Below are 72,089 nucleotides of genomic sequence, written 5' to 3'. Positions count from 1 at the left end.
GGGGTCAGACTATATTTCAATTATTTTCTAGATAGATTACAATCTGAAGGTAAACTGATGTAGAAGTAAGGTTTTGAAAGTAGGGCATATGACTAGATTCCTGGGAAGGTTAAATAAAAGTACTGTAGGAGGCAGGACTTCTTTCCCTATTTTTCTTTTGTTTTCAACTGGCAATGAAAATGGTTGTCTCATGCAGCCATTCTTAATTTTCCCCTTCTTGGGCCATTGGGATTGTTTTCTTTACCAAAGAAAAACTGGGATAGTTTAGCTTTGTTCTATGGATTTGAAGATAGGATGGGGATGTGTTCCTTCTCTTGTCTGTTCTTCCCCTCTTCCCCCCCCCCCTTTTTTTTTTTTTTTTCTGCTTGGAAAGTCAATGCATTTAGACAGGGAGGGTGGTGAAAAACTATTTGGTTCAACAAATAATTGTGCATTTTATGTGATAAGGATTATTGCTAAGGATATTATTTTCATTATGTAGCAGTCATTTTGATAGAATAGTATGCTCTGATACTGATAAGAATTTTTTCCTTCACTGCCTATTGTCTGAACTGAGCTCCTTGTGAATTGAGAATGTTTTGTTCTTTGCATTTTTATCTCCAACAACTAGAGCAGTGCTTGACACATACTAGGCACTCAATTAATTCTTAAACTTTTTGTATGTGGACCTCTTTGGCAGTCTAATGAATTCTATGGAGTCTGTCTTTGGCTAAAGTTTTTAAATATATTAAATAAAATAAACAATATTATAAATGAAATATTAATATTAAAACACAGTTATCAAAATACTTTAAAAGCCCAAATTCGCAGACATTTGCACCCCAAATTCAACCTGTTCAAAAATAGAGTTCATCGTTCTCCACCTTTCCCCAATATATTTCTTCTTCCAAATTTTCTTATGTCTATCAATGGCACTGCCATTCTCCTTATTACTTGATTTTTTATCTTTTTTTAAAATTTTTTTTCTCCCTTTGAATCTAATCAAGGGCTAAGAATAGTTAATTTTTACTTTCACAACATTCCTTACATCTTTCTGTTTCCTTCCTCTTACAAAACTGTCATCATCTCTGATTTGGACTACTAAAATAAGATCCAAATTGATAATCTTTTTTTAATCATTATAGGCAATTGTTTTTCTTTGTAGTTGATAGCAATCTACTTTTCCAAATACATAACTGCAAAAATAATTTTCCTAAGGCACAGTTATGATGATATAACTCTCCTGATTTAAAGCCTTTAGTGGTTTTCTATTGCCTCTAGAGCAAGAGTTCTTAAAATGAGATCTATGAACTTAATTTTCTTTGAAATATTTTGATACTTTTATTTCATTGTAATTATTTTCTATGTGCTTTATAGCTGCATAACCCTGGGCAAATCAGTTAATGAATGTTGTTTGCCTTTCTTCATTTTGTAAAATGAACTGGAAAGGAAATGATAACCATGGTAGTATTTTTGCCAAAAAAATCCCTCCAAATGGGATTATAAAGAGTTGACCATAACTGGAATAAGTAGAATGCAAATTTTTGTGGGGCAAGAACCATTTTGCCTTTGCCTTTATCTCCAGAGGATTTATCACCTTTCTCTGTAAGTAGTAAGGGCTTAAAGTTATTACTATTTCAATTAAGAGAAAAAAGCAGAATAAAGATTGCTATAGCATAGTGGAAATATACTAGTTTTCTTTGCAAAGATACTGGAGTGTTTTGTTTTTTTTTTCATTTTTTTCTCCAAAGGGGTAAGTCAGAGATTAAGAAATTTTCTCATGGTCACTTTGCTAGTGAGTGGCTGAGGCTGCATTTTTGAAACTTAGGTCTTTGTGACACCAGACTCAGCGATTTATCTCATGATTCACCTTGTTGCCTAAAGAATAGCATGGCCATTGCCAACAGGATTTTTGAGATTAACAGATGAATTTTCAAATAACTACTCGATTTCTTTCTTCCCTCAGAAAACATAAAAATAGGCAACTCAAATATACCATATGTAGATGGACTAGGAGTCAGGAAGAGTTTGTATTCAAGTTTTATCCTATTACATACCAGTTTTCAGTGCATGTGAAAATCACATCACCTATGACCCTACTTTTAAAATTAGGAATTGAGAAAGTTGAATGAGACAGTTTCTAAGGATCTTCAGTATCAAATTTATGATCTCTATGTTGATGATCATCTTTTTTCATTCTTTGTGACAAATATTAATATTGGTTAGTTTTCTGTCTTCATGGAATATTATTCTGAGATGCTTTTTCCTTTCAACAGCTGGTTTGGGCTCAGAAAACAAACTAATTTTATATTATTTAATCACTAGCAAATTATTGACTTGAGACCATAATTAGAAAGATGATAATATTTTATAAAATTCATTCATATATTTCAAAATTAAATATAAATCATTTTGTTGTCTTCTCCACTAAATAATGTTATTCTTTTCTTCCTTATGGTAGCTAATTTATCTTTGTACACATAGATTATATATTTACAAGCCAAAATGAATGATTCAAAGCCTGTATTACCTCTCTCTAATCAATTAAATTTAGCTAAATTCAGAGAAAATTATGTAATAGAACTTTATAATGCTTCAGCATCCAAGAAGACAATAAAGAGTGTTTGGATGTAACTAAGTTTCAGAGGGCCAAGATAAGTTTTACAAATTTGAAATTACTTTAGGCAGATATGAGTCAGTGTTTCCCTAAATTTACCAGTTCCCCCTCAGATGCTAGCCAAATGAATACTCCTCCCTAGCTGTTGGATTCAAAGGATTATCAAACTGTACAGAACCGTTGAGCCAGTGGTACCCTTACCAGGTCTGTATCCTAGGAAGTCATAAAAAAAGAAAAAGATCCACATGTGCAAAAATGTTTGTAGCAGCTCTTTTTATGGTAGAAAAGAATTGGAAATGAATAATGCCCATCAATTGGAGAATGGCTGAATAAGTTGTGGTATATGTAGATAATGGAATATTATTGTTATATAAAAATGATGAATGAGCTGATTTTAGAAAGGTCTAGGAATAGTTACATGAACTGAAGCAGAACCAGGAATATATTGTACACAATAACAGCAAAAATGTTCAATGATCAACTTTGAAAACTTGGCTCTTCTCAGTGGTTCAGTGATTAAAAGCAATCCCTATAGATTTTGGACAGAAAATGCCATCTGCATCCAGAAAAAGAACTATGGAGTTTGAATGTACATCAATACATGCTATGTTAATTTCTTTTTTTGTGTTTTTTCTCTCTTCCATAGTTTTCCCCCTTTGCTCTGATTTTCCTCTTCCAACATGATTCATAAAGCAATATGTATTAAAAAAAGAAATAAATCTTATAAAAGATAATATAGCAATATTAATTAGTACTACTGTTTTTTAAGGAGGGAACCCAGGTTAACCGTTTGTTAATTTTCTATACAGTTTCTTCAACATGTCCTACCCCCACCCCAAAATGTCTTTTTCTTTATTTTTTTTCCCTGAGACAATTGGGGTTAAGTGAGGTGCCCAGGGTCACACAACTAGGAAGTGTTAAGTGTATGAGGCTGGATTTGAACTCAGGTCCTCCTGACTTCAGGACTGTTGCTCTGTCCACTGAACCACCTAGCTGTCCCTCCAACCCCAAAATTTCATCAACTGGATCATCATTATCTTGCCAGATAGTCTCCACTGACTGGAGAGCAGAAGGCTGAATTCCTCTCATAGTCTAAATTTAAGGGGGGAATACAGGCCATCTATCTTTTCATTTTCCACTAGGTTCATTCCTTTAGATTTCTGCATTATGCTCCCATACTGAGTACCTTTCCCTTCATACTCCCTTTTCCCAATATGTTTTAGATTTTGTGTGTGTTGTAGGTATGTATATAGTATGCACTATTAAAGTGTAAGCTTCTTGAGAGCAAGGACTATTTCTTTTTTGTATTTGTATATTATTTGTATAAATACAAATAATACATATAAAGCATTTATCACAAAGCCAGGCACAAATAGTGAGCACTAATTTAAAATATCATAGTACTGAGGGATGTAGGGATTACAGATAGAAAAGAGGCACACCAAATATCCTGACTTTTTAAGTCTTTTCTCCCTTCAAGGAGTGTTCATATTCTCCATAAATGCTCCTCTCTTCTGGGCTTTGAGACTTGGTTTCTTTCAAGTTTCCAGTCATCATCAGTACTGTCCACTGGAAATAATGGTATAAAACTTATTAAAATTGCAACTTCCTTAGAGGACTGCATTTTATCAATTCTTTATAACTGCTTCTATTATCATGACACTAGAGGTTGCTCCAGCTAATATTGATAGTATCTCTAGTCAATGGTGAGTAATCTGATGGAATATCCAAATCTCTCCAACTTTTAAGCTTCCCTAGGAATGCCTATCTAAAATATTTATTTGTCTAAAATTGGAAAGCAATCAATACAAAAATACAAAAGTGTCCCTATATCCAAAGATATCCAAAGAGAAACAAGGTTGGCTCCTCTCTCTTTTCTCTTATTCTAGGGACAAGCTCAAAATAATCCTCTCACTCTATATCTACCAAAAAAAGAGAGGGATTATGTAGAAAGTCATTCTTCTGTATATATTCTAATTCCCAAATCAGCATAGCCAATTAGAAGATTTATTTTTGTCATCAAATGGTATTAAGCCTTGAATCATGGCAGGAAATTGGCTTTCCCAAAATTTATATGCCATTTCTTTCCTAAATTCATATAGGAAGTATCTGTGCTTTTTTAAATAACTGGCTTTTATAGACTTGTATTATACTCAATAGGTTTTTTAATAGAAAAAAAACTTCCTTATTGTTTAAAACAATAACATATTGTTATTAATAATTTAAATTTTGAAGAACTGGAAGGATTCTGAGAGAGCAGTCAATTTGACATGATTTTGTTAAAAATAAGAAAATTGAAAGCTAGAGAGGTGAACTAGCTACCCAGGGAATTAAAAGACTGGCTCACTCCAAATTTAAGACTCTTTCTTTGATTGCATGATGCAAGTGAAATTTTCAAACACTACTAATAGGAATTTTCAAAGAGGAAAATATAGTTTAAAATGTTTCTTTACATTAAAATCTAAATAATCTGAAACAATATCACATTCATTCATTTGTTCATCCACTTATTTATTTATGAAATATAGCCAAAAGGACCTAAGAACAAGAAAGAGCTAAGACTCAATGACTGATTCATAATAATCAAACTATAAGCATTTAGAAAGTTCCTATAATGCCTTAGGTTTTATACTAGTTTTGGAGTACATAAATACAAAAATGAGACATCATCAAGTTTACGTTCTGCTGAGGGAAAGAAGATACAACATCCCTGTAAATACTAGATATCTACAAAATATAGAGAAGTATTACAGGCAATAGGGTCATTAAATCTAAAGAGTAAAATACATTAATGTCAATGAGAAGAGAGATCTTTAACCGAGTTCCTCAAGGCTCTGTTTAATTGCCAAAATGGAGATTTTAAACTGGTGCAACAGCTATTAGGTACCCATTGAAATTGCTTGAACATGGAGATATCATGGTCATATCCCTTTTAGTGATATCAATTTGGCAAATATATGAAAGAAAATTGGAAAGAGAAGAGGCTGGAAGGAGGGAGATTATTTAGGAAGGTATTTCATAGATAAATAAATGTTAGGAATTTTTAAGTGAAGAACAAACACATTGAAAATATTGTTTAGGCAATTTGGCCAGCATTTATATAATGCTTTAAGTTTTGCAAAATGCTTTGTAAAATTATTTGATCTTTATAACAATATTCTTCTTAGTTGTAGCTATTCTCTCAATTTTTACAAATGAGAAAACTGAGGCAAATAACTCAGGCAACTGAGTTAATAATAATAAATATTTAATCTTACACTTATTATAGGCTAGGTACAGTGCTAAGCATTTAGCAATTATTATTTCATCTGTGCCTCACAATAATTTTGAAAGTCAAGATGACTGGCAATTGTCACATATGTAGTAGAAGACCTTGATCTTTTCAAGATGCTGAAGTAAAAATTATAAAACTTGGAAAGAAATGATCACCTATTGTAATATATTATAAACAGAAAAGAGCTTATAATGAAGCCAAAAAATCTGTAGAAATTGTAGTCAGAGAAATCTGGAATTCAAATTCTACTTCTGACACTGTCAGAATAACTTTTGACTTTTCTGAACTTCAGAAAAGTTTCTTAAGACTTATCTATTTAGTAATAAATTGGTTGTAATATGTTGGATGACAGAGCTCTCATACCAATGCAAACATTGATGTTGGTTTAATTGATATAAAGGGAGAAAATAAGACATAATCTAATTTTAATTGAGATTTTTGGAAAATAGCTGTCAAGAATTTAGAAAAAGAATAGATAGTATACCAGTCTGAAATTCTATAGAAATTAGCTCAAGAGATGTATGATGCTTATAAAAACAAAATAATGAAGATACAATATCAGTAATGGAAGAAAAGAAGGAGCTGACTGAAAAAATAATGAATTGAAGAAAAGCATTTATTAGAACTTACAATATGCTAAACACTGTGCTAAATGCAGAAGATATAAATATAAAACTAAAGTCATTCTCTGCTCTCAAGAAAGTTACACAGTAATGAGGAGGAATTTGGGGGAGTTCAACAATTATAAGGGGGTGGTGTTCAGGATGGTATATTTTGGTGTGGAAAGTCACAAGAAAGCAGAGTGAAGTCACGGGGAATTAGAGATTTTTGTGGTTAAATAGGGATCTCATTGACATTTTCATAATACACACAGAAGTAGGAAGTAAGGGCCAAATAGCTGAGGAGATTACAAAAAAAATGGCATGTTCATGCAGAAATACATTTTAGGAATACTAGTTCAGAACAAAACCATGCTAGGAATTGTGAAGGTAGCAAAAGGGTTTCTCTTAGATGAACTGGAGCAAAAGAAGATCAAAGAACTATAGCTTCTGCTATGGTTGATAGAAAGAAAGATAGTATTAGATGATAAAAAACAAGATAGAACTACTCAACTATTTTTTCTTCCATGAACGTGATGTTCAGATTGAAAAGAATAAAGAAAATACTTGGTACCTAAATTAAGTAGAAGTTGGTAAAACAATAGGATAAGAAAAAAAAATATGTCCCAGATTTGAATTTGTTGATGCGTGTACTGAACTCTCTAAATAATTACTGAAAAATTATTGGCAGGCACCAAAAGACTAGAGAGAGTTAAATGTAGTTGTGATTTTCAAATGAGATTAGGCAAAATATAGGCCAGTGACTTAAACTTTTATCTTTGGCAAAATCCTAGAATATATTAAATATTTGGTTGTGTGCTCTTAAAACAAACAAAAAAAGGAAAAGCAGAAATCACTGAAAATTTATACAGATTAAGAAAATACAGACGACATGAAAAATGAGTTTTCTTTCTGTGATGGGATATAAAGAGAGAATGCCATATATATATATTAATATACATATATATATATTTTTTTTTTCCAAATCTTTCATGATATGATATGGATAATTTAGAGAAAGGTAGACATCTAATAAAGTTAGATAGCCTGAAAATTTCTTGAATGATCAGAAAAAGAGTAAACTACATTAATGTCAATGAGGAAAGAAATGTTTAATGGAGTGCCTCAGGGCTCTGTTTTTTTTTTTCTTCTTCTCTGTTTCATTCAAGATTTTGACCCATGTTGTTATTGAAAGTATAGAGACCATTTATTAAATTTGTAGGTGACATGAAGTACTGAAGAAGTGATAACACTTGGTGTCAGAAATAAAACAATAAAAAACTAGAATTTTTTGCTGGAATAGTGGCTGGCATATATTAAGCACAATGTTTATTTCTGATTGATTGATTTGGGTTAAAAAATCCAACTGTTAACATAAAAGATAGATTACTTATTCTTATCACACTTCATGTGTATATAGTGTTCTAACATTTTAAGGAATGTTTCAAATATTTTTTTCCTTATTGGTTATCACTCTATGTGGTGTGTGCTATTATTATGCATATTTCCAAATGAAGAAACAAGTTAAAAAAGGAAGATGACTTACATAGGATCACATAGCTAGTGTCAACAGTGGAGACTGAATCCATATCATCCTGAGTCCAAGTCTAATGCTCTAAAAACTACTATCATGAAAAAAATTAATTTGGATTCAGAGACAAATATATTACTAGGGTGACATGGAAATAAAGAGGGAAAATATTTTAATTAATGCTAGGAATAAAAAGATGGCTGTAATAGAGCCTACACATTTGGAATATTATGCATTGGGAATTGAGATGCTGGAACATGTCCAAAGAAAGGCAGAACTCTATAAAGATGGGAAAGGAAATCATGTCTTATGAAGATTGGTTGAAGAAAATGGGAATGTTTTCCCTGGAAAAGTGAAGATTTAGAGATATAAGTTAGCTATCTTCAGATATTTTAAGTCTACTAGGAGGAAGAGAGATTATTTTTACTTATTTTCTAAAAATTAGGACTATTGCATGGAAGTTAAAGAATGGATAGATTTTTACCAAATACAGAAAATAAAGTTTCTTTTCTTTTGTTTTGTTTTAAGTTTTAGGCACAGTAGATAGCACTATAGAATAAGAAGCCCCGAGTTCAAATGTTACCTAAGCTACTTAATAACTGTGTGACACTGGATAGAATAATCAATCACTGCCACTTTGCAAATCTTAAAGCACCACATAAATGCGATTACTATTACCACTATTGTTACTACTCCTACACTTATTCCTACCATCTCTTTAAAAATAGAATGGCATTCCTAAAGATGTAATAAGTTCATAGATCATAGGTCATAAGACTTTGAAGAAATCATCTAGGATACCTCTTTTATATCACAGATGAAGAATTTGAGGCTAGGTGGTAGGTTAAGTGAATTGCTTTGGTCACAAGATTAAATGTCAGAGACCACAGGACATTTTCAAGCAGAGATCCAAACTCCACTTTTAAAAATGCCAAAAGGACTCCCCTTCAGCTACTAGTAGGATTTGCTGACTTTGAAATAACTTCTAAATATGGAATTTGGTGGAATCAAAAAAGCCGTGGAATTTTAAAAATACTTCTTTGATATCTTCCCCTTCTTTAGGGGAAATCTAAAAATATTATCCTTCAATGTCTTCCCAATTGCCTTTAACATAGATTACCTTTATAAATATTTAATATTAACTGGATATTTTCCTTATTTTTGTTCTATCTGGTATCTTTTGTACTTCCTTTGAACTTTGAACATAACTATAGCTAAAACAACAACAATAATGACCATAACAATAAAATTTTCTCTATTGCAATTACTTTCTGTGCCTCAGCTAATTTTTGTTTTTAGTTTCCCTTTTAAAGACTATGCTCAATTTCACTCTTTTTACACAGAGCTTTAGTAATGTATCTCTTCTGTCTCACCAGAGATCCTTATTTAATCACAAAGCCTTTACAAACCCTGAGGGATGGCTTGTCCAAATACAAGAAAATGGAAAAGGGCATATTGACCTTGGGGAACAGAAAGAAGTCCACTGTGTGTCTGAAACGTGGAATGCATCAATAGTGTAATGTTAAAAAAGAATAAAAAGGTGGGGTGGACAATATTCAAGGACTTTAGGGTCTTGGACTAAAGATTTTGTATTTTATATTAAAAGCAATAAGAAGACACTGAGTTTTTTTTTTCCTTAATATAATCAAAATTACAATTTAGAAAGATTACTTAGAACATGAAAGAACTGGAAGCAGAGAAATTTATTATGAGCCAATTGCAACAGCATAGATGATGGTGACAAATTACAATGGTGGGCTAAATTAGGGCCATTACTGCAACAATTGAAATGAGGGCTTTTTGTGTAAATTCAAAGAATTTTAAAATGAAGAGATTATCCATTTCCCCATGTTGCCATCCTGGTTAGGATACTGGCAAGTTTTCTATCCTGTCACATAGGAAATGAAGCTTCTTTCCATAATAGGGCTAACTTTTTTCTTTCCTTTTCTTCTTTTGTTAATGTAATGATATAATCTAAGAGTCAGGAAAGTCTGGATTTCAAATTTGGCTTCTGACATATATTGGATATGTGAGCCTAGTCACCTTTTACTTCCCCAGGCAATCTTGAACATGCTAGATAACATGGTAAATGGCATGCTGGTCATGGAGTAGGGAAGACTTGAGTTCAAATCCTGGATCAAATATTTATTAGCTGTGTGATCCTGAGTAAGTCACTTAATTTCATTGTGTTTCCTTTCTCAACTTTGTTTTAAAAAAAAGGACTTGATTCAACAGCCCTTTAAGTCTCTTAGAATCATAAAATTATAAATTTAAAACTATTGTGATTACATAGTAATCCCATATTTGCTCTAGAGAAAGAAAAAGGAAAAAAGACCACATATACACATAGGTATACATATATGCCTATGTGTATATAAGTATATATTATGTATTTATTTTTATAACTTACATTCTTTACAGGAATTAGGATTGTATTTTTGTTACTTATGCTCTCAGGTACTACGAAACTGGGTCCAGATGGACAATTTTCTGTGAAGTTACAATTTAATTTATAAAGCAAAAAAGGCACTAAGTAAGAATTGAAGACTCTTTTCCTGACTATCTTTGAGTAAGACAGACAAAATGCTGCAAGCTTCCAAATAGGGTTACTTACCCTAGATGTGATTTCTGATTTTATAACTATTTGTTTCTGCTCTCAAACTAAAAAAAATGGAGCTAGAATGACTTTGTGAGATTTGAAAGTTCAGAAGAGTAGAGATCTATTTTATTGACAGGGATATTGTCAGAGATTCCTCAGCTGGCATAGAACATAGAATCATATAACTACTATAACCCCAAAGAATGACGTGCTTAACCAGCCAAGAAGAAATGTGCTATGTTTGGAAGTGAACCAGCTAGGGTGACCATTTATACTTTGAGCTCCAGGCATCTGGAGAACAGGGAATTGGTATAGGGAAGATTGTGCCAGTGTTTCAGGGAGATATTTTCATCCTGTAGTTCTTGCTAGGCAGCAGCTGGATGATTGCCTTAGAGTTTAGATAGATAGATAGGTAAAGTAGACAGATATCATAGTGATACATGCACAGATATGTGTATATATATTTACATACATACATAAATATGCACACATAATATAGATGTATATGTCTACACGTAGGTAACTAGTTGGAACTGTGAATAAAGAGGCAGCCCTTGTATCAGTGGGACGTGAGTTCAAATCTAGATGCAGACCCTAGACAAATCCTTTACCTTGTTGGCTTCAGTTTACTTATCTGTAAAATGAACTGGAGAAAGAAATGGAAAACTACTCTAGTATCTTTGTCAAGAAAACACCAAGTGAAGCTATGAAGAATTGAGCATGACTGAAAAAGACTCAACAATAACAATAACAAATAAATATATAACACATACATACATAAAGACACAAACAGATAAATGGAACACTGGGTCTGGAATAGGGAAGTCCTGAATTCATATCGGTCTCAAATATTTTATCTTTACTATATATGGGAGAAAATTAAAGCTCAGATAGGCTTATTGATGCAGTTAAGCTAAAAAATTCAGTTAAATGGGGAAAAATAATAAGAAGGGATAAAAAGGAAGAAATGCACATAATAAGAAGTGGTTGTATATAACTTAGAACACCTGTTTCTTTTGCTTACAAGTACTCTTAACTGTATAACCTAAAGGCATTTTATTATCTTTTATACAAATAAAAGTCAAATATAATTTCTCAGCCACCTGCTCACGCACCAATATTGGAAGAGTTGGGTTTATTCCTAACTTAAAGATTAGACTTTTATTTCACTTTTAAAACCTACTGAAAGAGGTTAATCATTTCTGTTAGGTGAAACTGAACCTCTGTTTCACCTTGATTTATCCCACTTTCGTTTTTCCTTCTCAAGAAGAAACATGATTTTGTATTTGTATTAGACTTTTCTCTGCATGAAGAACCAAGACCAAATGACAAAATTGTTTTTAATAAATAAAATAAGCTCATCAAAACTGCCAAATGTGCAAGATTCAATGAGAAAATTCTATTTTGCTCTTGAAGTTTTTGTTTGTTTGTTTGTTTTTTTGCCATTTTGTTTGTTGGTTAACATAAATATTTCTTTATTTTTCAAAATCTGAATTATATCATATCAAAATCAATGTGGGGAATTTTCTTACCCAATGTCTTCCAAAAATCAGATTAAGACATATGTAATTATTTATTTTCATCTAAGTCTTTTTTAAAGCCTTATATCTTGATAAAAGAAGATAATCAGGGATAATTCAAGACAGGAAACAATAAATTTCCCTTTATATAAAGCATATATAATAATAGAAGAGTTTATGCTCATGACTGTCCATATTTTTTATGCTTCTTTATAGATTACTCTTTTGTTCTTTGCTATGAATTTTTTACTTAATTCTTTTTTTCTTCTTTCATCCCTCCTTTTTCCCCCAGGCTTCAGTTAAGCATAGGTATGCATACCTACCTACCTTCCTACCTACCTATATCTACATACAGATTTGTATATATATTCACACACATTGATATACTATAGATACACATACATATGCATATAAGCATACATATATACATACATGCACTTTTCTACATATTGAACATACATCTAAAGTAATATTAATATAGCTGCCATATAATGTAGATGTCTATCTTGATTGAATATTTCTTTGACTTTATCTGAGATTAATGATTGCTAGCCCTTCTTTTTTTCTCTAATAAATTTTACTCCTGATTTCTGTTATAGTATTTATGTATATCTTTATTTCATTTCCCTACTGTCTTCTACTTTAATCTACTCCTTGACTTGCCTTGTTATTACTTAATTTCCTCCTACCCATGGTTTCCTCTCTTATTTTCACCTCACTCTTCTTCATTTATAACATCCCTATTAATCTATGCATCTTATCCCACTCTAATCTAAATGTTTTTCTGTGCCCTATCTTATGATAGCCTTTCTCTTCCTCTTTATCTCTTTGCCATTAATCCACACACCTTGTTCCATTGCCATACATCTACACACCCTTCTTTACCTCACCTTATTCTATTCCTTTCCCCTTTATTTCTTTATAGATTTTGGAATGGGCTATGTTCTTCATGATATATAGATATAGTTTACTTTTAAACCCATTCCCAATGTGAGTAGTTTTTCAGAACTACCAGTCTTCCTTCCCTCTCTAACATCTCTGTATTCATTTTTTCTCTGCACCTCATTCCTATAGCATGATTGCTATTTTTATCTTTTGTCTAGACAGTTTTGCTTTTTTAAGTCAGATCATACTCATCTTTCCCCTGTCTTTCTTTTGAACTATTTAGTTACTGATGTCAATCTTAAATATATGGTTTACTTTTCCATGTTAAAAACATACATTTTAATTTGTTCTTTTTGGAATTCCTTGAAAATAATCTTTGGTGCTGTCTCTTATTTGTTAAATTTTCTATTGAGTTCAGGTTTGATTGAGACAAAGTCTTGAAAATCTGTGAGTTTGTTGAATGTCCATTTATTTTTCATTCAATTGTATGGTTAGTTTTGCTCGATATGATATTATTGGTTGCAGGCCTAGTTTTTTTGATTGTCAATATATTGATATTCCAGGACCTGTGGTCTTTTATTGTAGTTGCTGATGAATCCTGTAGAATTCCAATTGTAGATACATATTTGAAATTTTTTTTTTTGTTTCTCGTAAAATGTTCTCTTTGATCTTATGGTTCTTTTGTGTTTACTTGTTTTTACAAACATTTGTTATACCTCTACTATATTCCAGTCACCATATTAGGTAATGAGGATACAAAGGCAGACATTACACACTCTGGACACTAAAGTGTTTACATTCTATTGGGTTAAGAGTGAAGAGGTGAGATACAATACATTCAAAAAGAAGTATGATATGAAAAAAATGAGGCAAAAGAAATCACTTTCTAGGGAACCAGGAAAGACCTCATGAAAGATATAAAGATGAGGTGATATTCTTTTCCAGCACTTGAAAAGTCTTATAGAAATGCATGGTGGTAGAAGTAATAGCAAGTTTGGGGAATAGTTAGCAGTCTAATTTGGCAAGAACATAAAGTTTGTATAGTGGAATAGTATTAAATAAATCTGGAGAGGTAGGTGAGAACCTGATTGTGAAGGATTTTAAGTGAAAAGATAAGGAATTTGTACTTGACCTGAGAAGCAATAAGGAAGAATTGAAGGCTCTTTTATTATTGAATAATATGATCCAATTTGTGCCTTAGGAAAATGATTTTGGCATATATATAAAGGATGGATTAGAGAGGTAATAGACAATTGGGCCTAGAACTAGGATGTTATCTATGTGACTACAAAGAACGATATAAATGTAAAAGATGTTTGTAGAGGTAGAAGTTATACAGCTGACAATTTGATATAGGAGGAAGAATGAAAGAAAAAAGTCAAGCATGAGGTTAAGAAGATAGGTGACTGGGGAAATGCTTAATAGGAAGAAAGAAATTTAGATGGAAGTCAGATTTAATAAGAAAGATAATGAGTTTTGTTGTGGAAATATTGAGTTTGAGATGCCTGTGGAAGATTCAGGAGGAAGATACGTCTAGCAGAAGATTATTGATGAGTAACTCAAATTCAGGAGAGAGATTAGATCTCTTTGTGTATGTATATATAATTTCATACACAACTACATATATATATATATATATATATATATATATATATATATATTTCATTCCCTTACAGATAACTGAACCCACAAAATTAGATGAGATTTTTAAGAAAAGTGGTATATAATAAGAGGAAAAGAAAATTTGAGAGAGACTTCTAAAGTTCACAACTATGAGGGTAGACGATGAATGATGATACAACAAAGAAAACTGAGGATGTGTCTATTCTGGAAAGTGGAAAAGAGTCAATAGCCAGAAGAAAAATGGAGAAAAATCTTTTCAAAGACAAAGAAGGAGAGTGCCTAAGAGTAAGTGGGAGCCATGTAAATCAAAAGTTTCAGATAGAAAACTATGAGATTTATCAATTAAGAATCACTAGTGACACTGGACAAAGTTTTATCACATTTTCCCCCAAAAATGATAATCTTGCAATTTATATAGTACTATAGTTATAATGTCTTTTTTTTCTGAAATAACTTTTCTAAACTGTTTTAAGGACAAATGGGAGTTTGGGATGAGTGGAGAAAGAAAAGAAATCCCATGACACAGCAACAGAAGGGAGTAATATTAAAGTCAAACGGAAAGAAACAAAAGCAAATGCAGCAATGATGTTGTCCTTACTTAAAGGATAATTCAAACCTCACTGGGAATTACACTATTCCTGCTTGAAAATGCAAAGGTACCAGAACTCCTAGGTCCATATTAATACCATTTCTGGAAAAAAATGGGTGTTTAGGAGAATGATGAGCTTATAGCAAGTTCAGTATAATTATTATTATTATTTTTTAATCTTTTAAAAATGTTTTACTGATATTTAAATATTTTTTACTTCCACTGATTCCCTCCATCACAACATATTGCCTCCTTCTTGCAACAAATAAATGTAATAAAGAAAGAAAAACAGTGGAAAGATCATGAACATATGAATCAAGACATTGTTTGAAAATATTTGCTTTGTTCTATATTCTAGTTTGCCATCTCTCTGCTAAGAAATGAAAGTATAGTTCACCATCAGTTTTGCAAAGTCAATTGATCATTACTTAAATTGTTCAACTGCTTCTACTCCCTTCTCTCTATGGCTTATATGAATTAAGCTTCTTAAATTATTTATTTTTATAATTTCATATGATTCTTTGATATTCCTTACATGCACTCATCATAAGTTGTTCAACCATCATTAAATGATGAGTAATCACTTTGTTTCTAGTACCTTGCTACTACAAGAAGTTCAGCACAAAATTCTTTGTACATATAAATTATTATTATTATATTTTTACTTTTGACCTTCTTGGGACATATGTATAATAATGACATTGTGAATCCCAAGAAGTAGAGTTAAGTAATTTTTTGAATAAAACTCCAAATTGTTTTCCATGATTGACTGGATCATTTTATAGTTCCACTCACAGAGAATTACCATATCTGTCTTCCCATAGTAGCTCCCCCCAAAGGTTTACCAGTTACTTTTTTGTCAATTTCATGTGTGTGAAGAAAAAAATACAGATTTAAAAAAAAAATTCCATTTCTTATATTATTAGATTTGGAACATTTTATCATGTGGTTATCCATAACTTTAATTTCATCCTTTGAAAATTGCTTGTTTATATTCTTTGATATTATTTATTATTATCCATTGTCCTCTTATTTTCATGTAATTTTTATTTACTTATTGCTTCTAAGCTAAAAGCAAAAATATCACATTGTATTTTAACATTAGTGTCTGTTTCCATGGAGAACCAATTCCATTAAGACAAGGCCTAATTAGATAGAATTTAATGACATATAAAAAAAGTCACAAGAAGGTGCAATTAGCTAGTACATGGGTTAAGGTAGGATTAATGGTCTGCTCCATAAATCCACACACACTGGGATGATGGATGGTGATAACTCAAAAAGAAATGTGGAACTGAGAGGTAGAAGGTATTTCTCATAGCATTAGGGAACATAACACCTACTCCTCTCTGTTCTGATAGGTAATATATAAACAGTTAAAATGAACATAGAACTATAGACACGCGATTATAGGGTCACCTGGTAGCTAAATAAATAACTAGTGTAGAACTATTTGATTGTTTCAGAATTAGCATAGATTCCAGGAGAATTAGAAATTACTCTTAATCAAATGGAAATGATCTCTCTGATGAATTTTGATATCTATATGGAAAGAATATGAGATATGAATTGATTGATTTTTTAAAAAAATATTAATTCATAAACATTTATTAGAGGCAAGCTTTATGCAAAGCGCTATTAGGTGCTATCAATTTACCTAAATTCTTTGAGAATTGAAGTGGGGAAAATAAAATTCAAAGCTAGTTCCAATTTATACAGGTAGAATATTTTTTGATGAGGATTTTAGGATTCATAAATTTTATTAGTTTTGGTGACTACAATTAGACCAAATCTCTGGAATAATTATAGAAGTTTAAAAAAAAACACATGAAATGACACATTTTTGCTTTGTGTGTAATTATTTGAGAACATATGGATTCTTAAATTAAAGCCAACCTCAATTTGTGGAAAGAGACTGACCAGGGTTGCTCCTAAAAGGAAGATTACTTTATTATTCATGTTTGCCATCCTGCTCTATTCCCATTTATACCTCTAACTATCATTGTTGGCTTTTAAGCATTCAACTCATATTTTTGCCTCTTCATTTATTTTTTCTATTCTTTATACAGTAGTTTTTTAAATTGCTTTCAATTATTCTGTATTCTCAATCACTACACATAAGAACAAACTCTTTCATTGTTCCTTATATGGCCAGGTAGAAGTGAGTTTAATTTATCATAATGTTCCCTTTTTTTTTAAAGAAAATTCTCTGTGTCCTTAAATACACTGTAGCATTTGCACAGCACTGAAAACATTATACATAGGTTTCTGACATGATGGGATGCTTCATTTATGTGAATGGATATACATTTCACACAAAACAAGGTTTTTAAAATACATGCCCAAAAGATGGAAATGAAAGCAGGTGACAGATTACCATAAGAAAAATGTAAAGAAGTCTAAATTTGAGAATTACTATGGTCTGATGGTGAACACTAATGAAAATCTTTTTTAAAATATAAATGAGGAAGATAAAGAATGAGTGCAACCCATGGTTTAGATCAATGGATGAAAACAGATATTATCAGATTTAAGAAGTATTAAATTTTTGCTATTTTCCCTGTTTGGGGAACAATCTTTACATGAAAAAAACAGAAGAAATATGGCTTAGAGATGGTTTAAAACTAAGGAGATAATAGATTTACCATTAACTCTTGATGAATTCAAGTCATTTTGACCAGATGAACAGAATTAGCAGATGTAAATGATCTTTGAAATATCTGTTTGTTCATGAAATTTTCATACCTTACCTAAAGCACACAAATGCTGTGTCCTGGTTCTACTCTCTGTTCTCCCATGAGCATGGTGGAGTGAATGAAGGGATTGGCTTGGAATCAGTAATACAAGACTTCAGATCCCAACAAGGATGCTAGCTAAGTGATCTTAAACAACATATTTTTTAATGACTGTTTACTTATGTGTAATACGAGGAAATTGGATTCAATTGCAACTAATGTATCTTCAGGTTCTAATTCGATATGCCAGAATCCTATGCCTCTGATTCTTGCTGTTGGGACCACATCAAACAATTAATCAATTGTTGATCAATAAATATTTATTAAGCACCTACTATTTGCTAGGCATTGCATTAAGTGCAGAAAATACAAAAAGAGGAAAAATAGAGTCTCTAAGGCATAATTAGTAGAGTTGAGAAATGATCTGACCCTTGTGGAGAACAATTTGCAACTATACCCCAAAGGGTTATAAAACTGTGATTAACTTTGATCTATCAATACTACTATTAGATATCTTAAAGAGACAAAGGAAAAGAGAGGTCCTGTTTCTGGAAAATATATTTTTAGCAGCTCTTTTTTAGTTACAAAGATTTTAATATTGAGGCCATGCCCATCAATTAGGGAATAGCTGAACAAGTTGTAATATGTGATTGTGATGAAATGCTATTCTTCCATGGTAAGTGACCAGGAGAATGATTTTAGAAAAACCTGGAAGGACTTACATGAATTGATGCAAAGTGAAGCAGAAATTTGTACCCAGTTAATAGCAGTATTGTAATGATAATAAACTATGAAAGACTTAGCTACTCTGTTCAAGATTATTGATCCAAGATCATTCTCAAGGATTCATGATGAAAAAAAACTATTCATCTCAATGAACTCTGAAACTAGATTGAAAATGCTGTTTTTTAACTTAATTTTTTCTTGGAGTTTGTGAATGTATTTTATTTTACAACATGTCTAATATGAAAATATTTTGCATGACTCCGTGTGATAATTGATATCATATTTTTTGCCTTCTCAATGGAAGAGCAGGAATGAAGAGATCAGGTTCTGTACTAGATTAGTGGCAGTGGCAGAGTAGAAATGTTGCTAAAGTGGAATTAATAGACCTTGGCAACATATTGGATATAAAAGATAGTGAAGAATCCAGGATTATTCCTAGATTGTATCCCTAGAGATGTTGGTGTCCCTAGGGATGATGGTGTCCTTTATCATTATAGAAAAGGAAGCATTGTGTTTGGGGGAAAGATAATGAATTTCATTTCAATTTAAGATATTTACTAAATATCTAGTTAGAGATGTCTGAAAGACAGAGATATAATAGTGCAGATTAGCAGAGAGATTAGGGAAGGATAGGTAGATCTGAGAATTGTTACCATAGAAATAGTAATTAAATTCTTGAGCTCTGATGAGGTCACAAAGTAATAATGTAATAATAAAAGTAATAATAAAATAATGGAAGAAAAAAGGAGGGTCTGGGACAAAACTCTGAAGGACATATATAGTAAGAAGGCATGATCTGGAGATGCAAAGAAGACACAGAAGGACTGGCCAGATGGGTAAGAGAAGGACAAGGAGAGCATTCTGTCCCCAAAACTTAGAGAGATCCTCAGGGAGAAGAGCATGTCCAACAGTGTCCATTCTGCAGAGATTTCACTGAGAATGAGGAATGAAAAACCTCCATTGAATCTTACAACTACAAAATAATTAGTAACTTTGGAGAAAACAATTTTGGTTGAAGGATAAAGTATTGCTTAGGTTAAGAAAAGAGAGGAAAAAGTGAGCACATCAATTGTAGATGGTTTTTATGAGGAGTTTATCCATAAAGGGCAGAAAATATATAGGTTGATAGAAGAGAGTTTTTCCCCCCAGGATATGGAAGATAATTGAGGAATGTCCAAACAAATTGTAGTATATGATTATGATAGAATACTATTGCTCTATAAGAAGTGATGAGGGTGTTTCAGAAAACTTGGGAAGATGTATATAAATTAATGCAAAATAAAGTGAGCAGAAGAACATTGAATAAGTAACAAGAACATTGTACAATATTTATGAGTGATATAAAATAATCTAATAGAGAGGGAGAAATTGAAAATAAATGTAAGAGTTGGAATGGCAGAGAAAAATCTATTGGAGGAGTTGGGAAGATGCTTGGACAAGTATCTGAATTGGTCTTGGTAAGGAATAAAGCCACTTTATCACGTGAGACAAGGATGAAGGAGGAGAAAGTAAGAAACATTTGAGTGATAATGAGGAAGAAAAAAAAAGGAGCTCACAACAAATGGCATCAATTTTTTTCTGTAAAATTTGAGGCAAGTTTTTCAGCTGAAAGGGTGAAGGGAAGGAGAGACATATAGGTATGGAAGAATTGCTATGGAGACTAGGATAGTGAATTGATAAGATTATAATAGAATTGCTTAGGGGCAGTGAGGAGTCTGGTTGAGGTCATGAAGGATAAATTTGTAGCACACCCAGCCAGAATGATTGTGTTTTTTCTCCATTTCTGCTTAGTACCACATGTGTGGGAATGGATGTAGTAACTGCTGAGCAAAATACAAGATTGAGTGTTAGCACAGTATAATTGGCTTTCTGATAAGGGTTGGATGAAGAACTGTAGGAACTCAGAGACATTGAGATGTGAAAGATATGAGAATGTGAGAATGCACATCATTAAGTGGAAGGCATCACTCCTGTACTCTCAAAGGACCGGAATAGGAAGAGATCATAGACCTAAAGACAGAGGAAATATTAATCTTCACGCTGGAAGTTCTCCACATCCCAGTGGGGAGATTGGGCTATCAACAGGAGATCTTATCACCTGAGTATCCTGGCTATGAGATAATATTTAACTCCTTTTATGTAGATTTCTGGAAGATAAATACAATTCTTAAGTAGCATTTATCTTTACTGCCAATTTTCCTTCTGACTCTCTAAATTTTCTGGAATTGGATTCTTTTTTTTTAATTTTATTTTTATTTTTTGCAAAGCCATTGGGGTTAAGTAACTTACCCAGGGTCACACAGCCAGTAAGTGTTAAGTGTCTGAGGGAAGATTTGAACTCAGGTCCTCCTAACTCCAAGTTTGGTGTTCTATCCACTGAGCCATTTAGCTGCTCCTTCTTTTCTTGACTATGTAACTTAGATCATTATTAGGCTCACACTGATATGCTAGTTATTCTGAGAAATAAACTGGTGTGTTCTTATTTACCCTCACCTATAAGAAATACTGAGTGCTTACTTACTTGCATCCCCATTAAATGATTGCTGATTGTAACTTTATCAATCATGAATCCCACTACTTGCTTTGGTCATGGGTTTAGTTTAGACCTTTGTTGAATATATTTACCCTCAGCTATCCTTTCCTTTTCCGTACCCTGAGAATAACTAGGATGTATCTTTAAATATTGGCCTTCACGTAGCTTTTTTATATCACTTTGGTTAACTTTCTCCCATCTTCTGATGTTGTTCTTTTCCCAGTGAGGCTGCCTGAACTTCTATCAGGCCTTCCTTGATCTGAGCTGTTCTGTCAGCCTACAAAGTTTACTTATGACACTAGCCAAAGGAAAGGAGAGTGGAGAAAAAAAATGCATTATTTTAGAGTAGTATTTAAATCAGTCATGAAATCCAGGGTTTTATCTTGTTGCAATTTAGAAAAGAGATTTAGAGAGAACATCTAAAATCTACAGTGTAATAATATTTGTTTCCTCTTGCTTCAAAGACTACATAGGCTGGTTTTGAAATACCCATTATAAAAACAAAACACAACTAAAAGGACTTAAGGTCATAGGGGATGTGTTCAAAGATGAGCATTTTTAAATGTTTTCTTATTTTAATAAGGAATTTGATTTATTATCTCAGTTTTTAATGCGTTCATGCAAGAGAATAGTGATACAGATAATCAAAATGAGTGGCAATTATAAATCCATTAATTAATTTGTATTTGGCTTCATTGGGCATTTTTCTTCAATTTAGTATTTTGTTCTTCTATTTGGATGTGAAACAGTTCATTATTCTGAGAATGTGGAATACCTCAAAAAATTGTTTGAAAAAACCACAGTGCAAAGGCTCCTTAATGAAGAAGAATAAAAATGTGTATAACTTCTCCTTCCTCATTCTCCACTCCATGATGAATATTGAAAACATTCTCACCTCTCAGACTAATGCAAAGCACATCTCTGTTCAGATTTGTCTTCTCTCTTAGCTTACAAATGATCTGCTGCAAATGCTTAATTAATAGGTAGGAAAAATTAATGAAACATTCTTGTTCTTACCTGATGTTTCAAATAGTTGTTCTATCTTTCAAACTCCCTTTGCTGACAGATTACATTAAAGTGAATACTTCCAAAGAGAAGTAAATTTAGTATATTCAATGTAGGCAGAGGGCAAAACATAACTGGTTGATATAATTCCTTACACATTAAGCATATAATTGCTATTTACACTATTGGTATTTCCATGTATACATTTTTTGTTTATTTCAAATATAATTTACACAAAATGAAGCCAATCCTTTTTTTTTTTTTTTTTTTTGTCTTAGCAACTATATTTTCAACTTTCTGGTCGAAAGTATCATGAATAAAAACCCTTATCTCCAGAAGTATTTGTTAGGTAGAAAAATGAAGTGGGGAAAAAAAGCAGACAGATCAGTATTTTCTCTTTTTCTTGTTTCTTTTATCCAGTGAAATTCAAGTTATTTATATAGTATAATAAAAGAAGAGAATGGTTGGAATAGCTTTTAAAAAAGAAACAACATTTTCAGGGTTAGCCATTCTTCATTTCCACAGTATTTTGAATCACAAGGAAAAAGTAAAGCATTACTTTTGACTAAGCACTTATGAACTTGACCAATGTGTTATTGAACTGCTTTTAATATTTAATATATCTCTAAATGATCTATTCAGAAGTAAATGAGAAGAAATCAGAATGAATATGGTTATATTAGCAAAATCCAGCATTCACCTAGTGATCTGGAGAGGAAGGAAAAGAAGAGAATAATTGCTGTGGCCTTTTATACTAAGGTTTCCTATGTACTGGTCCAGAAGTATAATAGGAATTTGTTGTATCTGGTTTTGTCATTCATTTTTTTTAAATACTGAGGAATGTAGTTTTATGCACCTACTTGCAATTCAAAAAGCCTTGAGGAGGCAAAAATAGTTTTCAAATGAAATCACAGTCATTGAAAATGACACAACTATACATGGCGATAATTATTTAACACCACATTCCTTGAGTATTAATACCCCAATTAAGAAATGCCATAATATTGCTTCTTATTTATGTGAAAATGTGTCATCAATATTTTTATCCCAGTTGACAATGTTCTTATGTCAATGAATCATTTTGTTTTGTTGATGAGCCTTAACCAGCTCAACAAAGTAAAATATATTTAATTCATTATGTTTTTATATTGCTCTTCTCTAAAGAGCTATATTAACTCTTCTTGTTGAGAAGTTTGTATAAATACTACAAATATATTTAAATGCTACTAATATAATAAGAATTTAACATTTAAATTCTAAAGATAGATTGCTACCCAATTTACACAGGAAAAAAAAAACAACATGTAATTGTAGGATCATACCACATAGTTTAATGGATAAATATTTAAATGTTCAAAAGAAATAATGACCTATCACTATATAGAGGGAAGGAATGGACCATTCTGAGTTTGATATGATATATTCCTGTAAAAAAGGGAGAAATATTGAACGTATTACTGCTTATCCCAACACAAGGTCTTTCTATGTTTTGGAGATTTTCTGTTTATCTTAGAGAGATTTTCTGTTTATCTTAGAGAGGTTTTCTGTTTATCTTAGAGAACTAGAGGCTCTTAGTATTTAAGAGTTTTCCCTGTAAAATCTCTATTAAACTCAAGAGTCTTCCATTATTTCCCTATACAAATTGCTTATTTCCCAAACTTCCATTTCTATTTCTTCTTTTATGCTCTTACAACTGCCAATTCCTCTGTCTGAAATTTTCATCCCAACTTCTCTGGGACAAGGTATTTAATCCTCCATTAAAGGATTTAAAGATATTTTAAATCTTCTCTTGGTACTAATTTAAATCTTCCCCCCCCCCTTTTTTTTTTTTTTTTTGTTTTGAGTCATAACCCAAGTCCCACCTTCAGGAATCCTCTAACCCTCCACATTCCCCCCAGCTCTCACCAATTCCTAACACCTTCTTCCTAACATCTAGGAGGTACATTATTCTTACTATTTACATGTTACTTAATATAAGGTGCCTGTATTTTAATAAATCTTTTTACTTATACTACTTAGCTAATAAATCTATTGAGAGAACCAAAAATACTTTATTCTTCTGCTATAATGAAAAAGACATGTATTTGGAATCAGAATAGGGTTCATTCTTTTGAAGAAAATTATTAGAACTCCCATTCCCACTGACAAAATTGGTTTCCCAGACCATGTCATCTCAAAATTTCAGGGTCAATTCTGAGGGGTTAAGAGGCTACTATAGAGGCTATATTACCATCAATATCACTTGGCCTGTCAGCCTTATTAATTATTTACTTTGCTGGAGACTTTGATCAAGTCACTTAAATTCTTTGTATTTCATTTTATTCATATAATTCAAATCTTCATTTTATAGATTCTATATATTTCCAACTTTAAGTTCTCATCTGTAACTTCTAGGTGTTATATTGCTTTAGAGAACTTTTTTTCTGCTTTGTTGTTATAGGGGTGGGTTAAGAGTCTGAACCTGGGATTCCACATTGGAGTCATTAGGGCACAGCCATGTAAGACAATACCTTTCTAATGCAAGTTAGCAACTTCTCTGCCATTTAAATAATTAAAAAAAATTCTGAATGACATGTTATGACAATTTTTTGCATTTGTTTTATGAGATTTTGAGTTCCAAATTTTTCTCCCTCCCTTCTTTCCTTCCAGAAATTCTGGGCAATTTCATATAATTTACACATGTGTTATCATTTAAAACATATTTCCATATAAGGCATAACTGTAAAAAAAGAAATAGATCAAAAGCGAAAAAGTATGAAAAAAAATTAAAAAGTGAAAAAAATACTTCAATCTACATTCGGAATCCATCAGTTCTTTATCCACATCTGGATAGCAATTTCCTTTGTGAGTCCTTAATACTTGTGTTGCTAAGAATTGCTGAATCATTCAGTTAATCATCACACAATATTGCTGATAATGTGAACAATGTTTTCCTGATTTTGCTCATTTCATTTTGAATCAGCTTATTCAAATCTTTCCAGGTTTTTATGTAATGTGCCTTTTCATCATTTCTTATTGGACAATAATATTCCATTACATTTATATGCCACGGATTCTTCAGGCACTCCCCAATTTATGACCATCTCCTCAATTTCTGATATTTACCACCATGAAAAGGGATGTTGTATATATTTTTGAATAAATGTTTTTATTTTTATGATCTCTTTGGGATACAGACCTAGTATTTGGTATTACTGGATCAAAGGGTATGCACAGTTTGGTTGCCCTTTAAGCATAGTTCCAAATTGTTCTACAGAATGGTTGGATTAGTTCACAACTCCATGGACAGTGAATTAGTGTCTCATTTTCCCCACATTCTCTTCAACATTTATCATTTTCCCTTTTTTTGGGAGGGCATATTAGCCAATCTGATAGATGTAAGGTGGTACTTTAGAGTTCTTTTAATGTACATTTTTCTGATCAAAAATGATTTGGAGTAATTCTTAATATGGCTATAGATAGCTTTGATTTATTTCCCCAAAACTTCCTGTTTGTATTCTTTGACAATTTTTTTTCAATTGGGAATGATTTGTATTCTTATAAATTTGACTCAATTTTATATATATTTGAGAAAAACTGCCAGATATTTGCTATAAAATTATTTTCCAGTTTTCTTCTTTCCCTCTAATATTGGTTGCATTGGTTTTTCTAATATAGCTTTTTTATTTTAATGTAATCAAAATTATTCATTTTACATATTATAATGCTATTTATTGTTTGATCATGAATTCTTCTATCCTCCATAAAACTTCCAGGTAGAATATTCCTTGATCTTCTAATTTACTTATGGTATCCTTTTCATCTGATTTATGCACTCATTTGGATCTTATATTGGTATATAGTGTCAGATACTGGTTTATACCTAGTTTATGTCCTATTATTTTCTACAATTGCTAGAAGCTTCTGTCAAATAGTGAGTTCTTACACCAAAGGATGGGGTCTTTGGGTTTATCAAACGCTAGATTACTATGATCGTTCACTACTATGTTTCTTTACCTAATCTATTCCAATAATCTCTGTTAGGATTCTTAAAAGATGTTAACTCACTGGAATGAATAAAGACAATAATTATCTAATTTAGCATGGTTTAGTATGATTGATCTGATCCTTCAAAGGGGATGTTATGGGCCAGAACTTGAAACAACGTACTGAGTGGAATTGAGGAGACAATGGTTAAATCTAATTTAGCATTGATTTAATCCTACAACAAATAATGGTTTCCTTGTGATATTAATGATTGATGTATACTCAGTGTGGAACATATAAGTGAGAAGCTCTCAGAACTTCAAAAGAGGACTTCAGCCAAGGAGAACTTCGGGAGAGGACTTTGGGAAGACTTCAGGAGATTCAGTCAAGATTCATTTCACTTCCACCTTTGTGCTAGCTGGAGACATTGGCTGAAGCTGGCAGAGACAAAGGACTAGCAGCAAGAGCTCTAGGGAACCAAGGAGAGAGGAAGGCCTCCAGAAAATTAGCTGAGGCCCAAGTGAAGGAGATAAGATATTTGAAGAGACAATAAAGGATTTGGACTTTAACTCCTGGTTGCATTTGGGATTATTGAACTGAACTGAAACTAAGGCTGTTCCCAGAAGCTCCCCAAGAGATCTGCTCCCAGAGAACTATTGTATTTTTAAAGAAGAGAACATTACAAATCTCCAACTTTATTTCTCAATCAGTACTACATAGTTTTGATGATTACTGATTTATTAGATAGCAATAGATATGATATTGCTAAGCTATCTTCCTTGGTATTTTTTTCCCCATTAATTCCAGCTGAATTTTGTTGTGATTTTTTTCTAGTTCTATCAAATAAGGTTTTTTTTTTTTTTTTTTTTTTTTCTGTTAATTTAGTATGGCGCTGAATAAATAAATCAGTTTAGCCAGAATTGTCACTTTTATTATATTAGTTTGACCTACTGATGAGCAACTGATATTTTCTCAATTTTTTAGCTTTTACTCTGTTTGTGTGAAAAGTGTAGTTCCTAAATTTTTTCCTAGTGGTTCCAAGTATTTTATTTTGTATATAGTTATTTTAAATGAAATTTCTCTTTCCATCTCTTGCAGCTGGGCTTTGTTGGTCATGTAAAGAAATGGTCATGGTGTATGCATATTTGTTTATCTTTTATTCTTTAATTTTGCTAAAGTTGTTCTTTATTTCAAGTAGTTTTTTATTTGAGTATTAATGTTTCCTCATTGCCTATTTTAATTCCTTTAGTTTTTCTTCTTCTATTGCTACAGTTGTATTTTTAGTATTATATTGAATAATTATTAAACTTTAGGATTAGATTACCTTTAATAAAAAGTTATTTTCCAGATCAGTTGTTGTTCTTATGAGATGTTTCACATTCTTTTTTTTTTTTTTTCATTTTGTATATTTTCTTTAATTATTTCTTGTTTTTTTTTTTTTTTTTTTTTTTTTTGGTACCGTTGGGGGCTTCCCCTTGCTCATGTATAAAATAGAGAGCAAAGCATATTTTTGATTATATGTTTCAAGCATTTATTCTATATGTATAATTCGGTGTTGCAATGGATAGAATACTGGACTTGGAGTCAGGAAATCGTTCAGTTATGTCTCACTCTCTGAGACCCCTGGCAAAAATATTTCAGTAGTTTGTATTTCTTTCTCCATCTAATTTTACAGATTAGAAAACTGAAGCAAACGTGGTTAAGAAGACCTAAGTACAAATTCAGCTTCAGACACTTACTAGGTATATCACTGATCAAGTCACTAAAAGTATTTGCTTCAGATTCCTCACTAATAAAATGGAGATAAGAGCATTCCTGGAATTGTTGTGGGGATTAAAGAAGATAATAATTGTAAAATGCTTATACAGTCTCTGGTACACAGTAAGTACTATATATATGTTAGCTATTTATTATTCTTATTATTATTTCTGCATATCATCATTTTTAGTATTTGCATTTGATTTAAATTTTCTCCAGGTTAAATACAGCCACTCCTAAAGCCAATGCTTTAGAAAACCTATCTTTAGCTACCTTTTTAAAATTGTCACAAGATAAAACCAAGTCCCCAGTTATTTCCCTCATGTTGCCATTCTTCCCTGTTATAATAATCTTTGCTTTCTTACTTCTTCCTGGTTTTCCAGACTGGGCCTTTCATCTCAACTCAGCTTTTGAATTGCAGAATAGTAGAGTACAGATGTACAAGGACATCTGTCTGCACAATTTGACACAATTGGTTAGCATGGAGAGTCACTTAGAGAAAATATGCTGATGTAGGGAGCTCAGTATTGCTAAAACTACCCTCTCTTGCTTTGAGGAGATATTTCTAGTTGATTGAATAGCAGAGCTGACAACTCTAAAAATGAACTCTGATCATAATAAACACTTACTAAAATGCATTATACATATACAAAAATTCAATTTAGTAAAAGATTTAATTTTCAAAGTTAAAACTATTTGAATCAACATGATATCCATAAGGAAAATAATTCTCTGATGTACAAGGGGATATTAAAACAGTGTTTTGTTATACAACAATATTGCTATGATGAATTAACTATGATCTGAGGACATATACAAGACACAGATTCTCATGCTAATATGAACACATGAATTGGTGGTACAATGGATAGAGCACTAGACCTGAAGTTAGGAAGTTCTACTTCAAATCTAGCCTCATATACTTACTAGTCGTATGGTATTAGTCAAGTTACTTGTTTGCCTCAGTTTCCTCAACTATAAAATGGGAATAATAATAGTGCGTCAGTCACACACTTGACATGAACATCAAAAGACATAATATTTCTAAAAGGAACTTTACCCAACGTCTGGCACAGAGTACCCTCTACATAATGCTTATTCTCTCCCCATCTTAATTGAGGTTATATCTTCCTATGTTTGTAAATACTGAAGAATCTTTGAGTCTTCTGAATCAAACAAAGAATGGAGTATAGGATGGAAAGGCTTACAGGACCAGATCTGGGCTGTTGACTTATCTCAACCATCTGAAGGATAACTGAAAGCGAACAAGTATAAATGAGCAGCCCTAAGTTTCTTTTGTGGTAGGACGCCAACATAAAAGATCTCAGAACTGGCTTCAGAGCCATCCCCAGGTCTTTGGTGTTCAGGGCAAGCAATCAGGGCCTAATTGCTCAAAGACTGGTGTCTCTTAGCAGCCAATGATGAAATGAAAAATTATAAGTTAGAAACAATCATTATGCCTATTGTCAAGATATTAAGATACACCCTATTTTCCAAAGTCAAAGCTGTGCCCTGAGCTTGAGATAACAGGCAATCCTTTGGGCCCTCCCTCTGGATGATCTTGCCCTCTGGCAAAATCCCATGTAATTATTCTATTGCTTTGATCAGCATCAGGTATTTTCTGAACTCAGACAATCTCTGACAAATACCCATTTTCTAGTCATAAAGCCCTGCTATGAATCAAACTTGTCTCGTTGTTGCTGTTATACATCACTGTCAGGGCTACAGCTCGCTATGTAGCCATTGATATAAATATTGGGATCTCCCCACACTTACAAGGCCCAAGCACATGAATCTTTGCTTATAAGATATTTCCCCCCTTTGGAAATTAAATTTCTCTTTGATTCCTGACTCTCTTGTCTCTAGCCTATTCTGTTCAATTCAGAATAGATCAGTTTGATCCCATTGAACCTATAGATTGGGGAATAGTCAAATTATGGTGAATATAGGAAAAAATGGAAAAACATTCATGAAATGAAGCAAAATGAAATAGTCAAGAAAATGACATGTGCAATGGCGACAGTAAAATAAGTAAAAAAGTATATCAACTATCAAACAGTTTTACAAAAAACTGCAAAATTTAAAAAAATACCAAGCTTTGTTCTAAAGTAATGAGAAGACATCTCCCCTCTTGCTCTCTTCCCAATACTATCATAAAATAGATGTGAGACAACAAATGTAACATCAAATTTATTTTTAAAATTATTGATATTTTACTGATTTTTTTTCCTTTTTCTCCTTTTTTTCTTTATAAATAAATTTTTGCTAAATGCAATTGATGAGGTTCGTAGCAATGCAGTGAATTGTGGAAATCGCCTTCTGGTCAGAGGCACAGGTTCTTTGTGAAAGAATTCACGAATCTGAAGAGTTGATGTAGAGGGCTGGGACTCTGAGAAATATACTTGAAACAAGGTGTTAACTCAGTGGCTGATGAAATAATGGGTCTCTAGTTTACATATATTTAGTACTTAGCATGGTGATATAATAGTTTTACAATTGATATAATTGTCGTAGGGTATTTAAATCAAGGACAAAGTCAGACTCAGACTGAGAATGGTGGAGACTGGTTGAGACTGGCACACTGGCAGACTGCTGGAGGAGACTCGGTCAGACTATGACAGACACAGACTGTGTAAGAGACAATAAAGATTTTGGACTCTATTCTTGTCCATTCTCCTGATATCTATCCTGCTGAGACCAAGGCCCTTCTGGAGGACTTCCAGAAAGCTAGCCTAAACATTGCAAGTTTTAGGTGGCAAAAATGGAAATTTATTGTTAGATGAGAAGTCAGCTTTGCTAAGAAAACTGAGTTCTTTAGTGGCAAAGTCCTATTAGGGAAATGGAGGCTGCCACTGAGAAGAGAATGTCTTCTCAATGGGCAGGGTCCTAGCAGCTATACCAAGGGACAAGGCATAGTCCTATTTTGAATATTCTGCAAAGAAATAAGTAAACAGAAGCCTATTATATGAGCACATCTTGGCGGGGGGGGGGGGGTGAAGGGAGAAAGAGGGAAAAGAAGGGAGAGGGCTGGGCCAGCCTGAGATGATCAGACCAGGATCTCCCAAATAAAATTGCTTTGGAGGTTTCCTCAGCCTGAATTTTAATAGAGATCTGGCCCAGTTGGATGACGCCACTTACCTTGTCTGGGGAGATATGCTTCTCAGGAGGGCCTGAGATGCAAATCTCCCTTCTTTACAGATCAAAAGGTACACAATTTTAGAGTGTTGTTTTTGCAGATAAAGTGAATACAATTTTATACCCCATCAGGTATATCTCTCTAGAAAGAAAGAGATGGGGAGGAATTTAGGTGACATAGAAAATTCCAATAAAATGAATTTTGAAAGTAAAACAATAGAAATGATCCTCCTCTTCCTATTGGTCATTATCAGTTGATATTGTTATTGTGGCTTATGTTTCTATGAAATTTTATTTTACACTTTGCAAAATTCTTTCACATTCACTATTGTAGCTACCACCCATGGATCTCAATGTACTTAATCTTGTGACATCTTTCAAGAGAGCTGAGAAATATCACTGCTAACAGATAGGTGAGTAATTATTTTGGAAAATGAAGTCTGAAAACAAACCATAGCCATAAATTTTGTTTCATTACAACTAAGGATACGTTGAAAGAGTAATTTGGAAAAAAAGAAAACACTCTAGGAAAGAACTAAATGGTAATCGGAAAGAATATTGGCAAATTTATAAATGTGACAATAGACTTAAAAGGTTGCTTTGAGCTAGGGTAGTCATGGAAACTTTATAGGAATTATGAAAATTATACTAATGGCAGGTGATTTACAAATGATTATTGCCTTGCAAGGTCAAAGGAGATTCAAAGACTTAAATAACTATTAGTAGGATTTTCATCTCATTGATATTCACTCTGTAGAGGACTAACAATAGTCAATCCATCATCTTAACTTTGGATTGATGAGGGTGTTCACACTATTTTTGTCTTTTGCTCTTGATTTGTTCTCTAGTTAAGGCCCTTTCTTTCTTTTACATTCAGACATAAGATTTCATTGGTGGAAGGAACTCTCTATGAGGAAAATTCCTTTTTTACTGCAGATAAGTATCTTTTCTGCAACTTGGAGGGAGTTTCTTAGGGCACTCAGAAGGTGGATGTCTTATAGTCAGGCAATGATCATGTTCTTCCTCTCCAATTATCATAAGTTGTAGAATGTAAAGCTGGATGAATCTTTAGAGATTATCTAGCACAATGTCACCCAATCATTTTGAGAATGAAGAAAACTTACTAAATATTAAAATATTCTCTAGACTGCCACAGGACAGTTATACTTTTGATGGGTTGCAACTGTTGAATGAAAAAATATATAATTACAAGAAAACCTATGTATTCAACAGCACTTTTCAATGAATTTGTTTTATAAGCATTTTATTTGAAAATGAGCTATGCATAGGTGTGAGGCATTAACCACTTTCCAGAAGATCAGTTTACTTTGTTAGTGATACATTCCATTCTTGGAGTCAGAATCATCTAGTTTTAATTTCTAACCTTGAGCAATTCTTGCTATTTAAGGAAGTTTTATGACTATACTTTACCTACATGTGACTAATCTTTAACAGCAGAGGAAATTGTATGCCAGATATTGCCTAAAACTAAAAAAAAAAAATCGTAGTATCATAGGCATAGACACAAATAAGTAATAAAATCACCTCCATAATTTTGGATAAATATTTAATCTCCTTTGGGTTTTGAGTTATAATTATCCCTCATTTACAATATTACCATATGATTTTCAAATTCCCTATTAGTGTTGTGTTATATAATCTTTAAATTCCCGAAAAACACTAAATCCTTTGATGCCTTGATATCATGAGATAAAAATATCTGGCAGATTATGTTATCATATATAATGCAAAAGAAATATGTATATATGTATGCATATATATATATAATTGTATCATATATAATGTAAAAGAAATATGTATATATATATATATATACATATATATATATATATAATATAGCATTAGGAAAAAGAATCCTAGCTTTAGAGTTAGAATACCTTATTTCAATATTGACTGTCACTTAACTTTTAACCAAACTTTCCAAATAAAGGGATTGATTTTTAAGGTTTCTAAACTCCTTTGATCCAATTTATTTCTTACTCTCTTTTAATATACAAGTGAATAAATCACCGTCTGTCTAAATGACAGCATATCAAATATTCATAAGCCCCAAGATATATGCAACAAATATGAAAATCATATCACATTCAAATTGTGAATTTTGAATTAGTGAGCTTTGAGTTAATGAGGCTCTGTTGTACATGCATTTATCTTAGTGCATAATTAATTCTTTGGATATATCCTTGCTATCTTAAGTTGTCACAATGCAAATTCATTCCCTCTCAGAAGGAAGAAATTCTACCCTACTCATGTAGCCTGGAAATAAGTAGAGCTAGCTTCTACTCCCACAAAGCTCAAAGCCAAAATTTCATTTTTAATTCTAATATAAAATTAAGCATATGGGTGAACAAAACTTTTATTCTACCTGCATCAAATGGTTGTAAGAGTGAGGACATTATCTGAAAAGTGTGCTTTGAGGTCCATGGTAAAGAAATATAAACCAAAAGAAGTTATTTATTATATCTTTGTGATTTCAGATACCGCAGGATATGATGGATAAACAAGACAAATAAAGTAACTGACTCCCCCTTCACCTACTATCCACATGCATTAATGTTATGAAATGCTAATATAAAGTTGTTATACACATTTAATACATTGGTTCTGAAACTGTTATAAGAATAGCATTACTATATCAAAAATACTTGAAAATACTTTTTTATCTCATTTGAAATCTATAATTATATTAACTTAAATAATATTTTTAAAAAATCCTTTATTCCACCTCTGTGAGACCCTATTCTATTTCCTGGTTTGGAAACTTTGTATCAATAGGATAACCACATTCAAATTTCCAATAATTAGGAAAGAATGCTCTTTTAATGTTTTTTGGAGGGAAATTTGGGAAACTCAAGTTGCTCCCTGTTTTTACTCAGGCATCTTGGCTCTCGTCTTTAAATTGTAAACTCCTTGATAGAAGGGAACTATTTTTTTACTTTTCCTTTGTATTTCTGGTGCTTATCTCAATGTCTGGCATATAACAAGCAATGAATTAATACTTACTGACTAAATGACTAGCATTTAATCCATATAATGCTGTTTTCACAATGAAAAAGTCTTAAGGGATATTAAAATTCTCTTAATAAAGAAATTTGTTTTCTTCAATTAGCAGAAAGAATGGCACTCAAGGAATACATTAAAAATACAAACTATTTTTACAAAATATCAATAAAGGCAAAATAATTTTCTGAGTATTACCTCACAAATCAGTGAGTGTCTGATACATTGTTGGTGGAATTGTGAATACATCCAACTATTCTGGAGAGTGATTTGGAACTAAGCTCAAAAAGTTATCAAACTGTCCATACCCTTTGACTCAGCAGTGATATTACTAGACTTATATCCCAAAGAGATCTTAAAAAAGGGAAAAGGACCTGAATGTACAAGAATGTTTGTGGCAGCTCTCTTTGTAGTGGCTAGAAACTGGAAACTGAGTGGATGCCCATCAATTGGAGAATGGCTGAATAAGTTATGGTATATTAATATTATGGAATATTATTGTTCTGTAAGAAATGATCTGCAGGATGCTTTCATAGATGCCTGGAAAGACTTACGTGAACTGATGCTAAGTGAAGTGAGTAGAACTAAAAGATCATTGAACACGACAACAAGATTATATGCTGATCAATTCTGATGGATGTGGTTCTTTTCAACAGAAATGATCCAGGCAGGTTCCAATGATCTTGTGATGAAGAGAGCCATCTACATCCAGAGAGAGAACTGTGGGAACTGAGTGTGGGCCACAACATAGCATTTTCACTCTTTTTGTTGTTGTTTGCTTGCATTTTGTTTTCTTTCTCATTTTTTTTCCTTTCTAATTTTTCTTGTGCAACAAGAAAATTGTATAAATATGTATACATATATTGGATTTAACATATTTTTACCGCGTTTAACACATATTGAATTACTTGTCATCTAAAGAGATGGGAGGAAGCCAGGGAAAAATTGAAACACAAGGTTTTACAAGGGTTAATGTTGAAAAATTATCTGTGCATGTTTTGAAAATTAGAAAGCTTTAATAAAAAAAATCCCCTCCCCCCAAAACAAAACAAAACAAACAAACAAACAAAAAAAAGCAAGATCTCCTTTAGAGATTAAATTTCAAGCACAATCGTTTCTTCTTGTTCAGCAATGTAGGTAGAATTGCTTATTTTAATTGATGTTACATTTGGAGCAAAAATACTAAATAAGAAAAGAAAAATATACAAAGTTAAAAAAAATATCCAAAGGAAATAAAAGCCTGCCTAAGATTCAGAATTAGACTTAGCTGAGCCATCCCGAAAACATTTATAAATAAAACTATTAGTGTAACTGGAGCAACAGGGCACAAGGGTGGAACTTGGGAATTGAGAGGTAGAGGCGCAGGTGAGTGCTGTGTGGAGGTGGAGCATAGCCCTAAGAGGTAGCACTCATAGTGCAAGTACCACACCTCCCTCCTTAGTGCTCAGGAAGCCTTGCACGCCTCCTTCTTCTCCATGGACCCATCCTTAGGTGACCCAACCCCTCTGGCTCCTACAGGAACTCCCTACTGACAGGGGATATAAAGGAGACTGTGCTAAAAATAAACTATACCTCCTGGTCTGTCTCTGTGTGATCCAAGTAGGAGCCTAAAGGCAGGTAAGCTGGCCTAGTTGAGGCCACCAACATTGCTTTAAAAGTTTTGTTCTAATGGGACATTTTGTGTTCAAGGTATTGTGATGAAAAATAAGTAGGCTTTTTATATAGAAGATCCTAATTTCATAGTTACAAAAATGACTAAGGGTTAGAGAATTAAAATTCTTCTCTGCCAATTTTTTATGACCACTCAATCATAATCTGATATAAAACTACAATCTTCAAAGTAATTTTTCGAACATCTCCTTAGATCATGTTATCTTGGAACAACTAAAACCTTAGATTCCTCAAACTAGATTTGAAAACAGAGCATGAAAAAAATTTATTTGGGACATGATTTAAAATTTGCTATATTACTTGAAATCTAAATAAAAAAAAAAAACAAAAACTAACCAACCAAACAACAAAGCTAAAAACAGTGTGGATACTATCTTTCAAGGAATTATTAAGGAGAGCTTCCTTAATATCCCATAACCAGAAGATAATATGAAATCTAATAATCACCTCATGAAAGACATCCTAACATGAAAACATTCAGGAATATTATAGTAAAATTCCTGAGCTCTCAGATCAAGGAAAATAATTCTAGTATCATGAACCCACAGTCAGGAAAACACAGGATTTAGAAGTTTCTACCATAAAAGATTAGAAGGCTTGGAATATGATATTCTCAACAGCAAAAGAGCTAGGTTGGAAGCAAAGATCATCAAACCAACAAAACTAAATATATTACTTTAGAAAAAAATGGATTTTTGATAAAGTAGAGGATTTTCCAGCATTCCTGATGAAAAGAACAGGGCTGAATAGAAAATCTGACTTTCCAAAAGAAGACTTAAGAGAATCATAAAAAGGTAAACAGTAAAGATACATCATAAAGGATTTAATAAAGTTAAACTGTTTGCATTCTTATATGGGATGATGATACTTGTAAATCCTAAGAACTCTTATTGTTAGGGCAATTAGAATGAATATACATAGACTTGTATGAGATGTTCATGAAGGACTAGCATCTCTGGTGTGAGGGCTGGATAAATCCTTTTCAAGGTTGCTCATCTGCCTCTAAAGTCTACCTCTCACCTAACTCTCTCCTGTATCTTTAAGAAGTTGTATTATGTGCAGTGACTCTATCTTGATAAAATCATCTTGGGGGAAAAAATTTGGTAGATAGGTGAAACCAAGTTGATGTGAAACCAACAGACCTCAGATCAGTCAGGGGTCTACCTCTACATGTCAAGACTTTCCCTGATGAAATGGGCAGATTATAATAATTTGTTCCAATGGCCATAAAATACTATGCTGTTGCCTTTCTTGTATTTCCAGAACTTAACATAGTTCCAAGCATATAGTGGCTTAATTGGTACTTGGACTGACTGATATTAGTAATATTGCCTATTGGTATATTGCCTGATCCTTTTCTTCAGTGAGATAAAATTCTCATTGTGAGAGAATGTGTAAACAATTATGTACCTACAAGTCACATATGGGGGTTTCACTCAGCACTACACTCAGTATGCATAGATGTCCAGCTACAGAGGATTATTTAACAGCTGAGACCATGGGATGAAGTCTGAATGGGATAACTTTGTTCCAGAATGCAGTGAGTTTCAATATTAAGAAAGAATAAAAAAACAGGAAACATTCACCAAAGATATGTCAATTTCATGAAAGAAAATCTGTATAAAGTCCAAAAATTAAGACATTTTTCCCTATTGACAGAAAAAGTACATATTTATTGACCTCAGAAACCTCTAAAATCCCCTCTATTTGTACATATTTATGTGATTGTTAACCACTCACAAAATAAATAAAGAATGTATAATGCCTAAAGTGACTTAGGATATGCAATCTACTAAATATATTTTTTCAATATATATTTTTTCAAAACCACAGCGGGTTCACTGGAAGGCAATGTGGTATGATGAATGGACAGCTGGACTTGGAATCAGTAAGGCTTAGATTCAATTCCTTATACTAACATGGAAATCTTATATGTAAAATGGGGACCTAGCACCTAGTCCTCGTTTTTGTTGCTGGGATAAAATGACATAATTTATTATAACTCAGAGAAGTATAAAAATATCAGGCATCATGTTTTTAGTTATAGATGTTTGGTGAATTGGATCAGTTTTTCATAGGAGAAAAAATGAGTTAGATTCAATTTTAAATTTTTTATATCATATTCAATGATTCCAAGATGCTAATTCCCACAAAAACTACTTTTAACAAAGATTTTCTGATCATTCCTGAGTCATAATTAAGATAAGGTGACTGTAACTTTGCCTTTGGAGACTAAAACTTACAGGGAACAAAAAAGTTAATATTTGCAACCTACATACCTTGTATAGATTCCTTCTATAGGATTTCTCTGAGAAAGAAAAGAAAAGGAGATTTATTGGCTTCTAGGATTCTCTTTTGACAGAGCAGTGGTTTATTAGCATATTTTTCTTTCACTAGTATTTTTATGATAATAGATGTCAGACCTGATATCTCTAATCTAATCTTCCCATAAAATAGAGAAATTCTCTTTAAAGAATGTTAGGGGCTATCTAAACCCTATACCCATTATGATTTGTTTCTTCAATCTCCATCCTATCCTGGTTTTCTTGAACTGGGCATGAACATACCTGTAAATTTATGGGGTCACTGAAATTTTGTATCTCTACTGAAGAAAGGATGATGGTATCTTTTTGGATTATATACCTGTTATCTTCAGAAGTACCCAAGCACAACTTCATTCATTCAATTCCGTTTCTCTATTTCCCCATCCCTCTTGGTTATTCCAATAAGTTACTTGTCTAACTGAGTCAAAGTAATACTGAAATCATGGCTTACTATTTCTCCTTAATGATGTTGTTTAATACTTCTTTTCTCCCACTCTTTCCTATGGAGTTTCTTGTGTAGACCTCATTGTTATGTGTCTGTGAAAATTAGACAGTATAACAGTACCATGCTAGGAAAGTGAATCACTTCCATTTGAATTGTCTTTGGAAGAATCTGAAGGTCAGGATAAGATGATAGACACTGAGGACTTTTCTTGAACTAAACTGTCAAGCATTCAAACTATTGCAAGAAACACAAGTCCACTGGGCTGACTACAGTGTTTGAATCTCAAATGTACATATGCATAAAAGACTATTTTATGGAGAACTCACACAGGGCAAGTGCTCACATAATGAGAAGAAAAAGTAAATCAAGGACTCTCTCAAAGTCTCTTTTAAGAACTTTGGAATCGATTGTGCAAAATGGGAGAAATTGGCACTGGACTGCCTAGCATGGTTTTTCTTCATCAAAGAAAGTATTGTATTCTGTGAACAAAACAGAATTAAATTAGCTCAGAAGAAAATGGCTGAACAAATTTAGAGAGTTTACCACAAATGTTCACATGGAATATTTGTGCCTGATCTGTGGTAGAGCATTCCAAGCTCATATTGGTCTGATCAACCACAGTCGGACACATGTAACTTGACTCAATATAATAATGTCATTTTGGTCTTCTTTAAGAAAATACAGCAATCAACTAGTCATGTAGTATGATAGTAGTTATTCATATCATTAACTATGTCAGATTAACTTGTTTTATACATTTTATTTGATTACAACAGTAAATTCTGCTTAGGCAGACAGAATATTCATGTTATTTTATCTCAGTCATTTATTTGCAACCCAAAAAGTAGTTATTACCTCTGAAAAGAATTAAGTTTAATTTGTAAAATGAAGATAATCTCTAACTTCCCTTTTAGCCCTAGTATTTTATGTCACTATTTTATTTTTCACCTTTCTTTATGAAAGTGTAAATCTTTACAGCTTTTGAAAAATTATCGGTTTAAAAATTGCTCTTTGTGAATTCATAGGGACTAAGCAACATTTAACAACTAGTCTCAAAATATATTTGTATTTGTCAGAATATTATGATTCAGTTGATGAGAACTAGAACTGTCTAAAAGCATTCCTCTCTTTGATGTTGATAAGTTTAGTCTAAATTGACCAAAGATCTGAATTTAAAATTATATTGAATTAAACCCATTTTTGTATCTGAAGTTTTACTGTAAAAAAATCTATATTGACACTGGGCTCTTCACTACATATACTAATTTTATAAACTTTTAAAAAAATATAATTACAACTTGTTCCCTATAAGAACTATAACTCCATTGGAGCTTCACCCTTCAATTTCTTTTAGACTTGATCATAGATTCTTTTTCTTCAAGCCTTCTCTTTTGTTGTGGTTCTTGTATTCCAGGCTAATGCATTTTCTACGTAAATGTGCTTGTGCTTTCGAAACTTCCTTTCATTCAATTCCTTTTCTATCCTTCTATTTTCTTCAAATCATAACATAGTCTTCTTTATCTAATCCTAATGGGAAATAGTTCCAGAAATCCTCTTCAGTAAGAGCCACTCTAGTCTTAGCTTCATTTTTCTGCATCCATAAGGGTCATGTCTCCATTGTGCAAAAAAAAAAAATAGGTACAATATATTTTTTGATGTTGCCTTTTGCTCTATAAGTTGACTCAGAGAATGGAACTCAAGAGTGTGGCATAAAAGCTTTTGAATCTAATGGCTGACCTTCACATAGTCACTAGCACTCCTGATCCTTATCACAGACTTTTTGGTAGGTTTTGCCATAATTATCATCTCCATTTTACAAATCAAGAGACAAAGGTTTAGAGAGACTAAATAACATGTTCCTAGATTGTATGGCTAATAAATGCTGAGACAGAATTTGAACACAGGCCTTTCCTGATTCCTAAACTAATGGTCTTTCCATCCACCATACTGCCTTTTTATGGCAACAAATTCTGTTCTTCTTTTGACCAGGAATAGAACTGCATACTGTCATGGGAAAACTAGCAAAAGCAAGAAGAGAAATGTCCTAAATGTCAATGTTTTTCTCATTAGCGGTAAGGTAGCTAAAAACAGAAACAATAAAATTGTTACTTTTTGATCTCCTTGTCTTAGTTTCCTACCTTTAGCACCATAGCAATAATTACTTTTGAATGATTTGATCATATATCTTTGGTGCTTAAATTGGAGCATTTTTAATATAATATGGAATATATGCATTAAAATTTTAGTAATCTTTTAAACAGATTGCTACTTAAATAAATGAACAAAATTCTTTTTAAATGAATCCAGAAATATGACTGAAGCAGCTAAGTAGATAGAGTATTGGCCTTGAAGTTAGGAAAATCTGAGTTTGAATCTTGCCTCAGAGACTGACTACCTGGGCAAGTAGCTTGACTTCTCTCAGCCTCAATTTCCCCATTTATAGAATGGGGATAATAATAGGTTGTCATGAAAATCAAATGAGATAATACATGTAAAGCTCTTAAACTCCTTGCAAATATTAATAACTTCTCTTTTAGAAGACATTTTAGATGACTGTTTTTTAAATACATTTCTCATAATGCATCCTAATAGTATTCTATTTATCCAAATACATGTATCGATAGTTTTCAACATTCATGTTTGTAAAGCTTTACGTTCCAAATTTCTTTACAATCTGACACATGTTAATATATATGCAATTCTACTCATAATCATTTTAGAGTAAACCTATAACTCCTAAATCCAGAGAAATATGCTTACAAATTACATTTGCTACAGTTGTTAAGGAAATAGTGAATATTCTATAGAGGTTTTAAAAATTGAAAATACTGTTTTAATATGTTTTTTTCCAGTTGATTCAAAGAAAACAAGTTGATATAAAGCTAAATTCTTATTAAGGCATAGTTATGTCCATAATTTCTCCTTCCCATAACAATGGACTTCAATTTGAAGTTCAGGGAGACACAGACTGAATACTTTAAAACTCATAATTGGCTTACTACAATACGAGTTTTAGCAGAATTCTTGCACTGCATATCTTCTGCATACCATTATTTCCTTCTCCTCTTTTTTATGTTTTTTGTTAGATTAAATGAGATGCTATTTGTATTTAGCCCAGTATCTGATATATAGAAGGTGCTTAATAAATGTGTAGTCACACTCCATCACCTTCTGTATTCTTGAATTTTGTTTCATCTCCTACTCTTTTTTTTTTTTTTTTTCAAACACTTATTCCTTTCTCATGCCTCAAGTTTTCCAGTAACACCCATGAATACCCACATTCATTACTCATTCCTGTTGCTGGTGGCAAGAGGCTAAAAAGGTTTCTGGCTTATCTTATAAAATATAAATAGATCTGCCTGGAAGATAGTTTCAGAATTCTTAATAACTCCTACAAATTTTTTTTGGTGTCTTGTGTTTCCAAACAAAACAATAGATATCACAGAAAAAATGATTTATACTCACTCTGAACTCCTAATAAATTAGTTCTTCAATCACTGGCCACTTTTATCTGTTCTTACCACATGGAGATGATAGATACTATTGTATATTAGCTATAAATAAGAATCACATACTATCTAGTGACAAGTAGTAGAACAAAGAAAGTTAATGAAGTCTAATACTTCAACTAGAGATCATAGATTTAAGATATATGGGACCTTAGGGGGATAATTCAGTTTAGTCACTTCATTTTTATTCATTTTATTTATTTTTATTCATTTTTATTTATTTTTTACTTTTATGTTCTTTATATTCTTTATACTTTACAAAAGACATTACCTTTTATTTGTCAATATTTATAAGATAACCACCAAAACATTGTCAAAATATAATTCCTAAAACAGATACTTCAGAGATTAGATTTTGGGCTTCTAAAGCTTAAAAAGGTGGCAATGCCACAATGGCAAAACATGAAAAAAATAATAAAGTGTTCTAGGTGCACATGTGTTCTGAGCTGTATGGTAGGATTCAGTGATTGCTATATCCAAATAATTTAATTTCCTCTTTGGAACTTCTGAGACTATAGAATCATGAAGTCATCTGTTTGTCTGTCTGTCTGTCTGTCTGTCTGTCTCTCTCTCTCTCTCTCTCTCTTTGCCAGATATGGTATTGCTATTCTTTTTCATTTGATAACCAATTTTTTTAAGATCCAGAAAAACAACAGGAAAATTAAAGTGTATATAGACACCTTTGTGTGTGTGTGTGTGTGTGTGTGTGTGTGTGTGTGTGTGTGTGTGTGTGTGTGTTAATCAGGATTTAGTGACTTGCTCATATGCTAGTAACTGTTAAATATCTGAGGCCATATTTGAACTCAGGTCTTCCTGAGTCAAGGGCCAAATACTTAATTCACTGGACTATCTAGCTGCTCCTATAGACCCTTCTTTTGAGCTTCTGGCAGATCTTGTTTATATTTATAGTATTTATTTATATTTATATTTATTTATTTTACATTTTTATATTATATTTATATATAACATATATGCAGTTTTGTAAAATTTCAGGAAACTTCTCAATTCTTTCAAGATTGCATCCAGATGTAGATTTGCAGTTTGCTAGAGAGTCTGTTTCTACAGGAGGACTCTTCCACTGGGTGATGTCTATCATTATTAATGGTGAAGATCATTAGGAGCCTTAGGAATATCCTTTCTATTGTAATACCCGGGAACTGTTGGAATACAAGGGAGCTACCTGACAATGGCTGCTGGAGATCCAACCCACAATGGATCTCCTCATGTGAGAGGATGATACAAAGACACTGATAGGCAGTTGCTGTGCTCTGACCTTTCTGACTGAGAGGCTGTTGCGTTGTCTGACCTCTTTCCTCTTCCCTCTCTCTTTGATTTATCTCATTCCCAGTTTGCAACACCTGTGTCAGAAAAGGCTTCCCTGCAACGGCTATGATTCACAGGTATGGGAGCTCTTGGAGAATTGATCTGTCCCTTAACATTTTCCTGGTGTGACTTCTCTGATTCTTTTTAAATTTTCTCTTGGTTGATATGATGCTTCATTTCTATCTCCTCCTTTAAACTCTTGGAAGCTCACTATGATAACTGATCATTGCATATAAGCATGAATGAACAAGGTTTCATATGAGGAGAATCTCAACATATTTATAAAGAGAGAAGAGGCAGAACAAAGTGAGCTAATAACTTCATTTTAAAGTTGTAACTTAGCTTTCACCCAAGCCTGTGGCATTTTTATGCTACTCTTTAGTTAAGATAAATTTGGTGGAGAACTGATGGATGTGATGTGATACCAAGTACAAATGTAAGTATTAAAGTTATCATAAGAGCTTTCTGGGAATAGACAGACAGAGCTACAAGTAGTTTCAGGTGTGCGGGAGCCAGCTCAATCCATGTTAAAATTTCAGTGTAAATATTTCCATATTGGAAACTTGAAAATTACAAATCAGGGCTTAATTAATTATTTTTGTTATTGTCTAGACTTAAGAAAATGATGTAGAAAATGTAAATTAAGTCTACAAGTGTTTCTTGCTTACTTTTTCCCTTGGCAAGCTGATTGTTAAACTTTTAAGAGCATATATTTGTTTTAGACTTTTTCAGGAGAGGAAGGAGGGAGGCAAAGAGAGAGAGAGAGAGAGAGAGAGAGAGAGAGAGAGAGAGAGAGAGAGAGAGAGAGAGAGAGAGAGAGAGAGAGAGAGAGAGAGAGAGAGAGAGAGAGAGAGAGAGAGAGAGAGAGAGAGAGAGAGAGAGAGAGAGAGAGAGAGAGAGAGAGAGAGAGAGAGGGAGAGGGTTTGAAAACAGACAAGAGGGAAAGGGAAAGGGCTTCCCAACATGTCCCTGATTTTGAACTTGCTTCCACAAAAACTTCAGAGACATACTATCCCTATGGGTTAATACAACTATTCTCTTGGTTTTCTTAACTCTTTCCTATCCAAAGATTTCATTCACTCATGAAATTTCTGGTATGTTGTAATCTATATAACTTATTAAATGTCTGTTTTCTGATTTGTTTTCTTTCTATTTGATATTTTTAATTTTTTTGTATAATTAGTTTTTTTGCAGAAAGAGTTGAGTTGATTGGGGTAAGCCAAGTGCTGGTTATCAGAGATGTGGTTCTTATTTTGAATTTGTTGGACCTTCAATATATGCGGGGATCAAAGAAATCCCAAATGAGCTCTATAGCTTTCTTGAAGATTGATGAGGGAACGAACAAGCATGTTGGCATTTCCCTTCTCCTTCTCTCTTCAATATAGAAATCACAATCTCCTTTGTAGTAGGGAAGGCAACTACATAGCTAGATTTTTGAGCCTGGAGTTAAATAGCCTCATCTTCATGGGTTTAAATCTGGACACTTGCAATTAGACTCTGGCCAAGCCACTAATGAAAACCTAGTACAAGAAATGTTAAGTACTTGCCAAAGGTCACAAAGAAGTGACAAAATTGGGATTTGAACTCATCTTAAGCTGGTTCCAAATCCAAAGTTCCTATTACAAAGCTTCCTAGTTATAAAAGAAAGTACTAATTGTCTGAGGGCCATTTATGTTTATTAAGACAGAGTTATGCTAAATTAACATTATTTAATCTTTTATTTTAGTTATTAAACTAGTAAGTTAGGAAAATGTCATAAAATGGTATTAAAATTTAGCAAAAGGTTAGGGAAAGCTATTGTTGGTTTTGTGCAGAAGATGAAATATGGGATGAGTAAAACACAGAGTTAAATAGATTCATAAATTAACATTGAATAACCATACCAAAAGAGCTTGAGTGCTCATCTGTCAGTGATGCAATCAAGATTATTATCTACAAACTCAAAAATTATGTGACTATGAATTCCTAACTAAAAAAAAAAACTCTTTAAGTGGTAAAATTATCTCAAAACCATAATGTAGTAATGTTAATTTGAAAAAAAAAAAGGAAGATTTTGTTTTCTTTTGGTTCAGGAAATAACCTGAAATCTTTATAGAAAATGTAGAAGCTGATTTTCTTTTCAATTTCCCCCCCATTTTCCATGGTGCATATGTATAGACATTGGTAAGTACTTAAAAATCCAATTTTCTTTCTGCCTAGAGATATTTGGAATTGAATTGGCTTTTTTATTTTAAATTTGTTTTGAAAGATTTTAGAAGTCATTCACTATACCTATTATTCTCCTTTTTCTCATATTACCCTTATAAGTTAACCCATTAAAGTCTCTTAGGGATTATATATTCTACATCCCTTATTCTACTAATTATCCATTTCATCTATTTCTTAGTAGTGATTTTAAGTGATAGACAGGTGGATTATTGAATTGAAGAAAAGATTTTGGGGAAGCTGTGAGATTGTTTAGGAGAGCATGGTTAGCTGAAACCTGATTGAGAGAAATAGGGATAATTAGGAGGGAAGAAACAAAAGAATCAAGAGTAAATGTGATAAGGTTTAATACTGAATAATGAGATTTGGTAGCAATTCCTAGTTCAAATAGGAGGCACAAGGTTCAAGACACATGTGAAGAATTCACAATGAATTTCTCTTTGCCAAAAGTTATCTTTATTTATGAGAAGAGGTTATAGACAAAATGGAGAGGTAAAATAGACACAAAAATGGTAAATATAAAATAGATTCAAGAGAGTATATAGTTAGCAAAGAAAAGGGTTTTAACAATTAGCAAGGGAAAGATAGTTTCTCTATTAGAAGTTACAATTAACCAGGATAAAATAAATATGCCATAATGTAGGAGAATGCCATTGATTGGCAGTCTAAATCCATAAAGGAGTTTAATACTCTAAAAGAGTTAGTTAGCTATAACACCGAGAAAAACACCATAAGGGATGGGGGAAGGGAGAAAAGAAAGACACCCTAAGGCAGAACGCTTTGGCTCACTAACCCAAAAAGGATTCAGCAAAGAAGCCATAGGTCATGGACAGACTTATAGGGGAAATTTAACCTCAGGGTTTGACATCATAACTAGGCTTTCTGATTAGATATAATAAGGTGGAGTTTCTGAAGATCTCCACAGGGGTGGTACTGGAAGACTGAGCTGATCCCCATTAGTGCCCTTCCCTGCTTGCCTCAGAGAGTATTATAATTATATTAGTACTTCAGGTTTCTCTGCCAATCCCACCTCCTTATCCTAGAGTTCATGAGATGCATAACAGCAAATAAGGAAAAAAAATCTCAAAAAAAAAAAACCCAAAACAGTTAAAAATCCTTCCAGGTTCTCATCAGCTGTCTTGGGTATAGCTTTTTCTCAATGATAAATGTCGAGTAATTTGGAAATGAGTTTATAGCTGGAAACTTTAAGTTCAGTGCTTGTTCAGACCATGTACCTGATGGGGACAGGGAAAAAATGCTTTCTCTAAAGCTTTTGCTAAAAATTATTGTCAATTCCTCACTATTCTTCCCACTTCCCTCATATTCAACCTGTTGCAACATCTCTCCAAACCTCTTTCTTCCTTTTACCATGTCACCACAGTAATACAGGTCCTCATCCTTCAGATATGGGCTATTGCAATAGCCTGCTCTGGTTTACCTGCCTTAAGTCTCTCCATCAGTCAGTAAAATGATTTCCATGAAGTGCATGTCTGACCATGTCACCACTATACTCAATATCTCCTAATCTATGATGAAATACAAAATGCTGTTGTCATGCAAAGCTCTTCAAAACCTAGCTCCCTCTTGCCTTTCCAATCTTATACCTTATTCCTTGACATGTATTATTCTATCTAGTGACATTGGTCTCCTGGCTATTCCACAAACAACACCCAATATCTCTGGGCTCCAGACATTTTCTCTGGCTATCCTCCCCATTTCTCCCATTAAAAAATTTCCCCAATTCCATGTAAACATTTTTTTCCAACATTTTTTTTGGTTATATGTAGCGAGCTGTTGTCTCCAGAAGCTGCCGAGAAATGTACATTCATTTTTACATAATTCCATATGAATCATGTTGAGAAAGAAAAATCAGAACAAAAGGGAAAAATCATGAGGGGAAAAAATGAAGAAAAAAGTGAATATAGAATGTGTTGATTTGCATTCAGTCTCCATAGTTCTCTTTCTGGGTGTGGATGACATTTTCTTTCCAAAGTTTTTTGGGCTTGCCTTGGATCACTGAACCACTGAGTAGAACCAGGTCTTTCATAGTTGACTGTTGAGCTTATTTACTTATCTCAGGTACAGATTGGCAATTTTCTTTTCAAAGAAAGGTCCACTAAATTGGTTTTACAGAATACTAGTTAAATTGATTTTTTCTTTTGGAAAACTCAAAACACCTAATTTTTCAGAATGTCTGAACACTTGTTTTAACTTTTTTTGACTATTCTGAATCCTGCAAACTGAACATTTATGCCTTATGAACAGAATTTAATTGTCTTTCTCTTTCCGCATGATAATCAAAGGAAAATTTCCAAACCGTGATGCCCACTTGAAAAGACTGTCAAATCTGATCTCCTAGGAGAGCTGCTTGATAACTTGACTGCTGAGGAACACACTCTCCAATTTGTCTGGATGAATGTCAGGGATTAATGTCTTGAGCATTGGAGAACAATGAACACATTTTTAAATTAGGATCCTTCTTTGTTCCTCTTGTCAAAATTAAACATGCATTTCTTTAAGTATGTTTTGCCTCCATTGAATTCAATGGAATCCATTTGAAAATAATAATGAATTTAAATTTCACCTCAAGGATCTAGGATTAGTGAACATATTCCTGTACTCAGAAAGGAATTAAGGAAAAAATTATGATGGAGATTCAAATGAAACGAACTTTCAATCTCATCTTTTCAGGTTTGTCATGGTAGCTTACTATTTATCCAATAGTTATAATCTAAATTTTGCACCAATAATTTTTATCTAAAACAAAGGTCCTGGGTACATGGATGATTAGGGTAGCTTCTTTCTGAGTTTTTTTGTTGTGCCACAGTTCCCTTTAACTGCCCTGCTTCAGTTTCCCTAACTTGTTCTGATTCAGTTCCTTTAATTGTTCTGCCTCAATCCCCCTGGTTGCAACCTGCCTTCCTGATCATTAGGACTGAGATAATTTGGTAGGGCTTGGAGATATGACCACTCTGACATTCCCAAAGAGATGTCCCATCTCAGATACCTAATTGGTATCCTCTTTCTCAAAGTCCAGACTTCCTGGCTCTAATATGACTATCTTCTTTACTCTCAATTAGTAAGAATTTATAGTCCTACCCCCAACCTGTCAGAACCCTTCTTTGAAATTCTTGCTTTCAGTGTTCTGACTCCACCCCTACCTCTGTCTACCCTGGTATCTTAGAGCCACATATATATATATATATATATATATATATATATATATATTTCACGGGAACCTCACATTGACTGTGAGACTTATGACTTATGTGAGATACTTTGAGACTTATTCAGCCCTGGGGACAACATGGATCCTGTTTTGCCCCAGCACAATTTCTCCCTCTCAAATGAAATATTAAAAACTTTTGAATCTCTATCTTGCCTCAGTTTCTCTGGCATTACATTCATTTGTTGTCCAATTCCACCTAAGAGCTCACAGTTTACAATAAGAAAATGAGAACATTTTTATAGGTCAAAGAAAAAAAATCTTGTGAAATATTTATACTTATGAACAATAAGAGCTTCCCTGGAGTTTTTATAAACTTAGTTACTAAAGATTGTGAAAGTGACATGGTTTGCAGGAAGCATTCCTTAGCATTTAGTGCCTAAATACCCTAACAGATCATAGCAAGTCACATTATTTATAATTCCCATTTGACCTCTCCTATAGTTCCATGAAGTTCCAAGTAAGTAGTGTTAGCTCATTTTAGTCAAATTACTGATGATCTTTGTTATTTTGATTCTAAAATTCTTAATAAAATCAATAATAATATAAAAAGTATTATATACTTTTAATATACCTATCTAATATCATCTATTGATTTATTGATTTGTTTTATTTATTCACTTATTAATTGATTTGAGGAACTAGAAGTTTAGGGTATTGGAGGGGACAATAGTATATATGTTGGAGTCCTTTAGTATGAAGGTAGGAATTAGGGAGATGAGAAAGACTGTGAGTTAGGCACTGGACTCATTGAGAAAAGAAGAGTATCTTAACTGGCAGATAGAAATTAGAAATTTTTTATTGGGGTGTAAATATGGATTTAGTGAATCTCAAAGGAGAGGTTCTGGAGTAGTAGTGGTAGAGGAGGGAGAGTTTGAAAGTAGCAATGGACAACAACAAGCAATGGAGAACAACAGATTGATCAATCATGGACTCTAGCAAAGTTGGCTAGGGAAATCGTGTTCTTAGAAGAGAAGTAAGTCTCAATGAGAGACAGAAGATGGAAGGAATGGGAAAAAATTAAGAATCTGAGATGAAAGCCAATTTGTTTTCTATAGAGCCAAGCATTCCAGAGAACACAAAGGAAGGAGTAGATAGCTTTATGCTGAGATACTGATGAGGTTGAATTGAGGGGAATGAGAATAAGGGAGTAGATTCGGGGGGCACAAAATTTGAATTAGAATTTGAATAATGACATTTTAGGGATCGGAATCAAGCGGATAGTAAAGGTATGATTAGGTAGGAATTTGTTAATTAAAGCATGAGTTTAGGTAGGTTATAGACTTCCCTAGAGCTATGGCAGCACAATGATTTTCATTACCCTTTCCTCTCTTAACTACCTCCACAAACTCCTTCACAATCTATTCCCCTCTTAATGTGTGCCCTTTCCTTTCTTCTTCTCACTCTTGTGCTCACACACTGAATTCTGGAGTCATTGACCATTGATTAAAAAATAATCTCTTGATTAGAAAATAAACTCCTTAAGAACATGATCTTTGCTTTCATATTTGAATATAGAGCTCTTAGTAGAGTCCTTGGTACATTATAAACTCTTAAATGCTTTTATGCTCATTTGTTCACTGATTCATTTTATGAAAAACAATTTCACATTAATAATCATCTATTGAACATTTCAAAATGGATGCTCCATAGAATCTCAAACAAAGCTAACTCAATATCTACCCCTTCCCCCAACCTTCCCCTCTTCCAAACTTCCCTGTTTTATCAAGATTCTTCCAATCCCCAAGGTTCATAGCCTGGGCATTATCCTTGACTCCTTAATCTCCTTCTTCCCATATTTAATTAACGATAAGATTTTGTTTTCTTTCTATAATATTTCTCACTTTCAAGCCTGTGCCTTCTTCCCACAACTAGCTACCACTTTATTTGTGCAAGTTATCATTATCTCCTTCTTATGTTATTGCCATGGCTTCCTAATTAGTCTCCTTCTCTATAGTTTATCACAACTCATGTCCATTCTCTACAATGCTGCCAAAGTAATTGTCTTTAAGTGCATAATTGACCATGTGATGCCACTGTTCAATTAACTTCAGTGACTTCCTGTTGGCTTTAGGATAAAATATAAACTCCACTATTTTGATTTTAAAGCTCTTCACAACCCAGTTCCCATTATTCTTCCTTCTATACTGTAGTCTAATCAAATGTTATTTCTCCCCCCAACCTTTTTTTTTTTTTTAAATCAACACTCTACCTCTCCCCAGGCATCCTCCTGTGAGTGACAACATCTTTAAACCCTGTGTGACTACCCTGAAGCACTTTCAGGATGTCCAGGGAAACAGAGCTACCTAGAAATCCAATTACTTCCTCAAGATCATCCAACATCTGGATGATTATCCAAAATGCTTCTTTGTGGGAACAGACGATGTGGGCTCCAAGCCTAAGCAATAGATCCAAATGTCCCTCTGTGGGGAGGCTGTGGTATTGTTGGGAAAAAATACCAGGATGCACAAAGCCATTTGTGGGCATCTGGAGAACAACCCTGCCCTGCAGAAACTTCTGCCTCATATTCGGGGGAATGTGGCCTTTGGGGATCTGATTGAGATTAGGGATATGCTTTTGGCCAATATGGTGCCAGCTGCCCTTGTTAGTGCCATTGTCCCATGTGATGTCACTTTGCCAGTCCAGAACACTGGCCTGGGTCCTGAGAAGATTTTCTTCTTCTAAGCACTGGGTATCTCTACAAAGATTTCTGGGAGCACCATTGAACTCTTGAGTTATGTGCAGCTGATTAAGACTGGAGACAAAGTGGGGGCCAGCAAAGCTACCTTGTTGAACATGTTGAACATCTCCCTGGTCTCCTGCAGGCTGATTATTCAGCAGATCTTTGACAACGGCAGCATCTACAACCCTGAAGCGCTGGATATCATGGAGGAGATTTTGCACCTTTGGTTGTTAGAGTGTGTCCATAATGTTTCCAGTGTCTATCTGCAGATTGGTTACTCAATTGTTGCATCAGTACCCCACTCAATCATCATTGGGTACAAGTGGGTCTTAGTTGTAACTGGAGAGTACACTTTCCCACTTGCTGAAAAGGTGAAGGCCTTCTTGGCTGACCTCTCAGCTTTGCTGTGGCTGCCCCTGAAGCTGCTGCTCCAGCTATTGCCATGCCTGCTGCACCAGCCAAGGTAGAAGCCAAAAGAAAATTGGAGCAGTATGATGAAGACATGACATTTGGTCTGTTTGATTAGCCCACAGGAGATGATTATTTCATCTGGGTTATTTGTGGAACAAAGAAATAAAAGTGCTCATTTATTAAAAAAAAAAAATAATCAGCACTCCATCTCCTTTCTTTTACCTTTTGCATTGATTTATCCCTCTGCCTGCCTCTTATCTCTATGTCAGTCTGTTTCTTCAGTTAAGATCTTGTGCATGAAGCCTTTCTTAATTGTAGTGCCCTTCCTCTACCTTATATTCAACTAGTTTGCATACTATCTATATATGTCCTTGTGTTGAGGTTCAGGAGCCAAGTTATATTGGAATTATGGGCCAATTATTGTGAGGTGTCACAAAATAATTTGTAAGCATAGATCTCAAACTGAGGGGCAAAGATTTTATTTTACTAAGAATGGGATAAATTCATTCAGAAGTTAGCTGATGGGTTAAACCCTAAATAAATTAGCTATAACAAAGCAAAAGATACTATGGCAGGCTCACCCTAAAAAGTTAGCTAATACACAAAAAGGAGTTAGCTATAACAATGAGAAAGACACTGTGGAAGGCTAACCCTAAAACAGAGTGGCTTAGTGTTTTACAATTAAATCCTTTTAAAGGGGAAATAGGTGGTTTGACCTCATAATGTAGCTTTCTGATTGGTTGTAGCAAAGGTGAGTTTATCAAAGACCTCCACCTGGAGTGAGACTATTGTCAAGAGTCCACTGGAACAAAAGGCCTACTTAAGAACTAAAGGTCCACTTAAGGCTAAAGTAGTCCTATCTGTGCTTCTCCCTGTTTGTTTTAGGGAATAGCTAGGCTTCCAAATTATGTACAGGTCCTCTGAACACTTCCATCTAAATACCCAGGAAATCATTATCTGACTCCCGAATTAGAATGTGAGCTCTTTGTGAGTAGAGATTGTTTCATCCTTTCTATTTGTGTTATTTATTTTTTATTTGAGATCATAGCACAGTGCCAGGCATGTGTTAGATACTTAATTATGCTTCTTAATTGAACGATCTATTGTTATATTTGGGTGCAACAAGGACATAGGTGAATCCTGATATTTTCTTTTTAACTTGTCTGTATTTAAATTATTTTCTTTTTTAATTTTTTAAATGAGAAATATGATGAAAATTATTTTTCCTTGGTTTGTTCCTAAGTCTCAGTCTGCTGTGAAAACCAAATGTGAATATAAAAACAATCTTCTCTAATCCTAGTTTTCTATTAAAATGTGCCTCATGTACTAAAGTGGGGTCATGAACCTGACACAATGGCGCAAATGCATCAAGAAGCAATACAGGTCATCTCTCTTAACAAAATCAAGTCAGAGAAAAGCCCAGATATCTCTTCCTTTCAGTTATACCTTTATCTTTTATTTTCTTTCTTCTTTCTTGTCACATATATTCCTCTTTTTGAGGCTATTTGAAAGACAAACAATAATAACAAAAACAAAGAAAAATGTTCATGTTTCTAAAATAGGGACACAGAAATATAATATCATTGAAACATGGTATCAATGAATGTGGCTACTCAGTAAACAATCAGGCATTTAAAAAAATACTCGTGGAATGGAGGATGGGAGGATGAGGATAATGGGTTGGGGAAAAGATGGAGAAAAATATAAAAGTAATGCGTGTTGAAATAAGTTAAAGCTTTTTTTGGGGGGAAGAGTGCAGATCTGTGATTTATATCAGGTTAGTGAAACTGCTTCTACAAAGGCAGATCTACATCTTATCTATAACTTAGTTTTAAAGAATTTGGAATGAGTGAGGAAGGGGGAGTATTGAAAATAATAAAGCTGGTGCTTGTGGCAGATCCTGAAGTCTTTTTATTTTAAATATTATCTACCATACCAACTGCTTTTAATACAAATTCACACATTTTATCCATCATACCACCTCTCTCCAATGTATATTTAGCTTACTGATTTAAAAATGAAAGTAATATCCATAAGTCAATTAAAATTTTTAGGTAACATAGACAGTATAGCTGAAAAGTACCTTAGGTTGCTCTCCCAATTCAACACATAAATAAATTGAAGGTCAGGTAGGTAAAGTGACTTGCCTAGTGTTACACAGGTTTTAAATGTTTTAGGTAGAATTTGAACTCAATAAAGCACTTTACTAGGTGGTGGGGACATACTAAGATAAAAATAAAATAATTTCTACCTTCAAGGAGCTAAGGAATGCTGATGGAGACCAGGAAAGCTTCTTGAGGGAAATCATATAAAAGCTTATCCTCAAAGGAAAAATAGAGATTAATAAGTAATACATTCTAGGCATGGAAGAAAATTTGTAAGGAGGTGGTAGATGAATGTGTGAACAGGAGCAATGAAAAACAAAAATGAAGTATTGTGACCAGACTTTTTAAGGCTTTAAATATCAAGTAAAGTATAGTCTATATCCTCAGGACAATACGGAGCTACTGAAGTTATTTCAACAGAAGTGTGATTTAGTTAGATCTGTTGGTGAAGAAAGTTATTTTGGCAACTGTATGAAGGATGTATTGGAGAAGGGAAGGTTGGACTAGGAGCAGAGAATCAATTAGAAAGTTTTTAAATAATCCAACAAAAGATTCTGAGGGATTAAACTATTAAAATGAGTGGTAAGAAGACTTGAAAAAAGATTGTGGATATAAAACTTGTAGATCTTGGAAACTGATTGCAGATGGGGTTAGAAATTAAAGATGAAACTTTGTAGGATTGGGAAGGTGATGGTGACCTCAACAGAAATAGGAAAGAAAGTTAAATTTTGGTGTAAGGATGAGGAAAATGAGTTTGCTCTTTTCAGCATATAGAATTTTGGGTTTCTAATGAGTTATCCCCATAGAGACATATGTCAAAAATTGTAGGTTTAAAAGTTGAGTTCTAGAGAAAGATTAGGGATGGATATTTATATTTGGAAGCTATTTCTGTAGAAATTATAATTCAACCTCTGTAAATAATTGGAGATTAACAAAGAATAGAATGTTGAAAGTGAAGTGAACACAAGACATAAGCTTCTGAGGGGTGGAGGTATAGAGTTTCTATATACAAACCAATGACTTTCCGATAAAGTGTAACCTGGATAATCAGAGTATTAAGAATGGGAGAAAGCACTTTGAAATATTCCCTAAAATACTCCCTATTTGTTCTTTTTATGAATCTAAGGAGACTGTTAGGGATACTTTTATAGCTGAAATCATGTGGCCCGTCCTTATTATATCTTTTTGGCCATAAGACAACAACAACAACAACAAACCCCTATTGCACTTCAAAAGGAACATAGAGAATTTACAAACTGCTGAAATCTATCTTTAGCTCAGCCACAAACTGAGATCCTGGCCTATCCACTAAATCAATCAAAATTTAAACTTAACTTGGGCCATTTTGTATTAGTGGTTTCCTTCCCCCAACAGAATCACAGGTGGACATAATTCAAGCTGATGTGCTGACCTATCAGAGTTCAGTGAAGTGATGACAAAGCATAATAGGAAATCCCTTTCAAACATTATCATGACCAAGAAATCATAGTTGTTAAGGTTATCCAATCTAACTTTTTAATTTTTAATTTTTTAAATTTTACAAAAGAGGAAACTGAAATCTGGAGAACTGACATGACTTATTCATGTATAGTAAATGATATAATGTATAGTAAATGACTCTGGAATCAAATTCATGATAGGATACATCTAGTATAGTACCTCTAGTACCTTTAGTAGAATATCTCTAATATATATATATATATATATATTTTATGTCACATACCTTTGAAAGTCTAGTGAAGACTTTTACAGAGGAAACAGTTAAAAATATAAAAACATAAAAGTACATAATACATCTAAATATACATGACTAGAACATATAAATATAAATATATTTATATGAATATATATGTATTTACATGTATATACTTGCATATAAACATATACAAATACATATACATATTAGCAGATCCCAGGTTAATACTCCTGATCTCACATCACATTACATCATCTTTCTGTTTGCCCTAGCACTGGCTCTCTCTTGTGCCTGGAATACTCTGTCCCTCACCTCTGCCTTTTAGTTTCACTGGTTTTCTTAAGTCTCCTCACCTTAGACAGAAGATAATTTTCATTTGCCCCAGATGCTAGTATCTTTCACTTTCAGATTACATCCCCACCACTCTGCAAAAGACTTTCTAGTACCCCACTATTTATTTGTTACCTTCCTCATTAGGAATTTAAGGTCTTTGAAAGCAGTAATCATTTTCTTTTCTGTAACCTCAGCACTTAGGTGGATGGCTTTACTAACATTCTTCACCACAAACATCCATAGGTGATTCTTTGCAACACCATGCCCCATCCATCCTATTTATATTTGAAAGCATTTTTCTTACTCCAGTAAGGATGGTATAAATTAAGGAAGGCTTCATTACTTCTTGAAGATGTATAACTTTGTTTTAGTTTTTTGCTCTTGCCTTGGCCCCAATTCTAACTGCTTTAGCCTCTAGTCTCCTATTCTCATATTAGTTCCAAAATACTGTCTTCCCTTCAATGAGATGAGTCGAGTCATAAACATTTTTGTTCCTCATTTAAGGAAAAAGGGAGTATGTAATGAGGAAGGGAAGGCTTATTCCTCAAGATTACCTGCATAATAGGAAGGGAAGGAAGAAATAGAGAAAGAGAAAGAAGGGAGAGAGAGAAAGAGAGACCCAGAGAGATAAGACCTAGACAGAGAAAAAAGAGAAACAGACAGAAAGAAGAAAAGAGAGGAAAGGAGAAGAGAAAAAAGGATTATGGACAGAAAGAATTGGAAAGTAGAGGAGAGGAGTTAGAAGGGGAAAAGAGGAAGAGAGAGAGAGAGAGAGAGAGAGAGAGAGAGAGAGAGAGAGAGAGAGAGAGAGAGAGAGAGAGAGAGAGAGAGAGAGAGAGAGAGAGAGAGAGAAGGAGGCCAAAAAGAGACAGACAGAAAAACAGAGGCTTTCAGAAGTACCAAAGCAGGATTAAAGTTGCTACCGAAGGTGTAGGATATTATTTTATATGTTTCCACCTTAGACCCCAGAAAATTTTAATATATTAAATTAAATTATCTAAATGAATGGTCACAATGATATATTGTGACATCTTTAACTGTCACAATACAGCTTTGACTGAGATTCCAATTCTATTTTGTATTTAGATCCACAAATTTAATTATGCTCTCTATATAGAAAAATTCCCTAGCAACTTGGTTCAAGCTATAAAATCAATTTTAACTAAAATTTTGAACCTACCTATAACTTTTCATTTTAAATCTACCTGCATCACTACTAGGACTGTATCCCATGCCTGAATGCTGAAATCTTTAAAAAAAAGCTTGTTAAAATGATGCAGTGATTTCAAATATGCCCTTCTATATTCTCCATCTATTCAGATTTCAGCATACTCCAAAATGAATTACCTAATTCTTTTCTGAGCAGTATTCATTTAATATTCTCTCCTCCTATCTGGGAGGTTCATCAGTTTCCCAAAAGGAAAGATTTCCAATACAATAAACAAGAGTTCTTCACCTGGCTTATGTGAACTTGTATGTTTTTAAAAAATATTTTAATGCACAAACTTCAATATATTATTTCTTTTATAATCCTGAACATTTTATGCATTTAAAAATATTATCCTGATAAGGATCCATAGGCTTCATCAGGCTGCTGAAGGAGATGCTGATACCCAGAAAAGCTTAAGGATTCCTGCTTTGGAAAAGTTGGGAGGATTTTGTATTTGTTTCTTTTTTCTCCCAGATATAATCCCCACAGAGTTAATGCTACATACAATTCAAAATAAGGGTATTAAGTAATTGTGCTTATTGAACCCCTAAGTTCAATCCTAGGATTTTTTGAAGATCCTAGGATTGCATTGATCAGTGAAGAAATGGATCCACAATAGGCCACCTACTTTTAAATCCAGACAGATATTGCTGGAACATAGTTATTATAAGGATGAAGATTTTGCTCAAGAATTTCTTTAACTTTCAGCAATTTACCTACAACCATCAGTGCTAAGATGTCAGAAAACACCAACCTACTTGTTTATTAATGTTTCACAGGAACTAATCCTGACACTAGGTCTTTGAGGGAGAAATGGGCAAAGTGCTATGCCTGAATCCCTGTTTTTAATCAGCTTTGCAGGGTATCCTCTACTATATTAAATAAAATCAGATAGCAGAATCTCTCCTTTCCTTAGTAGTTGAAAAAGAAGAGCATAAAAGAGTATGGAATTGGTACATTTTGTGTTCCCAGGAGCATTCAGGCTCCAAAATGCTGGTCAGCTGCTTCACAGCCAATTTAGTTGAAGAAATGAAAGTATGTACTTGAATGGATGCATTTCTTCCATCTTTTAAAGGTCCCATTACTTTGGGACTCAGATCTTTCTTCTTTTCCTGGGTAGTCTTATTTAGAGAGTTTTTGCTAAAAAATCAACTTTATTGCTACTCCAGAAGAAGTGGAAGGAAAAATACTTTTTTATATCACCCATTTTTTTCTATTATGGAGTTAATCTTTCTAGTTAGTGTGGTTTCATATTTTAAAATACTTTTCCTTTTATATTCAATATTAACCAACACTTTAAAATTCTGTATAATAAAATATTAATAATTGTTCATTAGAGTTCACAAGTGATGTTAATTAATTCTTTATTGATTACATAAGCTTTCTCTTTTTATACCTCCAAAGGACATAATATTGTGTTTTAAATAAGTTTGTACTTTTTTTTTTAACATAGAGAACCTGAAATTAGCATATTTTTAGCTTTTTACATCTTAAAAGTTTTTATGGCATTTAAACAAAAATACAGACTAATGCATTTTTTTACATTGAAAAATAAAATTACAGTCTCAAATTTGTTTTGTTTTTGTTTTACAGGTGATACACTGAACAAGTCACACAATACAGAAAGCTACTCATGAAGCATACAGTTCAGGTTCTATTGAGAGGACTCCTTGAAGGATTAAGTACTGTTTTAATATCTGCCAGACAAATCACAAGGACCCACCAGAGTATAACAACAGATAATCTCCTTGAAGGTTTTCCTTAATTCTTGACTCCGAAGCGCATAAATAAGGGGATCAATGATGGAATTACACATGATGAGGATGAGATAAAAATTGAAGTGGGACATGAAACACACACAGTATGGATTTTGGGGACATGAGATATAGAAAATCAGGTGGAGGAAAAAGGGTGCCCAACAGACCACAAAAACCCCAATCAGGATAGTCAAGGTAATAGCCCCTTTCATGTTGGCTCCTTGGCGAATGGTGCCAGTGCCAGGGAGAACTGCAATCCTCTTAATGTGAAGTCGAGCCATCAGAAACATGTGGACATAAAGAGAAGCCATGAGAGCTAGCATGGTGAAGAACATACTAATGAGACAGATGATTACAGCACTACTGTCTGAGTAAATGATAAATAATATACCAGACACAGTACAAGCTGCCCATATACAAGTGATGATGATCCCAACCCGTTTAACAGTCATGATGTTATGATACTGGAGAGCATAGAAGATAGTAAAGTACCTGTCTACTGCAATAGAAAGCAGGCTGCAAATAGAAGCAAGCAGAGAGCTACAAATCACTGAATCAATGACATTATCAATGTTCACTGTGAAACTTTGTGCATCAGTGTCAGTGCTGTTTAGCAGTGTGATAACAATAGTCTCTGATCCATTGGAGACGCTCACCAGCATGTCAGCCACGGCCAAGCTACAGATGAAGAAGTACATGGGCGAGTGGAGATTTTTGTTCTTGGCGATTGCCACAATCACTAGGATGTTCTCCAACAAACTGATGATACCCAGGGTGACAAACACCTCGGGGGAAACAAAAAGTTGTTCGTAGCAACCCCTGTCCAAGTAACCTTTGCCGAAGGAGTCATTGGCATTGCTGTGCAAGACAAAACTGTGGTTCCAGAAGTGGAGAGGGGGGTGCATTCCGTGGAAGTGGAGTTCATTTTGTGTGAAGTTCATTTTGGAAAGAGTTCAAACTCCTGCTGAAATCCTTAAAAACCTCAAGTCTCTTCTGAGGGCCCCTTCTCTAGTCCCTCAAGGTAGCAAATCAGAAGATGGTCCTGGCACTCTTTGACATGTCTCCTACAGTTTTAGTGCAGTTCTGATTTCCTTTAGGAACAGTTCTGAGCATTCACTAAGTCCCAAAGTTTAATCGTTTTTTTCAGCTGCAAAGAGCTTCGGTTTTTCTCGTCTTCTTCCCTCTATTCTCCCTTGAGCTTTTTCTTAAGCCTTATTTATTCGATCCTTTTCAAAATCATTTTTCCTAGCAACCGCTTTCACAGAAGAGCTCAGGGTGGGCATGCTATGTCAAATGCTGCCCCGTAGAAATATCAGCCGGTAGAAAAATCAGCCGGCTGCTGATTTTTATGGTGTATGGAAGGGAAAAAAAAGGGGGGGCTGAGGTTGCTCCGCCTTCTCTTTGCAGTCCAACCAATACTGCTAAAGTACAGCGTGAGTCTAGGAGATAGTGATTATGTTTCAGAGCGACAAATTGCCTGGCTAAAATAGGTTTGCATGCAGTCGCTTCTGGAATCAAGAAGCTGATGGGGTATGAGATTTATTTTGCTTTTTCAAGTTGTTAGTCCAAGTAACTTGTCTTCCTAGGGAATGTTCTGTTCTATCACTCCCAAATGCCCTCAAAGCAACAATATATTTCCTGTCCCAAAGTAGTTCTTTCAGATTTTCTCCCGTGCATAACATTTGAAAGCAGTCTTTTGTATACCTAAAATGGACCTCGTGGTCATTTATCTGAGAGATCCAGTTATTCCTTTCCCCTTAACTATCTTTCTGAATTATGAAGTACCTTGGAATAGGTGAGCAATAATACTTTACTCTTTAAAGAGCTGGATCCCTTAGACAAAATGTCATAATAAAAGACTATGGCAGTAAATCACCCAATCACTACAAAAAAGCTTTAATTCATTAAGAAGAATAAGAAGAAATTAAGCTGTTATATGCAGAAATCTTACAATGCTCAGACACATAGTTCCAATTATTCAGCTGAAAATGCCTTTCAGTACCTTTAAAAACAACTAAAGTATATATATATATATATATATATACATATATATATATATATGAAGAGAGAGAGAGAGAGAGAGAGAGAGAGAGAGAGAGAGAGAGAGAGAGAGAGAGAGAGAGAGAGAGAGAGAGAGAAAGAGAGAGAGAGAGAGAGAGTCTATACTCAGAGGGGAAAAAAAGACACTGTCATTAATCTGGTAATTTATGACAAGTTTTAAAAATGAAGATTATAAATGAGCCTTAAAAATTATCCAATATGGAAAAGGAAATGGTCCCTATGGATATTAAATATTGAAATAATTAACAAGTTTATTTAGTCAAGTAAGGACTATTCTCTGTAATACACTTTGTGAAATTCTTCCCAGCCTGATTTTGAATGGGAAAAAGAACATTTGTTTTTCCAGTTTAATAGAAACACTAAATAGTCTTCTAATTGATCTTACTCCTTCATTTTGCTCTCAAGTCTCTCACATCAGTATCAAAAAATAGGTAATATCTTTGTATGAATATGAAGAGAGATCCTCAACTAAGAGGGTGAGGGAGGAGTGCTATGAAAGGCTTAAGGACAGATGAAAAATTTTGGAAGATCCTCTGTAGTGATCTATTTGATTAAGAGGTATAAAAGGAATGCCTTATTGGAATTCAATAGTAGGTGTGGATGCTCTCTTTCAATAAGAATTTCAGCCCTCCATGTCTTAACTTTTAAAAAATAGATTGCTTAAGGTAAAAAGAAATCCATTACTTAATGGCCAATTTTCAGTTGATGATTTTTTTTTTTTAACTTAATTGGGTTGATACTTGAATGACTATCCATCCCTGTACCTCTATTGTTTTTATTTTTGTGACTGCTGCTGCTAAGTCACACCCAGACTCTGGTATTTTCAAGCTCTAGGCTTGAAAAATTAAATATACTATCTTTGCATTCCTTATAAGTTTTAGACCTCTTTATCTCAACTTCCATTCTCACTAGGAAATTGTGTTTTTAGAAGCAGAGTTAACTCTTAGGAATCCTTATGTCAACTCTCATTGCCCAGCTGAATCCCCTAACAAGGCTACTTATCAGTTAAGGTTCTGTAAACACTCCTGATGGAGTTGGACTATGTTTCTAAGGATATTAGTTCTGTTCCCCTCATTTATCCAATTAACATCAATTAGTTTCTTCAAAAGCACATTTACTGAGAAAATACAGTAAGAACAGAAACAAAAACATTTTATCCCAGTCTCTGAAGATAAGTTCTTCCTCAGACATTTGGGAGAATATACTCGGAGCTAAAATGACTACTAAGGATATTCCCTACCAAATAATGTCCAAATGTGACATAGCCTGTGGACAAAATAATTCTCTTATTATTATTTTTTGTGCTTATTAACAATGTGTTTTTATTTCAAACTGGTATTCTAATATTTAATACCCAATATATCAGAACATTGTAATCTTTTTTAAAAATTTTTTAATAGTTTTTATTTACCAGATATATGCATGGGTAATTTTACAACATTGACAATTGCCAAATCTTTTGCTCTAATTTTCCTCCTCCTTCCCCCCCCATAGCAGGTTGACCAATAAAAGTGAAATATGTTAAAGTATAAATTAAATACAATATATGTATACATGTCCAAACTGTTGTTTTGCTGTACAAAAAAGAATCGGACTTTGAAATAGTGTACAATTAGCCTTTAAAGGAAATCCAAAATGCAAGTGGACAAAAATACAGGGATTGGGAATTCTATGTAGTGGTTCATAGTCATCTCCCAGAGTTCTTTCACTGGGAGTAGCTGGTTCAGTTTATTACTGTTCTATTGGAACAGATTTGGTTCATCTCATTGTTGAAAATGGCCACATCCATCAGAATTGATCATCATATAGTATTGTTGTTGTTATTATCTTATTTATAAAAACCAATGTCTTGATAGTTGATTCATTACTGGGCTAAGTGAAGCAAGCTGTTAGAGGCTTTTTTCCTCATTGGCATCAATTTCTATATACTTTGGTGTTAGGATTACAAGGTGAGTTCTCACCTTGTCACAGTCCAGACAACCTGAGTTCTCACCTTGTAATCCTAACACTTTGGTATGGGCCTCCCCTCATTGTGATTTTAGCTGTTAACTGTTCAAAATATTCTAAACTAATGAAGGTAGTCCCTAATCAAAATAGTCTCCAATGTTCCTTTATCTAAGGCAGTAAAGAATAAATGCAATGGAGACAATCAACAGTAGGGCTATATTAATGGGCTACATGTTGGCCCAATTTCAGAGAGTAAGCTACTGTTGCTAAGTCTTCCTCCCTTTATTTCAGAGAGTGATTATAATTCTTGACCCCTGACCAGAAAGCAATCATTCAGGAATGAGAATTAAGCAACTTCAGAAGTTGTATGCCAACTTCTTCTCTATGTATGTTCTTCTGTATGCAGGCCCAGTTCTATCCCAGCAGGTAAAAAACATGTAGTAAACAGATCAGAAACACAATACCTATGAATACTCAAAACTTGGAAGCAGGGCCTTTCAGTTACATGTACTGAGCTTCCACATAAGCATGCAACAGAGAGAACACTATATGGTCAAAAGATGAGATTCCTATTAACCATTTCCTGCCTTCCTAAATTTTCATGATTTGAAGAATCATCATGATAAGATTAATAATTATTTTCTTTTTTTGATCCATAAATTCAAATTTTCATCTCATTTAGAAAATAGGATCAACCTCATTCCCTTACAATTCTTTGCAGATAACAATCATCAACAAACTTGCCTGAGCTGTTTCCGTTCCTTACTCTATGGGAGATGATAATGAAAATAAATCAGCTGAAGAGCAAATGAAGGAAAAGCTTCTGGTGAGTAATTCAAAAACTGGACAACAACTGTTTTACAGCTGAGAATTGACTGTATATTCTTTTAATAGATTCCAAGAAAAAAATACATCTCTTCTAAACAAACCTATTTTTATTCATGTTTGTAACTTTCAAACACTGCTTCTACATAGTTATTATCTGCCCCCAACCTATCAGCCCAATCAGACCAAACCTATTTAGTTATAATGATCCTCAAATTGTCCTGGTTTATTTACATTGAGCAGAAGGCTATCTTTCTCACTTTTGATATAAGTACATTCTGACCTAGATTCTCCACATTACTCTCTATGAATACTGGGCCCCCACAAAGAACGGCCCTCAAAAAGGTACATTTATTAAGAACATTTAGCACATTACTAGTGTAGTGAGTTTTGTTTCCTGAATGCATAGTTTTCTTAAGCATAGTACAAATTATGAGCTTCTTCAGGACTGAACTAATCCTCAGAACAAGCAGGCAAAGAATCATTAAATGTAATTCTTTCTAGAATCTGACACCTTATCTTTCAGTATCTGAAATTTCTAACACAAAGATTCATTATTTTTTCAATTAAGTCTCTTTTTTCAATTAAGATTAATAAGATGAAAGTATACAATAAATTTATTATCTTCCCCCCAAAAACCAAACTTAATTGTACCAATATCAACATTCTCCTTCCTCTACCCAGAATCATGTACATGTATCAAAACTGAATTTCCTTTCCCTTAGTAGTTCATATCTAGAGAGTCACTAAATCATGTTAATTTTTTTCTTCTATCTTCTCTTTTTCATTTCTTATACCACCACTATAGGTCTTCGTTAATAATATCTGGTAAAACCTTCCGATCAGTCTCTCCTTATTAAAATCTTTCCTACACATTACTTTTCTACCAGATTTATGAAAACAAGATTTCATTATGATTTCCCTCCTCAAAAATCTTATTTTTTATTTGACAAATAAAATTCAAATCTCTAGTGGTCAAAGCTTTCTAGAATCTTGGCCTCAGAGATGAAGTTGGGAATTAGAGTTGTCTCACTGAATGATCATCAAGATTCTGTTCAGAACAAAACTATTACTTGAATCAGATGGACCAGAAACATGCCTAAAAGAGATAAAAATGTAATAAGGAAATATTTAAAGAAATAGATAAAAATACAATCAATCATGAATAATGGTAACTTGTGATTTTTTAAGTCAATATGCAGTCCACAGAGGTCCTTATGTTTGGCTTAGTAGCTACCTTTTCTGAGTTTGATACTACCTATTGATAGAATATTGAACTAAAATCTAATAAAATAAAATTTAATAGCAACAACTTACATTTTGAGAGAATCATGGATAGAAAACATGTTCTTGGCTTAATTAGGACAATTTCATTTTAGTTTATGTTTTATATTGGTATAAAATTATAGGTCGTTCAATATGAAACAAAAGCAATTTTATTTGGTCATCTGAGTAAGATATTAACCAAGATGTGTACTGAGCATACCTCAAAATAATTTAACAATTTAACACTTCCCTTCTTAAGTTCATTGCAGTCCATGCATTCAAACACATTTGGAGCTCCTTTTAGTTGTCTTGTATTTAGGCAATAAGAACTGATTTCAGTGGTCCATTCCTATATCTTGTATCAAATAGGTTTTAAGAATATATTTGATACCTTTAAAGAAATAACTAATGAGTGGGAAATTAGTACATTGTTTCCATCAAATAACAATTTATTTGGAAAAAAAAGACTTTCAATATGAGACAAAAACACAGAATATCAGCTAAAATAAGTTAATGTGATATTAAGTTGCATTAATATGAGCATAGTATTCAGACAAGGATTTAATAATCTTTCACTCTACCATGGCTAAATCACATTTGGAGCATTATGTTTGGCTTGGGGTTCCATATTTAGAAGACATATTGATACTTGGGAAAGTAATCAAAACAGAAAAACTAAGGTGCTGAAATATTAATTTAATTTGAGAATTGGTTAAAGGAAATATAGGAAAGGGAGGTTATCCTAGAAGAAAGGAAACACAGAAGGAACATTGTTGCTTAAAAAGGTATGTGGGAGAGGAATTAGGACTGTTTTGTTGAGTACTAGAGGGTATAATTGAGCAGGGAATGGAAGTTTCAAGGAAGATGATTCCCTCTTCACATATGGAAGGTACTAAGTGAATTTTTTGTCTCTGTCATTAAGAAAAAAATGATAATCATTTATTGGTAATATTATCATGTAAATTCATCACTCCTTACAACTGTGATCACCTATAATCAGTGTCAGATTTATAGCTAAAAAGGACTTTATATAGGACCTAATATGACTTCCTTTTTTATAGATGAAGAAAATGAGACCCTGAAAGGTTTGGTCACATGGGTTTCAAATAAATAGATAGTCAGACATATGCTCTATTGGTAAATATGTTATTTGATATCACATGTTGAGGAAGACCTCCAGCACATTGTAGGATATCCTGTGGTGGATTTATAGAAAGATATGGACAAGAGTCTCATGTGATAAGAAGTATGGATAGGTTGTGATCTACACCACTTGAAATGAACCTATAATGAAGCGATCAAAGATAAACTGAAATATTACGTTTAGTCTACATTTAGTCTTTTACTCTATATTCAGTCTAGCACATAGTAGCTATTAATGGTTATTGTTGAATTGAATTTTTTAAAATTATCATTATGTCTGTTTTTTCTCTTTTAAAAGTCTGTAAGCTTCTTGAAGCTGATATTTTATTCATAAATTTCTTAATTCTAGAAAAGCAAATAAAAACTAACTTTCAAGTTTACAAAGATTCTTCCTTGCAATAAAATTGTTAGATAAATAGTATGATGGCTATTATTTTGTACATATGAGGAAATTTAGAACTAGAGAAATTAAGTGATTTGATAGTATATGTCGAATCCAGGACTTGAATGTGGTATCCTAACTCAAAATTTCATGCCCTTTCTACTATATCACAATGTCTTATAATAGTCCCTATATGTGTCAAATGAATGAAAAAGCAGTGTGCTTTTAGGATTGCTTCCTTTACATCCTAAGGAATCATATTAAAGCTTTTTTTTTTTAATATCCTTATTTCTATTCAGTGTGATTTTGTTGAACATGTGTAAATAACCCATTTCTATGTTTGTATTCAGGAACTTTGCATTGTCTGGCGTAATGTTTGTACTTTAAATTCTTCTATAATGTCCCACAGTCTTTCCTTAACTTTAAATCCATAAAGAAGCCCATAAAATTGTAAGAATCAAACAATACTCTGTATTGTGAAGGTATAATTAGGAACTGCTAAATTCAAATTTAGTCCTTTTAAGCTGATGTTAAGACAGGTATATGGGCTGAAATTCCATGTTAGGTTACTCTATTGGAGTAACAAGGATCCTCCAAACAATTTATTTTTGGCACCTCCAACCACTAGAAAAACATAGTTATTTGAATGCAATTATTCGAATATGGGTAAAAAAAAAAAAAAAAAAAAACATTTACTAAGTATCACTGGGTGTCAGGCATTATGCTAAATATTTGTTCCTCTCAACAATGTTGGGAGGTAGATGCTACTACCATTATTCTCATTTTACAGGAAAATAGTGTAAGCAGGTTAAGGAAGTTAGGATCATACCAGTCTACTAAGAAAGCCTTTAGATATGGAGGCAGCTAGATGCTGTAGTTAGTATAGAATTAAGCAAATAATGAAGAAAACTTGAGTTCAGCTCTGGCCTTGGACACTAATTGGCTTGTATAACCCTAAGGAAATAATTTGACTTCTTTGCATCAGTTTTCTTATCTGTGAAATTAGCCTCATACCAAAATCTATTAACAAAGGTTTTTGAGGATAAATGAATTAACATTTGTAAAGCAATTTGCAAACCATAAAGTGTTATATAAATTCTGGTTATTAGTTATTGGTATTATTATGAGTTGAATGAAAATCTGAATGTCAATGGCCTAACGACCTGTATAGCTGAATTCAGAAATGTGCAACATCAGTTTAGTCACAGGATATTCAACTACAAGAGCTATCAAAGACTTCAAGGACCTATGATCTACATCCATGATAGGATACATTGACATAATTACACATCCTTGAAGTATGAAATAATAATTTATGATGAATCTGTGAAAAATGATGCTTTCCATTATACAATACAAGAAACAAATTGCAAAAATGAGAAAATTCTTGCATTTCTTATGATAAAATACAAAAATATTATTAGGTAAACTGGTTTTATTATTTCATGTAAATCAAAAACAGCATCTGAGATTCATTGGTTTAATTTAATTCCAATTAGTTCTCCCTAGTTCTCTCAACTTTCAACTTTAGAAAAGTTGAAATGTGAAAGCAACTTATATTGAAATGTCTTGATTCTAACAGTATTAAAAATGATATAATATCAGCTACCATTCCTTTTTTATTCATGTTTCATTTTACCATTCAACTTTTTCTTAGAACTTCATTTATAACTATGAAAGACATTATATATGGATATTCCCCAACTAGAAATTTTCAGAGAGTTGTAAAAGCAATGAAAATCTAGATGGCTTGTTTTCTCTATCAATTCAATTCAATTCAACTTGAGTCAATTCAGCTCACTTGATCTTTATTAAGTACCTACTATGCTAGACTTAAAGAACTTGTATTCTATCAGAGGGAACAACATGTATAGAAAAACATCAATATCATATGTAACACAATTTAGGGGACAGTGAGGGAACTAATGCTTGGAAGAGATTAGGAAAATTTTCTATAGAAGTGAAGGTAGTTGAATTCCACCTTGAAGGATTTAGGGATCTTAAGAAATAGAAGTAAGGCTAACGGAACATTCTAGAGTATTCCAGGCATAGAGATGAATTAGCCTGGGTAAAGTCAAAATGACAGGAAATAAAATTCTGTATGTAGCAGGAAATAGGCATATTGCCTAGAATCCAGTGTGAGGGAAAATGATGTATACGAAATTGTGAAAGATAATTTATATGTCTATAATATTTTACGGCTTGTAAAGCATCTGTCTTACTATGATTCCATAAGGTAAGTAGTTTAAGCTTTATTAAATGCATTTTACAGAGCAGAAAACTGAGCCTTTAATAGTTTACCTGAATTTCCCAAGGTCACACAGCTAGTAAGCTACTGATCCCATATTTGGGATCTCTGTACTTAAGGTCTGGAATGCTTTCCTGTACCATAGAGTTCTTTATTATACTTGGATACTATCAAATTATTCTCTATTAGTAGGATTCTATTTTTCTAGACATAGCACTGAAAGCATCCTTTGAGGACATCGAATAAAGTCCTTTCATTTTTACAAACAAGGAAACTGAGAGCCAGAGAGGTAAAGAAATTTTCTTGTCATAGTACTCTGTATGGCAGAGATGGAATTTGGTTGAGAACTCTGGATTCAGATTCAGAGAATTGGAGTTTTCATCTCCCAATCAACTTATGATCATTCTTGCAATTTTTGCCAGTCATCTTCATGATTTCTCTAAATTGGAATTCTAGAGATATCTGCAAATATCATTTTGGAAATAATAAAACAATAATAATAAATAAATTAATAAAACAATCCTCCAAATTATAAGGCCATAGGTCAAACATATTTCTATAGCAGCAGTTTTGAATGGCTAGAAATATAGTGAAATTTTCCAAATGTAATCTCTCCTGTGTTAAGGGACAGGCTTCTCCAAGAGGCTCCATAGCTGTGGATGTTATGAAGGAGTTTCAAATTAGCAACACAATGCCCAATGTGGGGCATAAGAAGCACAAGAATTTCAAGAAGAACCAGAGATGTTCGTGAGAAGGATCCTTCCAGAGTTAAGGAAGAAAAGCCCCAGTAAGACTTTTTTAGTCGAGGTAATTAAATGGGCCAACACATCAAAGGGACAACCAGGAGACTGATAAGAGACTTAAATGCCAGTTCTGACTACAGTCCTCTTCTCCGTTAGAAAGTTTGCCTCAATGTATTTCACAAGATCAAGACCTTTTACAACCATCTAGAAATGATAGTGTTGCTTGCATTCCTCAATGTGTGGACCATGATGTTGGGGGGAAATAATAGCAAAACAAACAAAAAAAATGGGGAATTGTTAAGGGACAGGTCAATTCTCTGAGAGCCTCCACAGCTGTGGATCATAACATCTGAAGGAGTTGCAAGGCAGCCTTTGCTGACCCAGATGTTGTGAACTAGGAATGAGATAAATTGGAAACAGAGGGAAGAGAAGAGAGATCAGACAATGCAATATCCTCTCAGAGAGGTCAGAGAACAGCAACTGCCTCTCAGTCTCCTTGTATCATCTTCTCACAAGAGGAGATCCTTTCTGCAGGTCTAGGTTGGATCTTCAGCAGCCACTGTTAGGTGGCTCCTGTGTATTCCAACAGCTCTCCCATGAATCACAACACTCCTGCTCTTTCTACCTATTCAATTCTCAACTGAGTTAATTGTCTACAGTATCTGTTCACCGGATATATGTCAATGAAAAAAACTTAGTGAGTTGTTCATCTAATTACATTTCATAGGATAATATTTTTTTTCTTTGACTTTAATTTTTATGTTGTGTATTGCTATCATTTTTGAGGGAATTTGTTTTCATTGAGGAGGCCCTATAATTGTTTTTGTTCTTTATTAAAAAAAAAAAAAAGATCAATAACATCATGTAGTGATGTCTTGACTTGCTTGTAAATTGAATATAAATGAGTCAGAATTTCATAAAGTAGTTCATTCTCTCTTCCAAAATCATTAATGTCCTGTGACAAGACAAAAGTCAGAACTACCAACAATGGTTCTGGATGCAGAATTTGGAGTCTTCAATGTCTAACCAGTTTTAAGCACACCTGTTTTAACCATCTTCATAGCAATTGGAACTAATTGTTCTTATTCTCTTATTCTGCCAGATTTCACTAATGTTTCACTAATGGGCTTCAGGCTGTCAGCAATTCCCAATCTGGTTTAGCCCATTTGTTAACACAGTCTTATTGGGGGTCAGACCATTACCTATGGTATAGTTTCTTGGAGACACAGATGAGAAATGGGTGGAGGTAGACACCAAAAGTGGATGATAATCCCTGAAAGATTCAATAAGCCCCTGCATTAAACTTGCTGGTCCCCTTTGAACATTCCATACAGCTTGATCTTATAGTATTCTGGCATTGGACACAGTCAGTACAATATTGTCCATAAAGCAGATCATATAGAGAATATTTTTATTGATGGAGACTCCATTTTCTACTTGGACTTTGCTCCATACTTATTTTACTTACTCTCTTTACTTTGTGTTCACCTACTAGATGATTTCATCTACAGCAAAAGCCCATAATAGGGACTTAATTCCTAGGAGATACTGACTTGAAAGCTGGAATTGGAGCCAATATTATAGCAGAAAATTATCACTCTCATTTCCTGACACTGAACAATCTCTGCACTTCTAATTGCTAAGTGACCTGCACTCCTGTTCCTGCCATTTTAACTCTGGTTCTGTACCCTGCTGAATGACCACAAGGCTCAGTAAGACTTTGGACAATCAAAAGGGTCAATGATTCTAATAACTGGGATCCCATTCCCACAGGATCCAACAAAGCTTGTATTGTCCCTGAAATGCCTGCATGCCTATGTCTGCCTGGGAAACTGTTTATTTAAGATTTAATTATTTTGTAAGGTGTCCCATTTTTTTGTTGTTGTTTTAAGATTTAAAAACTTTACCTCTACCTTAATTGAGCAAGTCCTCCTTCTCTGAAAGAGTGACTTTCACTTGTAAGCTTTTTCCTCACTCTGACATTAAACTGCTATTTGATTGGTGACACCTGTCTCTGGCCTGTTTTGTTCACCTCTACTCATCCACATCTCTACTCATTAGAGATCACTCCAATCTAGACTATATTTGAAATTCTTCTGTCACTTTATTTGGTGGCAGCAATGGGATTAGACATAGAACGAGGTCACTGGATTCTCTGGAATCTAGCAGACTAGATGATAACAGAGATTTCTCTCCTTCCTGCATTCCCAGCCCTCTCCTTGTCTGGTGAGTATTCCGTCCTTGTTACTGCTCCAATGTCTAGACTCAAATTTTGGCTGCTCTTACCATTCTTTGTGAGAAATACTCCAAGGTCCCTTCTTTGACCCAGGTCAGACTACATCCCTCTGGTAAGGATATCCTTTCTTAATTGCATATCTCTTTTAATTGATCTTTCTATGTGCCTCTACTTTTTTACTATATGCCCCTGTTAAATTTGCAGTTCCATATACCTAACTATAGTGTGTCTCATGTCAACTGGTT

General features: G+C 33.4%; 1 protein-coding gene and 1 pseudogene across 1 annotated transcript; one reads left to right on the top strand and one right to left on the bottom strand.

Moving 5' to 3' along the window:
• The first annotated feature begins 43,433 nt into the window (after positions 1-43,433).
• On the top strand, positions 43,434-52,007 carry LOC141549813 (large ribosomal subunit protein uL10 pseudogene; annotated as a pseudogene).
• Positions 52,008-58,716: 6,709 nt separating this feature from the next.
• Positions 58,717-60,308, bottom strand: MC4R (melanocortin 4 receptor). The gene has a single exon (XM_074279064.1). It carries the CDS (start codon positions 59,932-59,934, stop codon positions 58,927-58,929), a length of 1,008 nt encoding a protein of 335 aa, XP_074135165.1. The 5' UTR covers positions 59,935-60,308; the 3' UTR covers positions 58,717-58,926.
• Positions 60,309-72,089: the final 11,781 nt, after the last annotated feature.

Source organism: Sminthopsis crassicaudata, chromosome 1 (genome assembly GCF_048593235.1).
Source record: "Sminthopsis crassicaudata isolate SCR6 chromosome 1, ASM4859323v1, whole genome shotgun sequence".
Classification (NCBI taxonomy): domain Eukaryota; kingdom Metazoa; phylum Chordata; class Mammalia; order Dasyuromorphia; family Dasyuridae; genus Sminthopsis; species Sminthopsis crassicaudata.
This window is presented reverse-complemented; position numbering and strand designations above follow the sequence as displayed.

What these genes read in the sequence shown, in the direction of transcription:
- MC4R (XM_074279064.1), bottom strand. Translation starts at nt 59,934, where the DNA reads ATGAACTTCACACAAAATGAACTCCACTTCCACGGAATGCACCCCCCT.